The 72,089-nt window shown below is 33.2% G+C and overlaps 2 protein-coding genes across 2 annotated transcripts; both read left to right on the top strand.

Annotated features, from left to right (window-relative positions):
- The first annotated feature begins 23,223 nt into the window (after window positions 1–23,223).
- Window positions 23,224–50,189, top strand: Sp7 (Serine protease 7). Its single transcript, XM_085958762.1, has 7 exons — window positions 23,224–23,390; window positions 30,340–30,548; window positions 36,733–36,931; window positions 43,829–43,937; window positions 46,318–46,517; window positions 47,317–47,412; window positions 48,620–50,189. Exons 1-7 carry the CDS (start codon window positions 23,327–23,329, stop codon window positions 48,919–48,921), a joined length of 1,179 nt encoding a protein of 392 aa, XP_085814888.1. The 5' UTR covers window positions 23,224–23,326; the 3' UTR covers window positions 48,922–50,189.
- An 11,085-nt stretch (window positions 50,190–61,274) lies between these two features.
- LOC147078347 (uncharacterized) lies at window positions 61,275–65,615 on the top strand. Its single transcript, XM_085960457.1, has 3 exons — window positions 61,275–61,367; window positions 62,871–63,029; window positions 65,430–65,615. Exons 1-3 carry the CDS (start codon window positions 61,275–61,277, stop codon window positions 65,613–65,615), a joined length of 438 nt encoding a protein of 145 aa, XP_085816583.1.
- The last annotated feature ends 6,474 nt before the right edge of the window (window positions 65,616–72,089 follow it).

Raw genomic sequence — 72,089 nt, 5'->3', positions numbered from 1 at the left:
TATGAGTTGAATAGACATCCAGCTGGTTTTAGGGCAACCTTGTGGACGTTAAAGTGTCCCTTATACGACGGCATTTGTTCAACAGTTATCAACTCACCGAGCGACATGTCCAGCTCATTGTCATTTGTTAGCGACTTCTATCACATCACGTACTTTTGTTGCTGCCTTATCCATTGGTTTCTTCTAGTACCTTTCCATATCACGTTGCGCTACTCATATATTTTAGATTTCTATCACCAGGGAACTCAGAAATAATGGGAACTGAAATACCTGAACTTAAACACGTGTCAAGAATAGGTACGTCATACGTCGAATACTGACAACTGATCTCGGTTTATGCATTGACGCTCTTTTAATATTGGTGTGTTACACACACTATTGCATTTGCGTAATACGTGTTTCATTTTCGTATGACACTCACACATTCAAACATGCATCTGCACCTGCATCAAAATGTAGCGTATTGAATATAGCCTATAGGAATTCTATTTATTATCTGTTCTGTGTCTATCACATTAAGTTACACATATTGGTTGAACACTTGTTTAAAATAACAAATTTCAAAAAATATTACTTCATTTTATAATTAAAATCTATACTTAATTTGTTCAAGTTATCAGCAGCTACAAAGCGGTTTAGAAACATAAAACACAAACCAATTTACAATGCCATTAAAGTGCGCTACAAAAGTGTGCGATGCGCGATTATTTTTCCAGGCTCCCGCAAGGGTGCGCCATTTAAGAAAACCATCCCGGTCCATATGTCACTTTAGCGCAAGTCACTATTGAGGCATTAAATTTAGCCATTTCATTTACTACTCCGGCGTAAAAGTTAGCGCTGGTGATAAGACACGTAGAATATTCCCCCGTGACTGAGTCACTAACACACGAACCTGGCGTTAAGTAATACCGCTGGCTGTCAATCTAAGATCGTGTTAAATGCGATAGTTATCAGGTTGTTGTATTGACGATTTTTTGTCGCGGATTTGTTGGAGTAGCTATATTATAGTGAACACTGATAAATGAAATGTTCCATGAACATATTAATGAATACATAAGAGTAATTGGTTGTACACTTTTGGCTGAGGATCGTGACCACATTTGAATTTCGTCATCCTTTGAGCGACCAAGACTTTCCATCCTTATCGATCTTCCGCTTCTCTCAGAGCAGAATGGATGGTGCCCCCAGTCAGCTCTCTCACTCTGTCGCTACAGCACGCAGACGCCCTTTCTCTGTTTCGCCTTCCCTGGAGGCCACCTAAAACCACCAGTCTCCAGGTTGTCCGGTCCGTGCCTGATAATATGTCCAAAAAAACTGCAGAATTCGTCTTATCTGCAGTCTCTGGATGATTGACTGGTTCGTCCTGTGCTCCATCCAAGAAATACAAAGCATTGTAGCCAACACCACATCTCAAAGGCATCATTTGCTTTCCGTTCCCTTGCCTTCATGTTCCACGACTAGACTCCGTATAAAAATATCGAGAACACTAATGTTTGCATTATTTTTGTGGCAAACGAAATTTCCCGATCCTTCCATATAGTGGTAAGACGTGTATCGCATTTTTGCAATCTGTGTGCGCCTTCTTATTTCCGCTTCACATCCGCCCTTTCTACTGATTTTCGATCCCAGATATACTAACTGTTTCTAGGTTTTGGAGTCTAGGTACTTGCTGTTGATAGAAGGTTAGCCTGATCGACAACCATAAACTTGGTCTTATTCCTATTAATAAGTTGATTAACAATGCTGATATGGTGTTGTTTTACAGTAGCTTGACCGTATACTGAGTTTCAAAAACATATTATTATGTTTGTAGTGAAATACTGGGTGTGCGGAGCAGATAAGAGAGTGAACTATGCAGCCTCTCATCATTCTAAAAGTGAAGACGCGACGTTGGACTTAGCTCGGCCACCTGATTGGATGCCACAATAAAATTTCAAGCAGGCATGCTGTTTTTGAATTCAGCGTTTTAGAAGGTTGGTAAATACCGTCAACTGAGTGTATACGGCAGACCTAGCAGACTGATGGGTGACAGAGATTCTTGGATGAGCCGTGTGGAGCGGATATGGTCAAAGCAGATAAGTATTATGAAATAATGATTATTATACATATACGTTTATCAGAATTATAGAGCAAATTGAAGTTGTATATTATACGGTAAGTAGGTATTTTTTTAAAAAAATATTTTGCTTTGAACGTTGAATATTTTCGGAAAGTGTTTCCATTGTGAATTTAAATTGTGTACAATTAAAATATATAATATATACTTAACGAAAATATATTTTTACAAAAATTATATCGTTGTATAGACCGGAGGGGCCGTTGGGCTTAAATACATACAGCCTCAGGTTGCGTGATAGTACGACACTGGTTTAAAAATTGTGTTTTTTTTACAATGCGTGTGCAATCGTACGTATGTGTTGTTTACGTGAAATGTACCGAATTAGATGAAGCTTTTGTTGAATTGTGTTGGTATAATATTTGTATACGTATTAGTGCCAATATCTATATGTCCGTCTAGTTAAGAAAGCTGGCAGTCAATTTATAATACATATTAATAATATGTCGTTGGCAAATAATATCATTTTTGCAGAATATTAAATAATGAAGCTATTGTTTAAATACGCTTTGATTAAATAAACACCTTATATAGTATCTTCATCACCGACGACTGACATATTATACATGTATTTGCTTAGTTTATTTTTAATTCAATGACCCCGTTGGGACTCTGGCCGTAAATCAAACATAGACATGTAATTTTCAATTACTTCATAACTTTCCGACATGAAGTAGTCACGACTCGTAGGTTATACCGTTCATTATGAAGAAACCGTGAAAATTGTATCTTTTTGACGTATCCTACACAGTCTGGGAACATCTGGGAGAATCAGTAAACGGTTAAGTATGTATGTGTAAAACGAGGCATTTATATTACCAAAAAGGCATTTGATTTCCCATATATAGCCCCAGAAGTGTGTTTGCAAAAACATAATAGTTCAACCTCACCCCATTTGGGAAGCATAAACTCTCACTAAGAGGGTGTATTGCTTTCATGTTGTAAACGCATTGTATTATACATATAAAGAAAATTATACGAGAAAATCATTTATATGCCGTTATATTTCCTAACAAGGAAAATTGAGAAAGTACTTATTTGTCAAGAAGTTAAGATAATTGAGTCGAGATGTATGATGGGAGAGTAAAATGTATACAATATTTCCCTACAATTTATTGTATTAAATACAATACGAATGATTGGAGGAAATGAGGTTTCAGAACAAACTTCAGTAAATTTAGTTATTATGCAATTTATTTCAATAACATAGAAACAGTGCTGTACTAAGGATTGTAATTCTGGGATCCCTATCGATTTGTTGATCCCTAAATTGCGCGATTGAAAGTAATGTTCGAAGCCCGTGACTTTGGGATTTGTTGATGAATTTTATATGACATAACGTAATTTTTATGAACTAGAAACATTTATAATAGAAAATGGTTGGTTTTTCAATAAATCAGTAGGTACACCAATTGTAACCAAATTCAAATATATTTTAACTATATTATCAATACTTTGATCACAATTGAAAATTATTCGCCAGACAATGTTGAAAAAAATATATAAGTACGTGAAAAAAATATTGTTTTCATAAAATAATAGCATTTATACAAAATTGTTTGTTGTGCACACCTGTGTCGTGTATATTTTTTACAACGTTTGTTTTTAGCTCGTATTCTTATTTGTGCGGTACAAATCTTGCAATCGATTTTTAACTAACTTTCCGACTAGCTAGACATTTGAAACTTTTAGAATATATCAGAACACAATGCCAATGCATTTTTTAAATACTTTTAGCCATCTTAAAGTAGAATTGATTTAATTTTTAGTTAATTCCGTCTTGTATGAAAAGTTATTTCGATACCATTATTGGTTGCTAGGGGGTCCTAGCAACTAGATTATTAAAATAAATAATATATACGTGCGTTACTATGGAAATCAATATGGAATGACATTTCATTATTCAGTATTTCTATCAAGTACAAATTTTTTTGATCGTTTAAGATAGTCAAGTCAAGTTAAGTTTATATGATTCAACAGAAAAATTAAAAACGTTGTAGGTATATAAAATGTTCTTTATATCTTCTAATTATATTGTGTGAGAATGACGTTATAATGTATTAGGCAAAATTTATGCAAACTTTGTTTTCTTCATAATACTTATATTAAATTTTACCTCAATTATTAGTTTACTGTACAATACTTATACAAAGTGGCGATTACCTTTGACGCAGGTGACGCGTTTGATATTTCAGAAGATTTAAAGGGGATTCTGAAACAGTTCAAACCTATCATACAAATAGGTACTTAATAATTTTTATCGAAGTCTTGAAAGATGTGCATTTCTCACAAATTGATTATAAAATATCATCCAAAGTATTACATAATAGCATCAAACGCTCAAGCAGTGGATCACTAAAAATCTCATACGTGTCTAGAAAATGCATCAATTAGTTTCACAGTCAGTAGTCGGCAGTTGGTAGGTACCTGATAAGTCTGACACGAGGAAATAGTTTTGATTTTCCATTTACAGATAAGTATAGGTACTATGAGTGATACTGATTGTTTGCATTTATTCTCACGTACGTCATAATAGTATTGGAAATTGTTTGACCCAATTAATTTCCTCTCCATCTTCCTCGTCTCAGCCCTAAATTAAGCAGTGTAACATGTCTAACACACGTTTTAGCTAAACAACACCTACTCAAATGTCAAACGAAACTAATACTTATAAGGTACGACCTTCTATTATACATGCTGCCAACTACTATTTTGCGTAACGAGTTCAAGTTCAAGTAGACATCGTGGGTATACAATCTCCATATACGGGATCCAACAACTGGATTATCTTCAGCCTGTCACCTATCCGTTATTCAAAACTACCCGCACCCCTTTCTCACAAGGTTACGGTACCCCACCCACAAATACAGTCCACTGCTTTTCTCAATAAATTTTGCAATATTTATCGGATTTTCGAAGTACTAAATCCGTGTATATACGCCTGAAGGTGTTTTAAATATTATTAATAATATCATATTAAAATCGCATCAACTTTTCCTTGAATGCTCGCGAATTTTCACACAGGCGACATGCTGTTTTCCAGCGAGAAAATCTAATCTCTCGAAGGCACGTTTCGCTTTGGTGGGTTATTGCTTCTTCAAATTTATAGTTGCAAAGACAGTATCAACATAAAAGCTCCAGTTTATTGTGTGTTTGAGAAGAGAACGTGCAACGTGAAACGGAAACTACTTTGCCAAGAAAAGTAGCTTTTATGTATTATACCTTGGTAAATACGTAAATTTTGTATTTAAGCTTGATATTGCCTATAAAGCTGAGAAACTCAAAATAAAATCAATCAATATGAATGCGAATAAAATACAGTAAAAATGAATAACAGATAAAAAGCTTCTAACAAAAAAATCGTACATTGAATTAACGGGTTTAAATTGAGAATGTACTATCAAAGAAGACCAATCCGTTATCGAGCGTTATTAAATCACTAGTGTATTTCAATCCACTGCTAGATGAAGGCTTTCTCAATATATATTCTTAATACTTGTCGAAACCCAGTCCTTTATTGTCACCTAATTCCGCCGAATCCTTTTGGTCGTCTTATTTCCTATGGGTACAATCGCATTTATCCAGCCACCCAGTTTATATGAACCTAAATAATATGGAAAAAATAAATTGCATTTTATCTTAATTAATACAATAATATTGTCAGTTAACATCATTGAAGTGACAGTAAATACTGTCTCAATACATCCATATCGCAATCACAACATTATCATAGATGGTATACACTACATAAAGGTTAAGATACGATTATGTATTTATGAGGGTTGTCTCTTTGCTCAGTGTCGACCCAAGTTTTATGTATCAAATTTGGATTTATGAAAAAGCCATAACCTTCCTGGTAATAACCTAATAATATATTATGTTATATCTTCGTCATAATCACAGACTTCAATCTAGCGGCCTCTTCGTATAAATTTAGGACGTTTTCAATTAAATTGATACCAAAGGTAATTAGATTTTTTTTTGAAATTATATTTTCTTCAGTTTCTAATATCTACCCTTTATTATATATTATACCCTTGTTTGTTCCTTCATCCAATTATTGTTTTGAATCTGTTTTTGACCGTTGTTAGATTATTCCGACCGTTGTCTCTTTTTCGACCTATGTGTCCTGGTATATTGCCTTGATTAAAATTACATTGACAGTTATTAGGAATGTTATCTGCAAGGATTAGTGTCCTTTTGTATGTCGGTAACTTAATTGGTTAAAGTACTCTGCCAGCAAACGGGAGATGAGTATTCAAATTCCACTCCTAAGATTTTTCTAGATTTTTTCTAATACATGTATTTGTTAGGCTTTTCAAAGTCATGTATTTTCAATGTAGAATGCAACATACCTACCTACTTAATTTTAGAATAAAATCAGAAATATATTATATTGACTGAAAATAATAAAATAATTGGAAGGACGATGGCCGAGCGGGTTACGCGTCGGCTTATAATGTCGTAGGTCCCAGATTCGAATCCTGGGTGTGGCGAAAATACACATATTATTTTTCAATTTGTGTTTGGAGTCAGAGAATGGACCTAACAGGTTGAGCAAGTGGCTAATAAGCATTTCTGGTAAAAACAAAAATCCGTTATACAAACCTCCGCTCCGTGGAGTACAGACCCATATGATCTTATTAGGATCGGACATTGTTAAAAGAAGAGAATATTATTAATATGTAATAAATATATTTCATATAGGCAATAAGTCTTTTTACCAATGTTGCATCGCAACGTATTTAAATAACATACAATTTTCCGATAAAAAAAGATAATATCTTTTAATTAAATGGTAGAAAAGTGATTTGATGTCTTTCAATATTTAATAAAACTTAGGTACTTATGAAAAGTAATCCATTTGGCTTTACCAAACAAAATGAAAAACTGAACGAAATTTCATATACGGATCGGTAAACGAAAACCATGAGATGCGACATCAAAGATAGATTCCAAAGAAAAAATATTGGTTTGACGGAGGTTTGAAAATGTGAGGGAAGCGCTAAGTAATGAATTTTTATTTATATTGATAAAAATGTACAATAAATAATTTAGTTATGCATTACTTGTGCGATGATCATCAGTTGGTGTCGATCCACTGATCCCATAGTTCCTTCCGCACTTCTCGGACATCAGTTCTTCGCTGTCATGTCTTTCCGCTACATTCGTCAAACCAGCAGGTTTTAGATTATGTGGTACTCATGGTTAACGTTCCCTCTAATTTTTCTATTGTATATGTGCGGATCATAAACTCATTTGAGCATTAAAATTTAGCATTCACATTTTTTTGGGTATATAAATGATGGTGACCCAGATGATTTGGCTATTTGACAGCCTTCTCTATGGGTTGGCTCCATCACACTCTACGATGTATACAAATCGGGAAGACAAGAGATCATTATATACGTATTTTAATCGTTTTGGTAGTATTTCGAATTGCTTGTAGATTCGACATAGCATATTCTCGCATCCGCCTTTGTCAGATATGCTTGACCCGAGATAGCGTGTCCGGAAACTTGTACGTATGCAGTTCGCCGTATCACACTTACCGTGAAATTGCTGTATCGGAAATATTATTTGGCCGTATATTAAAGACCCTCCAACCTTTCTGGGTCGTATAGTACTGATATAAAATTCATGTTTAAATAAATTGTTGGTTTACACTTTACAGGAAGCCAGCAGCAAATAAATTTTGAAAATTGCCAATATACCTAATGGAATATTTGTTAGGTTAGGTTAGGTTTTCATTCTTGAAATCATGAACTTTGCCAAAATCAGCTATGAAAATTGAATTAATGTTCATATTGAATCTAATAAAATTGGAGACCGTATAGTATACGTCCATCTCTTTCTGATAAGTAAGCTCACGGCGAACTGTGCCACGGTGAAATGTTTTACGTACAATTTGCATGTAACCCAGAGATACTTCACACGTCAACTACACGTAAATATCATACAAGTAAATTGTAATGAATTTTTGAAAAACAATTTTAAACAAATTCTAACAAAATCAATTAATGGCACGTATCCAATAACATCGCGCATTTCAAACATGTTTTATTTGCACATACGTACGTACTTTGTACCTACTACACGATGACATTTTGAATAGGTACGCCGCAATATTTGTACGCGTCGAAAGTTTTTATTTATATTGAACAGAAACGCATGCAAATAAAGTGGTTTTCAAGGGACCGAGACTTAATTAATTCTGTTTGTACGACGTCCTTTTAATGCTCCCAAGATACGCAAACATACTTTTGTATGCTGCGGGGGACGCAAAATTTTGCTTCATAAAACAACTTTGCATACATTTCATTATATATCTACCTATAATTCGATATGCGCTCCTGGTAGTAATTTTATTTAAATCAAATTTCCTTTCGAAATTTTTATTCTTGTTGACTCTACTTAGTACTACAGTCGCACAGTAATGCATACAGATAAAAATGCAGTCATATATTAATTGGAATGTTATATAATAATAAATCAATAATTTAATTTTTTTTTTCGATTCGATTCCCCGCCGGGGTGGCTTACTTTTTTCAAAAAAAGATTTTTTCTTTTGGTTATAATATATTCTCCCAGAAAGTGTTTTTCAAAATTATGTATGTTCGTTGATTTTAGTTTAAAGTTTTGGAATAGTATGTAGTGTGTCTTTCTCCTTCTCTAGTTTACCTGTCACTATGATATTGTGATATCCACCAGATTATAGGCGGGTGCATCTATTAACATCAAAAAGTACATACGGTTTTAATAATAACATATTATGAAACGTAATTAGACACTTAGATACGCGGGAATAAGTAGGCCATGTCCATGCCCCGGAAATATGTTGGAATTAACTTACATGGTTAGATTTCATTTAACAAAATACGACATTGCATACCTGCCTAGACCAGTGGTCGGCAAACTCATTAGTCAATAGAGCCAAATATCAACAGTACATCGATTGAGATTTCTTTTGAGAGCCAATTTTTTTAAACTTAAAATATATAGGTAGGTACACACTGTTTATTAACTTTATAAACTTTAATTAAAGTTTTGGGTCTTAATTAAACTATAGGTACACTGAATAAAACTTGATATCATACTTAATATTGATCTTAATTATTGATAAAAATGAAATTGTAAGTAAGATATCTATAAAATTAAATCATGACAATGACTGACAAATACTCGTACTTAATGTGAACAATGGCCTTGAACTTCCTTGAAAAATTTAGGTAAGTCAGGTTTATGTTGTCTTTAATTTTAGGCAAGATTCCAGGTTTTTACTCTTGAAAAGGCTCATGCTTTAAAAAGATTATTCGCATGAAAATGTAGAACCGAAAAGGGAAAGAACAGCAAACGCTAAGCAGGTGTTAAAAATCATCATATTATCTTCCTTATATTAGGTTTTTTTTTTTACAGCATTTGCAATATCCTCTCATCGTGTTTGACATTTGAGTGGAAATAATCCTAAAAGTTCTTCTTTAGGACCTCTAGATGAAATAAATCGTACAAAAGGTGAAACTTGTGCTGTATCATTTATGTCACAAGACTCGTCAACTGCCATTGATAAAATTGAAATCAATTTAAGATCTTTGACTTGCTGGTTGGTTATATTCGAAGACATTTTGACTGTTCTATCTTTCACTGTTTTATCCCGTACGTGGTCATTTGTGACAGAGCCACACTCAAGGGGCCAAAGAGCCGCACGTGGCTCGCGAGCCGCGGTTTGCCGATCACTGGCCTAGACGATGAAAACTTTAAAAACCTCCCAATGTTTGTTTACAGATTTATCATTTTTAATAATTAAATGTGGATTGTCACAAAACCTAAATTTCTCGCACATAAAAATGCATTGATTTTCATTCTTTGCTAATTGTAATGTGGGTAGTATCACTTCCGGTCGAATTTGAGAGGGTTACATGTGCAGGTACTCCCTACCAATTGTTTGGGCGTCAGTAGACATCGTCTGTGGCTTGGTAGTCTTCGGAGCGATAAAAAAACACGGATGATGGTTCGAAGAAAACGGCGAGGATTATTGCTGAATACAATTACGGTTGTTACGTCATTTTAAATAAAATTATATATACAAAAAATGTGCAAAGGACGGACCGTGCTAGCAGTTTGAACGTCCGGGGTGTCTGACGAGAGTCACAAGTATATGAATATTAGAAAAATATCTATTAGAGTATTGATCTACTAATAATATCTGCCGGTAAGGACATATGATATTTCCTTCCTAAGACCGGCGTAGAAACATTTATTCATCATTATTAGTCTTAAATATGAAGTAAGAATGCCTTATTTTAAAATGAAAAGTATCTATTAAGTTGTCAGATGGTGGCATTAAAATGTTCTTACGTGTTAGAAATTGATCCGTTCGTAATCGACCCTGGATCATACTACTATGAGTCCGCCCGAAAATGGTTCCGGCCTCTATAGGTATCCAGAGGAGACCTCCCCCAAATGGTCAAATTTGGGGGGTGACAGTAGCAAGGTATTATATGAGTCGTATAGTATCAAAACTAGAACTGTCGCAAATATATCGAAATTTAACTTAACTATTTACTTTAAGTATGCCAAATTATTATTCTGACCTAATTAGTAAGACTAGCTATATAATATTCGAATCAAAATCATATTTGTGTCGTATAAAATTGTGATGGAAAATAGGGCTTGGTATCAGAATTAGAACTGTTCCATACTTTGGAAATAAAAGTAGAACTGTTGAATTTGAATTGAATTTGTAATTTCTAAATGTAGAAACATATTTCATGCTATGATAACACTAAAAAACCCAACAAAACGTTTTTCGTCATTTTCTCGAAATGATGATCTACTTTTGATACTATACGTCTCATATAATATTATTATAAAGATGATGACGGAATATGATATTATATAAAATGAGTTTATATATTTTCGTTCTCAAAAGGTTACTTAGCTATGTATAATAAAATATCTCGCATCCTGAGTATACTAATATGTTAGGCTTGACATTTTGGAGAAAATCTCGTCAGTTATTCAAAGCATTTCGGGAATTGTATTTCGAAATGAATTCGCAGCAGAATCTTTTGTTCAGTAACATTCCTCCCCCGTAGAAACGCTTGAATAAAATAAGGAAATAATATTCTATGTAGGTAAGCGGCAAGTCAGGAATTTGGAATACGTCTTTAGTACTCTAATTCAAACAACGATTTAATTAAAATCGTGCCGGAATTGACTTGAGAAGTGTATTAGCGAAACACAATTTAGCGACAAAGCTCTTTAATTTCGACGCATGTTTAAAATACGAATAATTCAATTCAGAAACTCTTCATTAGGTTTATAATAAATACTTCATTCATCAAGATGTTTACCTGCACATTAATAAAATTATTTGATTTATAAATAATATGTTATTTATTTAAAAATAGGTAAGCAATACTTTGACAAGTTGACAGTGCTACAATATGGATAGGTACTAGGCCAGCGGTGGCGAACAAGGCCTGAACAGAAACGATGCATAAGCGCGAGTGAGAAAGTATTCGGCACCCTTATAATTTCTGCGACACGCGCTAGCGGCTAGAGTAAGATAAAAGGTTTACAGATGTGGGAGATGGTTTGCTACGGTGTAACTGCCAAAACTTACCTTATTGCTTAACTAAGCGTCGATAACTGTGTTGCTAAAATTGCTATTTTTTGTGTTAAACATAAAGTCAGTGGTAAATATTTTTAGTTAATTAAGTAGAAAAGATGGTTCTGTGTTTCTTTTATTTTGTTAACTGTCAATTCATGGTGGAACTGCATTGTATTGTTGTTTTTATTTAATAAAACGCAATTTTTTTATAGTACTTATTCCACTTTAATTAATATATTAGGACCGGTTTCGTCCGCCTCAGTGGGACATTTTCAACTGAATACATTTTTTTAAAACAATATTTATCAAATAAAATTCAAAGCGATAGAAATAATATAACAATAGGTACATAATAATTATCCGTCCAATAATACCTTCCCAATAACAGACTAATTTAAAACTAATGAGGTTGGACATTAATATTTCATACTACGTCAGGGGCATTAAACAAATTATTTAAAATATTAACAAACCACAAAATATGGAACAATCTACACTTACAATAACATTAATATCAACAAATGATTATAATTAGTCAAAATTTACAATAAAATTCTTATAAAAAATAAAATAAAACAATATTATAAATTGAAGTAAGATCGAATAAAAAAACAAATACAACCAAAATATGAGTCAAAATTAAAATAATAAATAATGTACAATATATAAAGTTATGTTATGACAATCCCAAATATTAAATAGGGTATAATAATGGAGAAGACACAAAATATAATTGATCATTTAACAAATTAGAATTGGGCAACAATTTATACCTATTAATTTCTAGGATTTCCTGTTTATCCAATTTTATAGATTTCTCATTCAAATGCAGGATTTTAAAATTTTTACTGATATTAAAAGAGTGATTATTTAAACTTAAATGATTTCCAAAAGCTGAAGATTCATTACCATTTTTGGCACAGGCTAAATGTTCTTTGATCCTAGTATTAAAAGAACGTCCCGTATTAAAGGGTTATTTTTAGCACACTTTTCCCACCAAAATCAATGTAGAGAGCGTTTTTATAACTTTCTTTATTTTTTTTTATATTCTTGTCAAACTATAAAATTGAATTCATTAATAACCATCGGACTGTGACTTAGGGCCCTTGTCTGGCTGGGCCTCATCGCTTTGTATGTTCTTGCAATAACGTAGAAACGATACTGGCAGAGACGATACATGGTACGAGTACCTACGTGGAAAAGTGGAAAATGTACTGTGATTAAAAATGGATATTTTTTACTGTGAAAAACTGATGAAACGGAAAACATATTTTCGGAAAGAAAGTTTAAAAAACCCGAACTAGAAAGATAAAAAATATTTGAAAAGCGGGCTGGGTGCCAAAAAAAAGTTATAGTTAAAACATACTTGGAAGATGCACATTTTTGTAAAGATTTTTTTTTCAAACCCGAACGAAGAATAATTAAATAATTGCGTCTCATTACTGTGTTTGTTTGTTTAATCACAATTAATATATGTTATTCTTCTCTTTAACTCATAGTTTACATACGTCTAGCAGTCTTATCACTCTTATCAACTTGTGCAGTGTCATTAATATGATTTTATATTTAATAATATTATATTATTATGAACACACCAATTTTTAGAAATCACCTATCAAGGTAATGCCTTAATTGCAGTCATACCGAATATAACCATATCTCACTGAAGGCATACAAATTCTGACAAAAGAATGCAAAAGAAGCACGTACATATTATAAGGTGCACGCATATAGGATACTAAGATAAATAAGTAATTACTTAATGGTACTAATATGGTGAAATATAAATAAAGCATACTGTTGGTGAGATGTGTATATTATAATATATTATAAGTACACAAAAGCTTAAAAAAGCCTTTGGCTTCATGACAAAGCAGATTATATATTATAATATGGTTTCCGGAAACATTTATTACAGTGGACAAATAAACACAGGCAAGAATTTATAATAATATTATAAATTCTCGCGAATCCAGCAGATACAGGTTTAAGTCCCGTCGGGTGTCATATTTTTTATACAAATGATTTATTCTTGGATGTACACTGTATATGCATGAGATGTTCTAAAATGAGGTATATTCAACATGTAGAATGTTACATTCTCAAATCTTGTCTTATTCGTTTAATAAAAGAAATCTTCTTCTTTTGCCATATCCGCCCCATAACTGGAGCATATGGACACCACGCGGCACCTCCAAGAATCCCTGTCGCTCGCCAGTCTTCTTGCTTCGTTCCAGGTCAAACCACCATCCCGTAGCTCCGCCGTATACACTCTGTAGATTGTATTTAGCGGCCTTCTAGGACGCCGGAATCCGGTCGGCTTGAAGAACAGGCAAGCCAGGTTGAAGTTCTCTTCTGGCATCCGCAGCACGTGGCCGAGCCATGTCCAACGTCGCCTCTTCACTTTCAGCGTGATGAGAGGCTGCTTGGTGCGTTCTCTTATCTCCTCGTTGCTCCTGAAGTCATACCACCGTACATCCAGTATTCGTCGCAAACATCTGTTTTCAAAGCTCAGTATACGGTTACTCTGAGCCTTCGTAAGGTGCCATGATTCGCTACCGTAAAGCAACACCATCAGAATGCAAGCGTCGAATAGGCGGCATTTGGTTTTGACGGTTTTTGAGATGGCATTTTGCAGAAAGAGCTCGCTATCCGAATGGGAATGGCTGGAGCAACATTCAACTCGATGCGGAATGTCTCGGACTCACGATTGTAAAAGAAATAGTTTATGAATAAAATACTACAAAATATGATATACTTTCTTGATTGATATTGAATTTAAATATTTTGCAAATGGTCGGTTTGGATGTCGTAATTGATTCAATTGGATCATAATAAATTTATAGAAATGTACAATGATCACACTGATCGCAGTGAGAACGTCTCTTTTTATGCATCGAATATTGTGTGGATAATATTCGTGCGAACCCTATGCCTTGTTTTCCTACGCAACAAGTAGACAACACAAGGTATAATATGTAGAGATAGAAAAATAATATTAATCAACTACTTCAGCTAAACAAAACACATTGTAAGTAAAACTCTAGCTACCTGAATAATAGTAACGATGGTGAGATATCTACCTACCAAGTTAAATTTATAAAATGCTTCATTGTTGAAAATAGGTTAGGTTTCAAATTGTATATACATACTTAAATTGGAGGCTTATGCGAAGTTTCGCAGAACCCTGGTACGGAATCACTGTTGCGTGAGACATGATGCTTTGGTGTAAACTACCAACGTAGTAGAAAGAATTAAATGAGTCATTCATTCAGTAGTATTTTGGACTTCGGGTGATGATTGGTATGATAAAACCGATTCAAATGAAATAAATGAAATTTTGTGGGATTATCGAGTAATTAATATGTTGATAATAAATTATATATGACCATGTGAAAGGAAAAGAAAGGAATGCGTCATACCTGGGTAAGTATATGGACAATGTACTTGTAAGTTATAAGTATTATGATTGCAAATATTAGTTGGGTAAATATGGTTGTTTTTGACTAATAGATCGACAATGATGATGATAATATAATTATATAGCCAATGACAGTGGCGGCCTGTTAAAGGAGGTAAATGTTTCGTAACAGAAAAATAACAGTTCGAATATAGTCAGTAAAGCACTTTTAAAGTACACGGTGCAGGCTAACGTCCTGAAATGTATACCGTATAGGAAGAGTTACTCAAGTCGAACAAACCAGCTGTTGAGCTCATCAAGCAGTCCTACCTGGTCGCCACAAATGCCAATTTTGTTGCATTTAGAAAATTTGCGGTATCATACTGTGAGATAAAGGTCTATTTAGAATAAAAAAGTCACTAATAAATGTAGAAACTTATTATTGATTTTTGCCGCAATAATTACTAGTGGGATGTTCACTTACGAGTCGCTGCAAGCTGTCGCACCCATAAGTGGTTATTGTGTGCTTATTTTCTATAATTATTAGAGTCGTTGGTGTCCGTACGTAGTCCACGCCATGTTTTGTCCCATCTTTTCAGCATATTCTTTTATTTCAAAAGCGCTTCAGTTCAATTCAAGTCATGGCGTTTTTCACGGCCTTCCTTCAGCTGACGTGATCCTCAGCGGCATCTTTCCAGTCTCTTTTTAACTCTCTTCTCACATCACATCTGTGGTCTTCCAATCTTCGCATATGGCGGAGTTTTAGTGGGGATATTAGGTTACGTATCCATAATAAAATCTACAGTTAGAAGCGAGTTATTTAGCGGAAACAGACTATCGCTGATCCGGTTGGTAAAACCCTACAGGACGACATCGTCAAAAGCGCTTCCTGTCCTGTCATGGACGCTGCTCCTCGACCGGCAGATTAAAATGAAATAATCGATCACCATTCTCTTGAGGGGGATTAACACTACCACAAAGGGCGTATAATAATCCATATAATTAATTCCCCCCTTAAGATCAGAGGAAGTACCTTATAGGTAAACTGTGAACACTAGTAGCACTAGAAGCCGCGCAAAAATTGCGGTTTCATAACTTGTTAACATAATGGGTAGAGTTGGATCATTTGCCTCCTTCCTCATGGATTCCCAGTGACGATAATTTTTATTTACTATGTACCAGTATCTCTGAGATGAGCTGGACATGGTTTATCCAATTTTCACGAATGTGAGTTTAAAATTTTAGTCCATACGATACAATCCATAGTTATACATGATTATCCAGACCCCACTCTCACTCACAGGTTCGTAAATTTACCGCAACATATTCCAAAAGTGTCGATCAGTCATAGCGCTTTCGCCTTTAAGTATCCATGATTTGCTTTGAATGGAGATGGTCAAATACCTCTTAGAAATTATGTAGAAATCTACACATAATGTTGAGGTCATCCACATAGCTATTAAGTTGACTTGTGCTGTTAAGTATTATGCCACACGAGGTCTACTGAGATTTCCCCAGACCCAGATTCCTTCAGACCCCGGAATACCTCAAAACCCGCCAACAGTCAACTATTTATTTTAACCAGGGAATGTGTTTTTTGCATTGTGACTACCCTACAAATTTCAGATAATTTAGACATAATATTACGTACATACCGCATGGCAATATTAAAAGTAGAAAGCTCATTTAATATCACCACTGCAAGTAATATTCCGCTCGCCAAGAAAATTTGTAATTTTGTTTCGTTCCTGGGATATATTTGTATTTTACAACTAAATAACTCTAGAGTTTCTCATATATTTAAAGTTACAATCAAACTCATTCATATAAATGACTAACTTGTTGTTTTATTGCATTATGTTTTGCGGACGGAGAATGGACAATCAGTTAGGTACTGATCAATTTGCATTATTTATGACACTAACTCGTGATTAATTTATATATTTATAAGTCAAGGTAATTGTTGATTAATAATCGTATATATATATATTTTTTTTTAATTATTAATAACCATGTCCTTGCTTTTTCGTACAAGGTGGTTGTTGTTAGTAATTTTGAACAATCACAAACACCCAGGCTTTGAGAAAAACACATAAATGTTTTTTGTCACGACCGGGAATCGAACCCAGGAACTCTCGGGTGGAAGGCGAGCGCCTTACCAACTTCACCACGAGAGCCGCCAATAATCGTATATTAACGAGTATTCGCTACTGGTATATTGGCAATGCTGCATGCCTACATTCTTACAGTAAATACATGAATTTGAAATCTCTTTGGAAATTAAAAAAAATATATTGTTGGAAATACCCCGTCTTGATGTTGTATGTATTGGTTTACTGAGTAAGCTTTGTGTATTTGTATTAAAAAAAAACATTATTATTAACTCCAGTGTCGGATTAAACCATTCGGGGGGGGGGGGGGGGATCTACTCGCATCACCAATTGGGGCCATCCATAGAAAAAATAAGTACTTACATTTTAAACATAATTTAACTTGGTATCTAAAATAGCGCGAAAACTCCCATTTCATAATATCATTAGTGTCTTAAATGTACATTTCTTAAAATCGACACAATTAATATATTATATGAATTAATTTTTCATTAATTTTCGCTAGTCTCTTATTTTAAAAATCTCATTAATATGTAATAGGTACGTAAAATGACATTCAATAGCCCCAAAATCTATTTATATGAATCCTTTCTTTTCTCCAATTCCTTAATTAATGGTCACATATGAAGGTCCATTATAATAGAAGACCTTGTCATAGTCAAAGTCATTTCCACTAAATATTTTGGTTTCCTTTAAAAAAAAAAAAAGGTTTGTTCAGTAAATTAAATAATTAAATAAAACATTAAATAATCGATATAATTTGTATATTTTTGTTATGTAACTTGAGACGTGATTAAATTCGAATTCTCTATACTTACCAAGGCTTGGGTACTTTTTGGGTATTACCTCAAAATATATTTATTTATTTATTCCAAATTTGGAAAAATCTTAATTCAAAAGAGTTTATTGAAACCATCTGCGTAGATATCAGATAATACAGTCATACATATGAAAACTATATATTAAACACGATAAGTAAACTTTAAAATAAAATACAAATAATTCAAATTACAAATAAGCTACATATTATAAAAAATATTATATTCTAGAAAAATTAACAAATGTCTATAGATTAATGATATATGGCCCAATATATCCACTGCGCTTATCTTTACTTTTAAAACCTTTACTGTATGTAGTAAACACATTATTGCGTTTTATAAATATTATCGCATATCAAAGTATATTTAAAAGTTAAATCAATATGTTTTTCTAGGAACGACAATAATAATTAATACAGGAAAAATTCCTGAGAGGTTAATTATTAATCCCTTTACATTTTTTTCCTGTTGTAAATATTTTGATTTTTGTATGTAGGCCATTTTTTATTTACTAAAATGACGTACCTACTAGAGGTGGGAAAACTGGTCGATTTTGAAGACTAAGTATACTTACTAGCAGTATAAAAAAATACTTAATATCGAAACTTGTTCCAAAATATTTACTAGTATTTGGAATACTGTATAGAGCGTTTGGCGTGCGTATGCGATAAAACTCTCATACTCAACTGGAACTAAAACCAACCCACATTAGTATTTTTGAAATACGTATTGGCTCAGGGAACTCAGACTGTGTATCGGTTTCTATAGAATCGCTAAAAATACGCTGAGCTCCGCTTTTCGAAATGTCCCATTTATTATACAATTTTAAACATATTTTAAAGATATGAGTTGTTTTTCTGTTAGGTTATAATATTTTTGTTAACAAAAATGAATAACAGTCATTTTTTTAATTTTAAACATGTTTTGAGCGGTCATAATTATAACAAGCCTAAGCCAATGCATCATCTCACCACTGTGCTGCGACACAAAATGACCTATTGTTTATACATTCGAATGCAATAGACTAAACAAATTAAAATATACCTACCTATATTCAAGTGCTATCTCGTTCGCGCGCATTTAATGTCAATAGTATTGAAAGTCTACCAACTGGCGAGCGCACAGAGGCCTTATGTTATAACTAGTGATATGAAGTCGCCCGACGATATGACGTAATTGTGACATAAGCCAATACACGCTCGACGCAAGCCGCCCAACGCACACGGCTCACCATAGATATTATTATGCTGAAACACCTATTTGTGTATGGGGACAATGGATAACGCCAGTATTAGAGTAGTGTTAATTTCTCGAATGCTTTGACTCACTCCGGTAGTACATCACAATGATGTCATATGACGTCATGTCGACCGGGCGACTTCAACTCGCAAGTTACAACATAAGGCCCCAGAACAGCGACTCGCGATGATATCATCACAAGTTTTTTGGAATAAGTTTATTGGGCCACACGTACTGAGTATGGGTAGTTTCATCCGAGACTTGAGTACACAAACTGGTGACAGTATTTCCAACTCACCTCTAGTACCTACATATTATTAAGTATTGTTATGTCGCATTTTGGGTTCAGTGATTTAACCACTCAATATAATACGAAAATATTAATTACTTTTTATCGTGTGTCGGGTATATGTCAGCGTAATGACATTGGTTGTTTTTTTTTTACCCAGAAATCAATTAGAAATATGAATGTTTTGTGAAGATCTCTCAAATTAATTTCAAAGAATAAGTTGTCTCGGAAATTGTTAAGTAAACTAAAATAACCATATGTAGGTACTTAATACAAAGATCTGAGAAAATATATTCAAATTGTCAAATCAATATTACTGTGTAAACACAATTACATGCGCTATAGTCCACGTACTGAGTGGAGTGTAGTATACATAGTATGATAGACGCAATTTCGTCTATCTGACATGATAGTATACAATGTGAAAAGTCATGTTGCCAAGGCCGGAAGTTGGTGGGCACCGTGCGCGCGCAGTCAATATACAAAATTGAGCAGTAAAATCATTTCCGTGACTGGAACTACGATTTTTCCTCTTGAATGGATGAATAACGGAATATATTGCGTCGATTATATTATGCAGACGAATCTAAGGTGAGGAACAAGTTACGGAGGTAAGGAGTGGAAGTGTTAATAATATTAAAATAAAAATACAGGGTAATTTGAGTAAATGATAAACTAAAAGTACATGGAAGCACACCGAGTGAACGGTAGATAGAACCTATCTTAAAAACGTATAAACTCATCTCACATAAGTGAAATATATCAATATCAGAAACGAGTTGATTAAACATAGTTTTTGTCCTTCCAATTGGCATCACTAACAGCAGGTTAGTTCTGCACCTTGGGAGGATAAACAACGGATGCTTCCGATTTATAGGATAATTATCAAAGACCTACAAGTCAGTACTACGAAGAATGGTAGATGTTACATCTTTGCCGTGTATAAGTAGGAAAAAAATATGTAGCTAAATAAAAATCTTCTTTAAACTTTAAGCTAAATTATGTAAGCATACCTAAAAGAAAGTCAGTCGAATAGAGCCACAGATAATATCTATTCAGCCGAATGAACGATGCGGGGCCCAGACAACCGACATACTCTCAAGTCTGCTTCTAACTAACTTCTTTGACTATAAAAAATTACCCAAGTATTTACTTCATTAACACATTTACAACTATCTAAAAAGTGAATCGAATTGATTTTAGCGATAGCTATTTTTTTTTGAATATGTAGGATATTTAGCTTCTTAAAGTCTTTAGACCTTTTTTAGATTAAATTAAAAGACTTCATGTAATAAGAACCCATATGAATAAATTAATAAAGTAATTTAGTAGTTAACATTTGTCACAAATTAATATATTTTTTCTATTTCAATTTAATTGGAGCATTAGTTCATCTTTGTCTTAGAATCAATTTCGTGTCTCAAATAAATGGCACATGTTTTTAAAATTCCTATAAATTACCACTCTACCACACAAAAATGTGCCATTCAGTCTCAATGTATTTCTGCCGTCTGCAACGGGTACAAACGTTTTCGGCCATAATGGATTCGTATAAATTATCAGACACGGTTATATTTTATTACATTTCCATTTATGTATCCATATTATATTATTATATTTTCAACATTATAATATGTATTATTGAAGTAGGACAACAGCTTAACTTTAATAAACAAGGAAGATAATTATAAAAAAAACATATTTTTAATACTTCATAATATTATTCCAAATGCAGTAAACGGCTATTTATGGTAGGTATGCGATAGCCTTTAACCTATTATACGATATGAATGTCAGTTTTAATTAGCTAAAGTATACAAATACCATATGCATAGATAGTAACTATCTTAATTGGGAAAGGATTACAAAAAAAAATAACATTTGTAGGTAGCTAAGGACAATATTATAATAAGATCTTATTGTATATAATAAATATTATAGGATTCAGTGGCGGGGTTAGGTACTTTAGGGAAGATAACAGTGATGAAATAATATTATAATAATATCAGAGGTATACCTACCTATGTTTTTACTTAGAAGTATATATCTGTTTAAATATTTATGTTCAAGTTTGATGTTAATTACAGGGATTTGTTATGCTTTGGGTGGACGGTGGCCGCGCGGCATAAGCGTTGGACTATCATGCCGTGGGTTCCAGGTTCGAATCCTGGGTCTGGCAAGTACACATATTGTTTTTCAATATGTGTGTGAGTCAGGGTATGGACCTAATAGGTTGAGCAAGTGGCTGACATCCATTTCTCGTAAAAAAAAAAATCTGTTAATACAAACCTCTACTCTGTGGAGGCCCATATGATCCTATTAGGATCGGACATGGTCGGAAAAAAAAATTATTAGTTTATACCCAATTTATAAGAAACATATTTTGGTACAATTTAATGATTCTATGACTAGTTTTAATTGTTTTAAGGACCCTTTTTAATTTTTCTTACAAATCAACTGTGCCACCTGTATCAAAAAAAAAAATCGCCTCACATAGAATTTGTGATTCATATATATTAAAAAAACATTATAATTGTTTATCGTTTATCTACTTGTATTGTAATAATAATATTATAATGTGTTACACATACCTGCCTTAATTATTTTCTGGAGTATTTACCTATATAATTAGTTAAAAATAATATTATATGGTTTTGTTAACGTTTTCTTATTATACAATATATATACATAATTGAGAATTAAAACATATTTTAGTGGCTACCGTATATTTTTGAAGGTTAATATGGTCTGTTAAGATTCGCCATCGCAGGTTAGTTCAATAATATAGTTAATCTTATTAGTACATCCGTACCCGCGATTATAACATCACTCTGTCATCTTTATAATTGTATTTATTTATTCTTGTATCGATAAATAAACTCTCTCCTCACAACGTCCAAGCAACAATGACCTTATCTCTCCACACCTCATCATCCCCAAAGTGGTGACCCCGACGTGATATCATAAATCCCCAAATATTATTCTACAATGAACAAAGTGTGCTGGAAACTTATGAATGGGGGAAGGAGTGTCATGTGGTATATTTGAACCCATAAATAACAGTTAGTCGGTAGAGGAAGAAATACTACGAAGAACTCTACTAGCCATACGAGAGTTCGAATATAGACAATACCCTCAATATGAGATGAGACATTAGATGGGTAGGTTATGTACACAGAATTATAAAAAATGCATACATGTCGGAAACTATTTTAAAAAAAAAGTATTGCCTTACCACGTAGGAGCTGGTCTCATGATACCGGATGGAAGCTGTCTAGGACAGGGTTTCTTGGAAGCGAATTTTAAGGAAGCCAATTTCCACACATGGGGTACTATTATCAGGCAAAGAAGTACGAGTATATTACACACGTTTGTCTTTAACTATATATGTAATAAAATAATATATGAAAATATAAATATATACATCGATCAGTTATTGTGATTGAATCATAAATAAATTAAACTCTACGATTAGTATTATATCTAGCTGGCATAAGTGTATAATGATCTTGTGGCTTTTCCCGTATAAGTGGGTTTTTTGCGAGAGATAATACATTTAATATGTATACGTATTATTATATAGATACGTCATTAAGTTTATTTTATAATATACTGTTTCGTAATTCAAATATTCAGTCGATTTCTTGCCGCGGTGAGAAGTGCACATACATACAATAAAAGGAGTTTACAATAAAATTAAAATAAGTGTTTCATCAGTTATAGCAAACAAATTGAAAATGTATAGGATATCGGTGTGTGTGATATTTTTCATAATACAGGCGTTTACTGGGATAAATGGACGTAAGTAAGATTTTAATAAAAAAAGGATTTTTATCATTTATGAAATTGTACTTTTGAAAAAAATACTAATCTTCTTCTTCCGCGGTTTGTCCACTCGTTGTTTTAACGTTATTGGCTTTCAACATGTCGTATGGTACAACTGGATGCAGCAAGTGGTTAAACCATCACGTATTCTTCGATGAAGCTTATTGGATCATCGGACTATCCCCATTTTCTATTATTATCCTTGGTTCTGGTTTCCACAATCCGTATGCAATTTATTGCCATGTACATACTACGAAGCCCTACATACATAAATCTAGGTGGAAGCTTTTCACAACTTTATCACCTGCGATTTGAAGATAATATCGTTCCATAATATTATTGGAAGAACCTTCCGGATGGCTGGAAAAGCTTGCGATTGACAGATAAAAATTGGGTTTGAAGATATATGTCTCAAAAAAAAAAATTAATGATTAGCTATTTGATTGACCCACTAACGATTCTCATCAATGGTTCTGAAATTGAACGCCTCAATAACTGTACCTTTCTTATATATTTCGTTATATTATGAATTATGTCAATATGTATAACATATTTTATAATGTGTACCTGTCATCTCATAGTTTCGTTACGTTGTTTATTTTTCTTTATATATCGGTACCTAATTGATTTTTTTTATTTTTATCGATATATATTACCTACTTAGGTATTGATAACACAGAGAATTGGTATAAGAACAAAAAGAGTGAAATTAATGTAACCCATGTATATATTTTTTTTTATAAAAATCTTAATTCACGATAAGTAATAGTAAGATGTGAATTTTTTCTTTCAGTCTATATTTCTAAAGTACCTATATCCAAAATAGTGACCGAATTACTATACTTATTCAATATTTCGGGTACTCAACTAAGCAGCACTCACCAACCAATTAACAACCGAGCTCTGCATCTATTTCAAAGTGAAGGATCCCCAGGGTACAGGTGTGTCGATACTTAGGGGACATACGATATTTGGTAATAGATGGTTCGCATATGATCTTAGATTTTGCCAAAAGAGCTGTTGAACTCGTTATAAGTTTCATTTTATATTGTTATTTGTAATTTATATAGCCTGCATATATAAATAAATACATTTGAATCTATTTTGGATAACTGTAGATATGTGTAACTATAACTAGTGAGATATGTATGACGAGATTACCTGTGGGGCGTGGAATCAAACTCATGTGGAGCCCCAGTGGAGGTACCAGACGTACCTGACAAATCTTTTTAAAAGTGACCCACTATTGTGCGTACGGTTTTGAACCAATGTATGCAACTAGTGCACATATATGAATGCAAAATATGGAACATTAAACATAAATAGATCAAAAATTAATGGTGCATTTAGCAGGGAGGAACATCCATAGAAAATAGAAAAGCAATGGATAAGGAAGATGTAGATCATGGGTGGCCAACCCGTGGCCCGCGGGCCGCATGCGGCCCACTGGGTGTCAACTTGTGGCCCGCGGAGCAGTGAGAAAAGAGAACATTTGCATGTATTTACGTATACATTTGTATACGTGAATTTATAACCGGGAAATTTACAAATGGAACATTGTGAAATATGGTGCGATGAACAGTTAAAGGAGAAATTCCATCAGGTTGGTTTGGAAAAGTTTTACAAAACATATTTGCACAAGGAGAAATATCCTGCATTTTACAAATATGCTCTAATGATGACTTCACCATCTGGAAACACTTACACGTGTGAAAATCTTTTTAGTCGGATGAAGCATATTATATCAAATCTCGAATGAGAACAGGAATCACAGATGTGCATTTGGAAAACTGTAGGAACAACACTCGATATCGATATTGATGCACTTAGTTCTGCCACACAAAATCAAACCTCACTAAAATTTATAATTTTTATATTAGGTATTTTGTTTATTTTTTATTCTTTAAAAAAAGTCTAATCTAATAGATCTGTTTGATTCTCATTTATGTTTTATTTTATTAATATATATAATATATATTTCTTTTTAGTTTGGATAATAAAAAAAATCGGTTGTGCGGCCCGGTAGGAAATCTCATTTTTAGAATCTAGCCCGGCTGCTGAAAAGGTTGGTCACCCATGATGTAGATAGTACGTGATGTGATGGATATCTTTAATCTGATATAATACTTACAAAGCTAGGGAAGGCTATATGCTCAGTTTGACAAAATTTATATCTGGAAATCGTCCATGACGAATCTAATAGTGTCGGTTTTAGATCTATAGCGTCATTGAAAACGTTAGTTTTTTTTTTAAATAAATATTTTGTGAACTGGACCGACCTCAAAATTTTAAAGTGTGAATTCTCAATACATTATCATTACTGGTATACCGAATTTCAACCCTTAAGTACGCGGGAAACAGGCGAAAGTTGAGCGTGACAAAAACTTATCAGAAAAAACATTCCTGACTTTAGCATATCTTTTTATATTATGTTGTGTAAGTATGTATTGATTTTAATGCATAATTATGTGCATATACGTTTAATCTGACCGCTGTAACAGCGATATGACGCAAAACTTGGAGTTACGGAAGTCACATAAAACCAATAACCCGCAAACCGGAAATCGATTAAAACTTAATAAGTATATAATAATAATAATTATGGATAAACATTTAATCCAAATAACATATTTACATAATGCAACAACAATGGTTTGATATTTTTCTTAAATTATATATTAATATAATCAATAAAATATTTCCTATGCCCATTCGCAATCAATACATACCTATACCTATACCTATTTACTAACAATAGGCAATCAGTAAAAATCAGCGATTTTACTTGAATAATTTGGTAAATAAAATGAGTCTTTTGAACGATAAGTGAATTTTAAGATTACGTGTTATATAGGTACTATAAATACAGCGGTTCCCAAGGGGCACTAAACGCCCATAGGGACACCATAAAACCCGCTGGATAGACGAACTCATAAAGTTCGGTGGATGTACGTGGCAGCTAAGAACTAGAGACTGAGAAGAGTGGATAGGGCTATAGGGATGCCTTCATCCAGCAGTGGATCGACCCCGCTTGATGATGATTAGTGATTACTATAAATTCACAAAAGGCATTTAGAATATTTTATTAAAATGAACATCACTCTTTTATAACGAATGGGGAGTGTATGGTATGTAATTATGCAGGAATCGTTTTTATTTCCGGACGACAAAATTAGTTATTTAATTATTTTTTACAAATTATTTTTTTTAACTATGCCGATCGTAAAAAGATCATATGGGCATCCACAGAGTGGAGGTTTGTATTGACAGATTTTTGTTTTTACAAAAAATGGATGTTAGCCACTTGCTCAACCTGTTACGTCCATACTCTGACTCCAAACACATATAAAAAACAATATATGTATTTTTTAGCCTCGGGATTCGAACCTGGAATCCACGATATTATTAAAATCTTACTGTATATTTATTTAAATAGGTAATGCTATATTATGAAGAAAATAACCGTTTACTTACATGTTCCATCCATTGATATACTACTAGATGAGGAGTTCCCATACAAGTGTCATTTTAAAAATGTACCACAAAGAAGATATTACGAATATCGTCTATAATATTTCCTTGTAGGTATAATGCGTTAAGACCGTTAATATGGCTTCCCGAATTTCACCCGTATTGCCCTGGCTGTGAAACTAAATTTGCGTTCTTGGAATAGTGACCCTAAGGGTGTCTGCAACCCAAAGCTTGCAAGCTACCAAAAATTCATGTCTGAGCGGACAGAGCAAGTTGTCATGCACTGACTATTACTTATAGTAAGATGCAAGCTAGATCGGGCTTACTCATAGTTATTGCCAGGTCGTTTTCCAGACAAATATTAAGTGAGCTTATATCGAGTTAAGTCCGCTGATATTAAAACAGTAAGTTTTAACACTGGCCGAGTCGCTGAAAATCGGGCGTCATTTTAAGAAGCATATGATTCATCCAGTAGTATATCAATGGTTCCATCAGATGTTGAATTAATGGTTTTAAAACATTCGACTATAACGTTACGAAGATGGGTTTACAGTCTGTAATAACATATAAACGTAAACGACTCAATTTACGTAGTATTAAGAAAAACAACTTTGTTTCAAAAACATTATGATGGAGTTCTACCATGTTATCGCCAGTCCAATTAATGGATGTTGAATTCATTCCGTCAAGGGAATTCAAAAAAATAAAGTAAACGGGTTGCCTCCTGGCTGAGGCTGTAAGAAGGTATAATTCTCGACTGTTTACATTACACACAAATGAAGAATATGTTATTTTCAATACTTATGCTTGTATTATAATATGCACTACAGTTTGTCACGTAAACTAAACGCTTATTCAATATTGATAATAATATAATATGAGGACACCTGTTGGGTTTTGAATTTTTTGTGTTTTACGGTCTAACCATCATTAAATAATAAACATAATTTGGCTTCAAAGTCTTTGTCCATGACAACTGACTTTCGGATTTCTATCTTATTAAACTGATTTCGTCCACCGTGGGTCAGTGGAATAATAATGCTGGGGTTGAATCCCATTGTTCAAACAATTTCTAGTGCTTATTTTCAATGACTGTATCCATAAACCAAATTAGTTGAGGAAAACACTAAAAAGTTTTTAGCTTAACTATAAATAAAACAATAATAGTCAAGATCCACACTAGATTGAACCAGCAGGTACCAGTTGTCGATGTCCTATTGAAGCAAATGAAAGCGGTCACGTTTATTAGTATTAAACTAGGTGGAATAAGTTCTACTTACATACATAATAGTGTCTTATTAAATTGATAAAAAATGTATATACATACAGCATACAGTTCATATAAAAAGTCATTTCATTAATATTCAAAACACAATTATTTAATGTCTACACACATAGATGATGAGTTTGACAACAAATTGAATAAATACTTATTTACATACATTGTTATTCTTATGATTAGCGGTTATGATAATATAATATTTTGAGCGATTCTCAGAATTGTTTCGAAGAAGACGACCTTCGTTAAAATTAGTTTCAAGAAATCTGTTAAGAGACGAGATTAATTTTGTGAATTTAAATAATTAAGTATATTATCTCTTACTCCTGGTTTTTCCACATTGTTAATTAAAATATTTTGGGCTGTTAAAATTTGTACTTACAAAAAAAAAGTAAATAATGTAATTCATGAACACTTAACAGGCGAAACAGATTTTTTAGAATAGTAAAACAATAAAAATTGTATTCATAGTGGCATTGAAAATTAACATATTTTTATAATAAATAGAAGTATCTACTTATATGAATTACTATAAACTCTTATATACTTACATCTAAATAACCCAGGTGTTTCATATTATATAAAATATATCGTCAAGCGTCACTGGGGGTAGATCCCAGGGAACTCGGAAATAATGGGAACTGAAATGCACAACGGGTAAGGCGATAGCAGGTAACCGACTCGAGTAAGGATGAATCCGGGTTAAACTTACACACGTGTCTAGAATACGTTTAACGCCGAATACTGAAAACTGCTCTCGGTTTATGCATTTACGCTCATTTAATGTTGGTGTATTACACACACTATTGCAAGTGTATAATGCGTGCTTCGTTTTCGTAGGACACTCACACATTCAAAAGTCTGCTTCACCATGCGGCGTATTGAATATAGCCTATTGGTATTCTATTTATTATCTGTTCTGTGGTAGATCCATTAGCATTAACTAATATCTATTGTGTTTTCCAATCGAGAAATTACACCTTCATCATGCAGGTAGAATGGTGTCAGATTATTCTAGCGATTAGAGAAAACGAAAATGACTCCTGACTTCTACACCAGTCAGTTTTTTCGCCCGACCTACGTCTCCATGTGACGGAGAATTACAGGATGCAAGCTACATCCTCTGAGAATGTCATCCGAAAGGGAGAAGATGCTCAAGTCGATCCAAACAGCTGTTGGGCCCACCGGGCCGTCCGATTTGGTCACCACAAAGGCCGATTAATAAAGCTTTTAACCCTTTACTGCATAGTGTCGCAAATTTGCGACATTTCAAACTATTTCGATATAGCCAATGCCATCTGTGTAAATTATCAAATAATATCCTTTTTAGATGCCTAGAAAACTGTTTTACCATAAACATCCTACTTTACCGATTTTGTTTGGACATTTCAAGAAATAAAGCATTTCTGCATTATAGTCTCTGCATTTCTGCTTTGACAGTTGACAAATTCGTATGTATGCGAAAATCCGCATTTGTAAATAAATAAAAAAAAATATACAGAAGATTGAAATTGGTTGAATAAAAATATCTACACATAAAATAAGGTGTGTACATTAGTTTTTTATAATTGTTTTCATTTGGTTTTGTATTTTGTGATACTAAAATGTAAGATTTCCAAATGTCGTAAATCTGCGACACCACGCAGTAACATACAAAATTTAATGAAATTTTCGAAAAATATTTTTTTTATTAGTTTTCCTTCATTCACAAGGCATTTTGACACCAAGAAAAAATAAAAATTTTCAAAAAAAAAATCATGCAGTAAAGGGTTAAGAAAATTGCGGCGTCTTATTGCAGACGTGAAGATCTCTTCAGATAGCTTTGTTTTTGTATTATATGTATAATTAAATTCGTTTACTTTTTTATGTGAATTTTCCGTGATTTTCTCTCAGTACTAGTAAACTCAGTCAAAACTCACTTGAGAGCGTGGTAACCTGAGACATTACCGGGCATAAAAAAATGCTTCACATTCAAACTTAGGGATTCGTGATACGCTCGATTACGACCGAGTATGTTGCGGGACGGTTAGTTCGGAGGGGTCTTTGTCCTTCCTCTACATCATATATGTTCAATGACGAATACTATATTCTTAAAAATTGAGTAATATTAGTTCAATAATAAGATATTTTATGAAAGATCTATTATTAACAGAAATATCTCTTCATTATTTTCAGAAACTAAATGCTCCATAGGCGGTGGCCTCGAGGGCAATTGCATATCAATATACGATTGCCCAATCATCCTGGCTGCGTTTGAAGAGAGACCCTTACGTCCCAGAGTGATGCAGCGTCTGAGACAGCTCCAATGCGGTTTTACAGGATTTACGCCTTTTGTTTGCTGCTCCGATAAGCTGAATCTGGAACCCGATACATCAATAGAGACAGTGAGTATAGTAAAACCATAGATGTTATAAATATAGAGATAGGCAATGAAGCGGGTTACTCATGCAACCAAATGAAGCATGTCGACAACAGCCGATAACTTACGAGAAAAGGCGACGCGATAAAAAAGCGCAGGGCATCACTGAGGATTTACGTTGGCCCTTTGACCGTAGTACCTTACGTAGTTACTACGTACATACTCATATAATATAATAATGTTCATCGAAGGAAGGTTTAAAATAACAACACTGTTAGGATTTTAGTATAATTATATTTGAAAGTTGGGAATTTATGAAAAGATAGGTAGGATATTTAGGTACTTACTCTTTCAAAAGTAATACAAGTAATAAAGTAATTATAATAATAGCAATAAAGTAATTAAAGTAAATAAAATTATAAAAGGATAATATATGTCATATTATATCTATTAATCAAAAATAAAGTTTACATAAAGATATAGAAAACACATTAATTCTTGCAAATATCCCATCACTGTAATTAATTCAGCCTTAATTAAGTTATACTACAATATTATATATACTTACAATATAATATATGATATATAAAAAACTTTCCAAAATTTCTGTTATGATAAATATTAAGAGAATTAATAAGAAATTTTTGAATCATCATTTAAATTCTAATCATTTAAAAATAAGAAACAAAGATCACATTATCACATATCACAAAACGTTTACCTAGGGATTGCAATACCGAATGAAAATATCAATACCGGTTTTTCGGTGTTTCTTATTGAATACCGGTATTTATTGAAACATAAAAAAGTACTTATCAGTAAAAATATAACTATCAAAATCTCTTTAAAACATTATTTTATAGTAAAAACCTACTTACCTACATTTATTATGTTGACATTTAAAATTGATCATAAATATTGTAGAATTGGTGATTTATACAAATAATTTGAATAAATTGATAATTTTAACTAAAACTATCAAAAAGGCTAGTTCATTAAGATGTGCAAATAAGTGGGTTTGCAGGAAATGCCTCTTCAATTCAACGCGTGTACATTCTTGAGAGTGTTTCAATTGTTTTCTTAAATATTGTTTTTGAGGTGTTTCACAGATGTCCTGGGGAAGATTTTCATTTCTGGGTGATATGCCAATGTCATCATGTGTTTCTATGACATTCATGGATTGCTATAAACAATAAAAACCAACATTTAAAAAAAATATTGGCGGTTATGTTTTTCTGTATATATTATCTGAGGTGTTTTCAAGTTATGTATGTTAAATAAACAACTTATATTTACCTCACATTCTGAGGACGATGATTCTGGAGAAATTGATGGGAATGCATTTTGTTGTAATACGTGTCCGTGTTTGAAATTTTAATAAATTTCTTGTCAAAATGCGCCGAACAAACGACGTGATGGTCCTTTGCCACCCAATCTATGCCACGTATTATTTTTGACCAATTTAGCCGACGTTCCAAGTCGCGGGGAAACCTACGGCAAACATAATATAAGTAGTACGTACATATCTATAGGTAGGTACATGGATTATAAATATCTGAACACAAACACGTCTCATAATCAATTAATATTGTAAACAAAATAAATAAATATATATCACGTTATTCACAATCTTAAAAAATCTTGTGTACTGGTATTCAACGAAGAATTAACAGTGAATATTATCAAAGTATCAACGCATACAATGATATAAAAATGCTCAAATATACGATACAATCAAAATGTGTTTCTTATATTCAATTATAATATTAATAATCAATGCGTTCACTTAAATGCGGTCCTGAGCAATACAAACACGACTGCTGTGTCATGCGATGTAAACAGAGTAATTCGGAACGAATTTAACCACGCGTTAGGCAGCCGAGTTTATTTTAGATTATTATTTTAACATGTATAAATGTAATTAAATATACTCACTTGTGATACGTCACGGCTCCTAAGCGTTTATTCTTTTCATTACTATCGTTTTTACAATTTAACACACTACGCACAACCATTTTTACTGAATATTACCTAGCTCAGGTGAACCTTCCACGTTGATTTACCAATGCAAACTGAGCGTCAATGTGACGCACGTTGAAGTGCTACCATAACTTGATTCCCAGCCGGCCTCACCATACTTTCATATACGTTGCCGTCCCTAGAGTAAAACTATTATAAACTACTCGATAAGTCATATTAGCGCCGACTAACGTTCCCTATATTTTATATAATCGAGCTTCAATATTGGGACCATACCTACATAAGATTTTATACAAATAAAAAGGATTTCAAGTTATACACATTCATATTTTTATAAAAATCGATGTTTTTTAAAATAAATATAAAAAATATTAAAATTAGTCAAAAATCTACTAGGTACAACATAGAAAACTTAATAAACTAATTTTTTTTAATAAATGTGACTATAAAATATAATATGTAATAATAAAATGGAGTCCTTTGACAAATTCACATTTTATAACATTTTTTTACAATTATTGTTTACAAGTTTATCTTTGACATACAATGAAAAATATTTTTCTTTTAAATGTTTTCAAATACATATTTATTAATTAAAACAATGATTTGAGTTTCTCCATTTCCACCCGCCATGTATATGCAGCCGCGGTTTGTGCACGGCCGCCTTCCATGACGCTATAAACGTGTCAGAATGAAAAGATTTTAGTGCCACACTTCTTTGTCCCGAAGCGATGCTGCATGGGACTGATGTAGCAACCATGCACCTTAGTGCTTAAAGAAAGAGTTTTAGAAAATAAAAAGAATCTTGACTTGCTCTGCCATCATTTATCTTTAATGACATGAAGTGTCCTCTGTACCCGTGTACAGAAACTCTGCCGAAACAGAGGAGTCAGGAGTTAAAAGTGATGAATCTTAGGAGGCATCGTGATTATTCCGTCCTCCATATGACGCAGCAAATTTTTCGAATGCCAAAAAGTTGGCCTTGGTTGATATCAAGTCGGCGTGGCCAATCGGGACCGTGAGTGGACAGACCCTGGCAAACAGTTCCGCTCGGTCGGATCCGATCAACAGGCAGTCCCAGAGGACGTATTCAGTGTTTTGATGGTCGTGCCCGCTTGTGCATTCCGGCCCATGTCCTATCAAGCGAAAACCACGCAGCTTGGCTGCGAAGTCACCATGGCCGGTCAGGAACTGGCTTATCCAGTGTGTTGGTCTTAGTTGTCTCATCTGAAGCCTGCAGGACACATTTGGAAAAAACAGATACGTTTGTGGATGCCGACCACCTCGACTGCCATGTAATTAATACAGTTGAAATTGTAAAATATTAAAAAAATGTCTCAAATTGTAAGCTTCGTATTTTTCCGCTAGGTGCCTCTGAACCTCTGAACTGTAACCACGAACGAATTCCCAAAATGAAGCCTGAAAAACAGTATGCTCGGTTTACTTTAAATATAATTTTAGTATAGGCATTTCTTAATATATCTCATTTCACGTAGTACGAGGCTAGTGGATTTTATATATGTTTAAAGTGATAATTAGAATTAAATTATATAATTCACACACAGATTAGAAAAAAATGTGATGATACGCCTGACCAATATATGGAAGGGTTGAGGAATTTCAATTTCCATTAAAGCGCAAATATTAGTGTTTTCCGTAGTCTGTTAAAAGAGCGGAAAGCAATTGATGTCTTCGAAATCTGATGTTGGAACCGAATGCTTCGTATTTCTTGAACAGAGCACAGGATGAACCCGTTAATTATTCAGAGACTCCAGATAAAAAAACGGCTCTCTACAACATGGCATTCTAAAATAAAATTTCATTTTTTCTTTAAAAAATATCAAACTAAATTTTAAATTATTGAGTATATTTTATCAGTGTATGGCAACATTAACATATATAAGAAGATCGTAGCTGTCATCATTGACGCTCTAAGAATGTCTTGCTTATTCTCTTTTCTTCATCGCAAAATTTTGCAACGTTATAAATAATAATCTTCCTGGTAGGTTCGGGAATTGGTTTTCCAGACTTTGAAGTCATTTTGTAAGAGATATTGTTAAAATACTGGAGATGTTCGCGGTAAGTGTTTACTAAAAGAAATGTGTCACTGGACACGAGTGGACCCTCCACTACCCCCCTACTTTTCGCAGGTCTTTCCTCTCATCCCGCTTCATCTCATATGTCTTTTTATGCCGGTCGATCTCTATAGTTATTTGGACATGTTATACGCCTGGACCAGATAACCTGGAGAGATTAGTAGTTTTAGATAGCCTCCAGGGAAAGCGAAAGTGAGGAAGAGTGTCGGAGTGACCAAGTGAAAGAGCTTACTGGGGGTAGCCTTCACTCTGCCCTGAGAGTCTTGGTCGCGCAAAAGATGACTGCATTTCAGGGTGGTCACGTTTCTCAGCGATGAATGGACGAGGAGAGAAAAGAAACTGAATAATACAATATTGATGGTGCTAACTTTAACGGCAGATGAGGTAGGGTTATATAGTGGTAGTCACCTATAGCGTCTTAAAGGGTGTAAGTAAAAAATATTCCGCGACAAATTTACAACTATTTTTTGGCAGGGTAAATTTTGAAAAATATTTGACGAAATAAATAATTTAATTCGTTTTTAATTTTGCTGACTTTAATTTGGGTTAGCCATTGTCGATATAAACCCAACCACAGTTGTTATATTAAATAAAATTTAAGTCATAAGATTTTTTCAAATTGTATAATAATTTATGTTTATTTAGTAGATACCGAATCTTTGCTGCTCATATTTTATATATATTTTTCCTGTTACATGTCCTCTTAGACACAGGAAATCGCTTTTCACAGTTTAACTTCCGTTTTATCACTCAGCGTATTATTATATAGCCCTCTCTATGAAATATTGCGGAAACTATATCATTTCCTGCCCTCAGAGTAAATAGTCTTCACAATCCTAAATAGTCAATACCTACCTTGCGTGGACTTATATATCTTTTGAATTAAATGTTCTAGTCATGGATAATCGCTGGTCATATTCAGTGATATAATAGAAGCTAAGGAGTAAATTAAATATTTAAAATCTTCTTATGAATATTAGTTTTAAAATTACGGATATACTGATAGCTATTTTAACACAAATTTCAAAATAATTTTTATGTTGAAGGTAAAAGTTTGCTAAATTAGAAAATGGGAAAAATTTTCTGTCATCATATCAATAGGATTACAGCATGGTTTCAACCATGGAATAACAGTATCTATTCTGTTTTATGGTTTCGATGATAACACATCATCGATGAAGACATTCCGGGTAGCACACACGACAAACACTTGACGTTACCAAAAGACGCTGGAAGTTTCAGGTCAGGTATTCATTTTATGGACACCTGAACCCAACTTGCAGTGCAGGGTTGGCGAACTGTTGCAAAAATTCCCAAATATTACTTTTTAACTGTCCGACGTGCCGAACATTTTTTCATTAATGAAAACATAGTTTTTAATAATTCTATTAAAAGAGATTAAAAATTACAATTAAGTTCTTGAGATTCTGTTTTTCACCATGTTTCTAGCTGAAGGCATATCTTTTATTCGTTAAATAAATTATTCCTTATTTTCAAAATTTTCAAAGAGATCGTGGGTTCATAATATATTCTCTACCACTGAACGGTTTTCCATTTTTAACGATTATGTTTGAGGCAAAATAACAAGTAGCTATTCTATTTGAATGACTGCCGATACATTTCATTAGGTGTGTTGATTGAATATTTTTATAATTTAATTGTCTGATCAATAAATTCCTCCAGCCTAAGGATCGTCCTATGCAATTATGTATGTACATTAAATGTAATGGGTTTTCTTCATGCAACCTGTTTTTTATTCAATACAATCTGTCATTTATGCACGAATTTCGTCGTTTCCGTTTATGCATCGATTGGTTAATATTATTGGTAAAAATAATATTAAAAACCAAAGAAAAATACTTATATTTATTTGTAAAACTTTGTAAAAAAATATTTTTTAAATTATAAGTAACATTTTTCTCACTTCAAAATAAAACGCGTGCCATGCAAAAACATCTCGCGTACCACTAGTGACACGCGTGCCATGTGTTCGCCATCACTGATCTAGTGGTTATCGTGCGAACGGCCTATTTTTCACAAATTACATCATTGTCAGTGTAAAATAATACGTTCAATTAAATGTACTTAACTACGTTCTATATAATAATTTTAATAAAATATTGTGTTTACTAGCATATCCCGAATACCACCCGCCGACCGACGACTGTTCGACCCCCAACCAATAACGGCACAGAAACTGTCCACAATATGGATGGTATTCTTCCTGCAGCAGGAACATGTGGCCAGGAATCTCTGTCCAACCGCATCTACAATGGACAACTGACAGAACTTGACGAGTTTCCTTGGATGGCTTTGCTAGGGTACAGAAGCAGTAAGTAAAATAGATTGACACATTGTTGTATTTACGTCATTATACGTCTTTATAGCACTAAAGAAATGTTTTACAAAATATGGTAACTGAAATGGTGAAATATTTGAAGAGGTTTCAGAACATTTTTTCTTAAAAATATTTCGTTGTATTACGTTTACCTACTACATAAATAGACCAGAGACGCTCGCTTTGTGACAACCCTGCTCGATGACAGCCGTATTGTACCGATTAGGTTTTTACATTTATATGGTAATAACAATAACATAGTCTTTAAATGAGACCTGCCACCATACGAAAAATCAATAGGAATAATAATAGATCGTCCATACCAAGATATATGACCGCATACAAATTATCCAATCGTTTGTAAAGCTTTGTTATCACGTGCACGACCATTTAGTCAAAACTCTATACACGTTAATACCTGAAAACATTACTAAAAAATTAAATGTAGAGTCTGTACGGTGAGATTCGACTGTTGCAAGTTTTTAATGGGATGAACCAGTGGGAATGCAGTGCTGAATGCTGAAGCGCAGGGGGGGGAGGGGAAACCGTACGCCAGCATATAGAAGACAGACTCTAGCTTGGCAGACCACACAGCATAACTTTGCATGATTAAAACAAAACACCCATTCCACAAGACGCGTAGCTATTTCCGATAAAACAGTAAAGATTAACCCCCAAATATGGTTCTTTATTTGTCAATACATTTGCACACATTTCCCATCTGCAGTGGAATACAAAAATACATGGAAATTTATATAAAAATATACCTACACAGTTTTTGTATAACTTTTAAACAGTTTAAATGGTAATATGCATTTCGACATCATTCTTAATTGCTTTTCTAAGTAATAATTGAGTTCATGCATACTTATATATTATAAAACAACATATTATATATGACGGATTAACTTTATTGCCGTATATTACCGAAACCTGGCTATTGTATAATAATAATTATTATATGCAATTTCCCTGATGATGTATATATAGTAAGTGTGTATAGTTTGCCAGATAAATAGGAGATGTTAATAATTGTTTCTTTATTAGTTATATTCATATTGTTGGTCGTATTAATTTACATAATCCGTCATGAAAATGAATCGCGTGTTAAGAAAATTGCACTACAATTTTAATTGAATGGACATTGTAGATAATATACATGAGATATTAAGATTAAATAGTTTGATATGTTTACTTATATATTAAAAATAGGTAGCTACCTATTTTTTTATTTATCTACAGGTATAATAAGTACGATTGAATATTCGACAGAGTTCAAATGGGGTGAACTTCAATTGCATTCAGATCTTGTTTGGGAGGTCGATGACGACTCCAGTAAAGGGCTCGTTCTTATATTAAAATTCAAAAACAAGGGTTGAACACACGTCAATAATTGTTTTTTTTTTCAATAAAGGAAAGTACAATTTAAAAATTTATTAAACTCATTTCATATGTGTTTAATACCGAGTAATTTAATTATATTTAGGTGCATATTCCTTTTAATTATCCGTAAATTTACTCATTGCAATTAAAGATGTGTGGTGTTGCTCAACATACATTATATTTTATATATCTAAAAGTCATTGTATTCGAAAATCAGTTTAAAATATGATTTTAAAGCATTTTTTCGCTCTATCTTTGAGTAAAAAGTACCTAGCTAAATGAGTATTTTTACCGTTTTAAACCGGTATGATACACTGCGTGAGTAAATTAGAACGGTTTTCCCGTTTAGCATAGATTGATGTTTGCTATTTAATGCATTTTAATTTAACAAATAAAAATATATATGTTTTGAGATAGATTTCATAGATGGATGTATTTAATCTATTCTTCGTCATCATCATCAGGGGCGCGACAACCCGGTGTGGGTCCTGGCCTCCTCCAACAGCTCCCTCCACCTGTCCCTATCCAGTATGGCCGCTTTCCAATTTGGTACCCCCAGAATACGGCAGTCACTGGCAGCTCCATCTAACCAGCGAATCTTTGGCCTCCCTCTTCTTCTACGTCCTATTGGATTGCTGGACATCACTCTCTTTTCCGGTTCATTGTCATTCATACGGTGCACATAACCTAGCCATCGCAGTCTCCCAAACTTGATTGATTGAACTGCGCTGCAATCTTCGTACAGTCCGTAGAGCTCAGCATTATATCTTCTCCTCCAATTGGTGCCATCCCTGATCGGTCCATATATACGGCGGAGAATTTTTCTTTCAAAGATGTTCAGGGCTCGTTCATTTCGCAGAGTTAATGTCCAGGTTTCCGATGCGTAGGTGAGCACTGGCTTTACAAGTGTTTTGTAAAGAGTGCTTTTAGTTCGAATCTATTCTTACTTACATCAATAATAAATTATTGCATCCAACAGTAACAATTAAAAAAAAACGTTTAAGAAGTACTCTGGCTTGGAGTGGATAATTTAGACTTACCCAGCGATCACAGAAATTAAAAGTGACCCTTAAGTCTAGTACAGATCTACATGCATAATATACCCGCAAATAAATGTAAATTTTAAAAGAAATTTTATAATTTGTTTTTGAGCAAGTAACTGTTTGGATTAGACCTTAGATAATTTTATACAGCCCTGTGCTGGGTACGTGTCATTTGCCTTACCTGCCATGATTGACACTTCATTACGAATGCCTCACAACCAAAACGTCGAACTGCTGAACTGCCGATCTCAATAATGCGACCTTTTTATTCGCAATGAATTTTTAAACGGCTGTCGTGAGCAAATTTGTCTACAAATAGCGAATGTGTCAAAACGTCATTCTTGCAAAATAAAAATATTATTATTGAAATGTGAAAAATACTTGAATATATGTTTAAATTGAATACAGTTGATCGTTGAGAAAATTTCATGAATAAAACATGGAAATAAAAACATTGATAGATTTATTTTATTTTTAACAATAAAAAGTAATGTAAACATTAAAGTGCATGTTAATAAAAATATGACCAAAAAATATAAGTAGATGAATTATATTTTATTTCCTTTTTATAAGACAAGAAAAAAACTATTGAATATGTATGTCCAATACGTTAATGACTTGATGGATTTTGGTCGATCGCATCATAAGAATTAAGTCGTCTACATTTAGTTATAATCTACATAATTTTCATTGACTTTTGAAAAAAATTTGTATCAAACATTCTTATCTTTTTTTCCGTTACCTCTTAAATCTTTTTTTAAATTAACCACAAGGAAGCAAGCGCGACCTCGTCGCAGTAGTAAGTGAAAGAGTAGGTGTTAATTCCCATGCTTTAAATTGATGCGTAGTTTCCTCTTACCGTCACGCAGTAGTCTCTTTGCACAGTGAGAGAACAGTTTGACGAAAAGTGCATTGATTGCCAACAATTGGGGGACTGTTTATTTTTTTTCGTGATGAGATTGAAAGCCAAGTGTAGTTAATCAGTGACGTCCCGTGGGGGTAGGCAGATTGAGCGTCGCTTGGGGGCGGCAGTTACCCAAAGGGCGGCAAATCGAAGAGAATCACAAGGTATATATAGAAATAGCTAAATTATTAGTTATTACTTAGTAATAACGGAAATATCTTTCCATTAAAAAAATCAGCTCACTGGTTGGAAACAAAATGTATTAATTAGGCGCTAACAGGTATTTTTTATCGGGTTCGCGATGTCTAGTTTACTTCCATTGTACTTGGATGTCACGTTCTTGGTGGATAGCAATGACACGTGCATAGCTAATTTAAAATTTACCCAAATATATTTGCCAGTCACTCGCGAGTTTTGGAAGTTGTCAAGTATATTTTTAAATATACATATCTGAAACCGTAGACTCGCAATATTGTCTATTGAAGCAGAGAAGGCATTTAAATTAGATTTAGTGGTAAGTATAATATATATATATTGCTAGTAATGTATCCATACAACACATTTCTTAGGTATTGGAGTCATGAAAGGATGATATTATAGAGTACTGTATAAAAAAAATGTGGCGGCATTTTGGCCCTGCCTAGGGGCGGCATTTTGTCTAGGGATGTCACTGGTTAATATAATACGTTTACGCGAGTGATGACAATTACGAGTAGGTATGGCAGATTATTGCCAATTTTGATACTGGATTGTAGACCACAACTTACAGCCTATAGCTATAGGAAGTTGGACATGCCTGCTATAGAATATATCTATGTAGTTTTAGACAAACACTTATTTTGTGCCAAATCTATTTCTGGATATCGGAATTGATTTTGATAATCATTTCCCTATTTTTTATTGCTCTGAATAATGGATGTCGAGCTTAACCGGATTTTGGGATATATGAGACACGATATTTTTTTCTGCCAGGACCCCAATTTTTGAACCAAGAAGCGTCATAATATGAAAACTTACTTGAAAAGTAAACATGGTGCTTCGAACGGTGTCAGAAATTTTGGTTGCGGTTGTACAAATCGAAGCATAAAAAAAAATTCTCAAACAAAATCGAAGCATGCAGCTTGAATAGCTTAGCTATTGCTTGATAAAAAACTTACCCTCTTGGCGTTGCTTACCGGAAATATTATCTGCAGCATTAAATGCAGTTGGTTGTGACTATAGTCTATGGTTGTGACCCATGATATGTACCTTAAAGCTTTACCATTCTGTATGTCTTCAGATGGGAATTCATTCAAATGCATCATTACTTTGAATCAGTTTCTCTCAAATCCGCCTAAAATACTTTCAATCGGCCAATATTTCAATCAATTCACATGGTCAGAGAAGTTCTGTTACAGTAAAACGGCTTTAGTCAGTGACGCCTCTAGACAAAATGCCGCTACATTTTTTATTTAGTATTTTTTTTTATCATCCTTTCGTGACTCCAATATCTAATAAATGTGTTGTATGGAAACATTACTAATATAATATATACTTACAATTAAATCTAATTTCAATGCCACCTCTACTTCAATAGACAGTATTGCGAGTCCACGGTTTCAGATACATTAAAAAATACACCTGACATCTTTCAAAACTCGTGAGTGACCGGTAAAAATATTTGGATACTTAAATTAATTAGGTGAGTATGTAAGTATAATTCAAATAAAATTCTCAAATCTGCACGTGTCATTGCTGGTCATCAAGGAGTGACGTCCAAGGACAACGGAAGTAAACTAAACATCGCGAACCCGACAAAAAATTACAGTCCTGTTAAACCTTATATGTTAATTAATACCTTTTTTCCAAGAAGTGAACTGAATTTTTTAATGGAAAGATATTTCCGTTATTCCTAAGTTAGGGTCATCATCATCATCATCATCAGCCTGAATCTATCCACTGCTGGATGAAGGCCTCTTCAAGTTGCTTCCACTTCTCTCGGTCCTGTGCATTGCGTTGCCACGTACTTCCGCAGAACTTTATCATTTCATCGATCCAGCGGCCTCTAGGTCTACCTTGTGGACGTTTTGTACTTCTTGGATACCACTGGATGACTAGATTTGTCCAACAATTGTCTCTTCTTCGAGCTATGTGTCCAGCCCATCTCCATTTAAGGCTTTTAATAAACTCTATTACATCGCAAACCCTTGTCTGCTTCCTTATCCACTCATTCCTCTTTTTGTCCTTTCGCGTTATGCCCAGCATGCACCTCTCCATACCACGTTGTGCTACTCTAAGTTTCTGGATCTCTCTTTTACTTAGGGTCCATGTTTCGGCTATGTTACAAAATGCCGCCTGCATATGCAAAGAGGATGTCCCAGAGGTATGGAAAAATGCCAGCATTGTCATTCTTCACAAAAAAGGTGACAGAGAAGACCTAGCAAATTATCGTCCAATAAGTCTACTCCCTATTCTCTACAAGACGTTCACAAAAATTCTCTCAAACCGTCTGCAAAATGTACTAGACGAGAACCAACCGAGAGAACAAGCCGGATTTAGAGGAGGATACAGCACTATGGACCATATCCAAGTCGTCAGAGAAATCATAGAGCGGTACCAGGAATACAAACTGCCACTATGCATGGGTTTTATAGACTATGAGAAGGCGTTTGATTCGATAAAGAAATGTTCAATACTCGACGCACTCAGAAAACAAGGAATCCCTGGACGCTATATAAATATTTTCAATAATATATACAGTAGCGCAACAGCATCTGTAAATCTCCATAAACCATCGCGCAGATTTCCTATCAGCAAAGGAGTCCGACAAGGTGATACAATCTCACCTAAACTATTTACAGCTAACCTTGAAGACTTATTCAGGCAACTTGACTGGAATGACAAAGGGATCCCCATAAATGGAGAATACCTGAGTCATCTGCGCTTTGCCGATGACATAGTAATTTTCTCGCAAGACTCAGAAGACCTCCAAAGCAGAATGCAGGAACTCGCTGAAGTAAGCAACAAAGTAGGTTTGAAAATAAATGTAACAAAGACGAAAGTCATGTTCAACTGCTTTGCAGGCCAAAAAGAGATCCTCATCAATGGCACTCAGCTCGAATAGGTGAAAAGCTACATCTATCTGGGACAACAAGTATCTATAGATGGATGTATATTTGATGAAATTGTTCGCAGAGTAAAGCTAGGCTGGAGTGCTTTTGGCCGCCTGAATAATGTCTTAAAAAGTGACCTTCCACTGTGCCTAAAGCGCAAAGTGTTCAACCAGTGTGTGCTTCCCGTGATGACAAGTTAGGGTACCTATTTCTAAATATACTAATGATTCTCCTCGATTTGCCGCCCCTCAAGTAACTGCCGCCCCCAAGCGACGCTCAATCTGCCTACCCCTACGGGACGTCACTTGGTTTAGTTTAGAGTTTTCAAAGTTTTTTATAATCTATTTTAATTTATACTTGGAATCGCTGTATAAGTTCCGTTATGATACAGTTAGTCTTGGAAGACAAATTGGGACAAAATGTAGGTACCTATATAATTTAAAAAATGTACTGTTTTTATTATTTTCAGAAAATGGTACCACAGTTTTCGAGTGCGGTGGTGTTTTAATCAGTAAGCGCTACGTATTGACAGCAGCCCATTGCGTCGTTGGTGAAGTAAATAAAAAAATTGGAAGACTGTAAGAAACATTTACATTTAATACATTAATAAAGTTGTAGTGTCCATCTGTTATGTTAAATTGCCCTTCAATTAGCACATTTTTAAATCATCTGTATGTTTGTTCTGTTGCAACTGAAAAATTACTAATATTGATGAATCTTGCACAGCTTATAGACTACATTTTTAATACCAATTTAGTACATACGAGTTATAACAATATATAAATAAAAGTACACGGGAGCAATACTTCAGTGAAACGGTAAATAATTTTCAACTATAGGTGCGACGAAATTTTGGACTCGCCTGCCAATCGGAGAACGAAAGTCGAGCTGTGAACACGTCAATTTATTTTGTGATGGCGTCGGAGGAATTAATTATTAAATCGTGTAAAGATGACTAAAAAGCGTTACCCATTTACCTGAAAAAGAAAACATGTCAATGAATATATTATTATTATTACTAATAGAACAATAAACATAACATTAAATGGACGCGTGTTGAATTTTTATGACAAATTATGTTTTGTCTGCACGCGTCGTTTGCACAATATTCGCCTCGCGTAGTCACGATTGTTTTAGAGTTTAGACCGTGCCCCAGCTGAAGTATAGCCTTAAGTAGAACCTATGTTAAAAAATATAAAAAAACAACGTCCATCTAAAGTCAACCTCACGTGATTGAAATATATCAATTTGATTGAACATACTACTTATTGCACTCCCAATTAGCATTACCAATGGCAGGTTAGTTCTAAAGCTTGGGAGAACAGGCAACGGATAATATAATTATCAGGGACCACTACTAATAATGATTTACATTTTCACCACGTATAAGTTTATGAAAAATATGTAGTTAAATATAGATCTCTTCTGAACTTTAAATTATAGTATGTAAGCATACCTAAATGAAAGGCAGTTGAATAGAGTCACGGATAATATTTGTATAGCCTGAAATAAAAGAGTCTCAAAAATATCAACCCTATCCACCACAATGGCGTACTTTAACTGATTTGGGGCCCAGACGATAAGCCTACTCTCAAGCCTACGTCCAACTATAGAATTATTAGAAAAAAACTTTTAATAAAGTAAACATCCGAAAAGCCTCGTCAGGTACGCAAGATGAGGTCCAACATTTGTAGCGACAATATCAATTTGAATAATAAGACAATAGATTGATTGAATTTTTCAAATCAATTAGATGTGCGCTCCTTTACCTGAATGATGAATTGTTGCAAGTGCGTTATTTTAGAGAAGTTTTATATTATATATAGAAAAATAGATCTTGATAACCGAAATAGTTATCGGTTGAAAATATATTTTTATTACACTATTAATTGTTAATATCATACTAATATAATACACAAATTAGGGGTGGTATAGCAAATATTGGAACGTTTAATAGATATTAAAAGATTCATTGAGAGATGAACTAAAAATGTATTTTACTCATCAACTCAATCATGAAACTCACAAAAAATCAATTTAACAATCGAAAAATTGTTTTAACATATTCAAATAAATAAATACTCGAGGACGTATTTTTTGATTGACTGTGAAATACAAACAAAGCTGTCTACGAAACTGAATATTGATATTTGTTTATTTGAAAAAAAAATGGTATGTAATGGCGGATGAAAAATGTTGTTAATAGTATGTGTAAGGATTGCAATACCGAATGAATATAATATATATCATTACCGGTATTTCTTATTAAATACAGGTATCAATACCGGTATTTGTCAAAACATATTATAGAAAAAAAAGAAGTATCTATTAATAAATTTTAATATAACTATTAAAATCTATTTAATAATAACCTACTTATCTAAATTTATTATGTTGAACTTTGTAAATATGTATATATTGAGAATTGCTAAGCCCGGGTACAGGAAAATCTCTGTGAAATTCAACGTTTGTTTGATGTAATTACTATCAACGTTGAATAATAATAATTTATATATTATTTTATATAATTTGAAATATATTAATTCATCGCAACAATTCTATACTTAGTACTTAAGTATATTCGAGGGATTTTGTTTTGATTTTATTTAACTTTTGTTGGTTTTAGTCAATATATTTGTGTTTTTGGCAGCATAAAACTTATATGTACACTAAATCCAATATACAATACAGTAGGAAATATTGAAAAAATAACATTAATTTTTTTTTTAAAACATAATATACGTGTATGCTTTCTTAATACCGAAAATACCGGTATTTGAGATTTTTGAAACCGGTATTTCGGTATCGATTAATTATTAAATACCGATATTGCAATCCCTAAGTATGTACATACTGCTATCAACATATTATTGTCATTTACTTTACTTATTAAACAATCCTAGTAGGTGATAATGCGATGAATTATTTCTCAATGTTTGTCTATACAACTATTTACAGAACTACAGTACGGCTGGGGGAATATGACTTAGGAACAGAAGTCGACTGCATTGTGACAGGAAAGTTTCAAGACTGCGCTCCCGCCCACCAGGACATCGTGGTTGAAGAACAGATTCCTCATGCAGGTTTCAGCGACACAAACAGAAATAGACAGGACGATATCGCACTTGTGAGACTTTCTCGGGACGTTGAATTCAGCGGTAAATGATATCATTATAATTTAAACTTTAAACGATAATTTTAGTGAGTAATAATTTTTTCATATTTATGTTAACGGCTTACATGCGCCACGTAGGTCAAAATGGAGATTTATGGTATTTTCAGAGCATACGCCTGGACATTCCTTAAACCAGCGATACTCAACCTGCGGCCCATTAAGCTTTTATGTGCGGCCCGAAACACACTTATTATCAGGAATTTCGTATTTCTTGAGATTCGTTTCGACTTTGACGCACAGATAGTGACACCCGAAGAGGATTGTCAGTATGGTCCACATAAGATCTGGTATAAGAGTGTTGCTATTGCACACGATTAATTTAAAAAACACGCATAATTTTTAAAATCTCCAAAATGTTTTGTAAAAAAGGGGGGGTTTCATGATTTTTTCGTCACTCCAGTAGTGATGCGGCCCGCGTTACTTTACAAATATGTATTTGGCCCGAAGAAAAAAAAAGGTTGAGTATCATTGCCTTAAACGTTGTAGATAATCTATTTATATAATTTTGAAGCTTTGTTATTCTTCATATTTATTTTAAACATTTGATGACTGCATAAAGTATTTTTATTCCATAAAATAGTAATCTTTTAAACCTCTCGGTCTAATGTTTTAGAATATTTTAGTTCATCCATGTGCAGTGGTGTTAAGATTTTTTAGACTCGTAGATAATATAATCAGTGGAGCAGTGGTCATTTTTTGTTTAAGTTTCATACATTTAGGTTCCATTTCTATAGAAGATGGTTTTTTTTTTTTAACATCTTTGTTTTAAATTATGATTTCAGATTACATTCAACCTATATGCATCAACAATCCATCTTCATTTAAGCTCGACGATGAAAGTTCAATGTTCGTCGCGGGGTGGGGAAAGACTCTCACTGGTAATTTGTTATGAACTATGTTGGTTTATGGTATTATGAACCACGATGGCCGAGCGGTTTAAGCGTCGGCCTATATCGCCATGCGTCCTAAGTTCGAATCATGGGTCTCGCAACTACACATATTGTTTTCCAATTTGTGTTTGAGTCAGAGCACGGACGTAATAGGTTGAGCAAGGCGGGTCTCGTGGTGCAGTGCGTAAGGCGCTTGCCTTCCACCCGGGAGTTCTTGGGTTCGATTCCCGGTCAGGACACACAATATTTATGTGTTGGTCTCAAAGCCTGGGTGTTTGTGATTGTTCAAAATTACTAACAACCACCTTGTACGAAAAAGCAAGGACATGGTTATTAATAATTCTAAAAAAAAGAAAAAAATAGGTTGAGCAAATGGCTAACATTCATTTCTCGTAAAACCAAAAATCCGTTAATACAAACCTCCACTATGTGGAAGCCAATATGATCTTATTAAGATCGGACATCGTATGAAAAAATATTATGCTTGTATATAAGTTTTAAAGCATTTTTAGATTACCTATTATGTAGTATTTGAAAATAAAAACTATTAGCTTTGGAAGATTGTGTAGATATATTTATAAATATAGTACAGTCGAACTTGGTTATTACGATCACGGAAATAGCGAGATCTCGGATGTAATGAGGAAACGTTCGTTGACATTTAGTTTATGATTTTCTACTTATATTTATTCACTTTTATAACGAGCTACTTCTCGGATATACCAAGCAAAACTGTCGATCGTTTAAAAACAACATTTTCCACTCGAAGCAATAAAATCCGACCGGGCAGTTAACTAGACCGATGCCGACCGGTGCCACCTAATTATTGGTGTTTTGACAACATTGAAAAAATTATCCACGCGTATGGTTGAAATTGCATCTAAACATCCAAGCTTTGTGAAGTCAGTAGGTACCAGCGCTGGCTGCTCAGCACTTCATTACAATAAACAACTTTTTTGTAGTTTATAAATGCCATGCTTGTTTCGGGGATTTTTACGATGGTTTTCAGATTTTTTTATGCTCTATGCTTAAATAGAACGTGACGCGAAAAATATTATATGACGATATAACGAATAATGCTTATAACGAGCAAATTCAGTCGGTCCTATCTTCCTCGCAATAACCAAGTTCGACTGTATTCATAGCAATTCTGGATGTTTTTTATTTAAGATATTTTATTTGCTTAATTTTGCAGCTAGAAAAAGTGACATTAAACTCAAGCTAGCGGTTCCCATTTTTAATAAAGAAAACTGCGACGCATTATACTCGTCAGCAGGAGCTGTACTCACGCCTAACCAGATTTGCGCTGGTGGAGTTTTCGCCAAGGATACTTGCAATGGGGATAGCGGTGGACCTCTGATGAGACAGATTGGAACGTCGTGGACCTCCTTTGGCATAGTGTCGTTCGGAAACAGCTGCGGAAGAGATGGTTGGCCAGGTGTTTACACCAAAGTTGCCAACTATGACGATTGGATTAAATCGAATTTAAAGAAATGATATACATTATAAATATGAACAAAATATGGACTAAAAAACTGAGTTATTAAGGTTGTTATTATTTAAATTCATCAATATAATATCATTTGACCATTTTAATTATTGTCTCATTTATTCTGTTAAGTATATAAAGATATAATAATTTAATGACTTAATTAATTTATCATGTTGATAAAAAAAATGAACTTTAATAGGTTAGGTTAGGTTATAATATTTTTTGTAATGATGAATGTTAGTAAAACACCGTGGCAAAGGGTGGAGGTAGGCTGTTAAGATCTGACATAAATAGTCCACAATAAACTTTGTCAGTTATACGTATTTGTTTTCATTGAATTAAGTCTACGATTTACGGTAGGTGTTGGTTAGTTTTTTTTAAATTCAATTGAATACTGGGAAAACCAAGCTATAATATATAATAATCAAAACATAATCGTCCGTAAAATATCTAAAATTATGCACTTAAACCATACATAATTTTGGATATTTTATAAATAGAATAATATTTTTACCTACCATGGTTTGGTTTAGGCAGGGCTTAATCAATTAAAAAAAACTGACATTCACATGTGCAAAATGTAGTCTTAATTCATCGAAATCAAATAAGTATGAATGAAAAAGTTTGCACTATTTTGTCGAATCGCCCATGACATACCCAAACTAGTATGGTTTGGTTGAGGCAAAGTTTAATTAATTTTTAAAAACTAACCAACGCCATCTGTAAATTGTAGTCTTAGTTCGATAGAAACAAATACGAATGACTGACAATGTTTAATGTGCACTATTTATTTCGGATCTTAACAGCCTACCTCCACTCTTCGCCACTGGAATAATTTCATAAATCCTATATAAGACTCTACGCACACGACGATCACTAGAGGTTATCACAAATAGTAGGAAGACGCAGGCATACAGGTTGGACGTGAAGGACGCCTGCGACCATCATGGCTATACTCCCAATTCACAGTGATGTGTCCATGCCGCACTGATGTCGTGCGACACTGGTGCATACAAACTAATGATCGTAACCGTCCCCGAATTGAATACAAACCCTGCGAATTCCTGCTATTAGAGGTAGTGCCTGTTTTGTTGCAGTGTTAGCACGAAGAGTAGGTACTTGACAATTGTATTATAGTTTCATAATAATTCTATTTGTCATTAAAATGAAATATTAATATTATTATGATTATTCGATATTGATTGATATGAAATATTAAAAATATTGTATTCCTAAGTGAAAAAAACTTATAAAATATTACTTGTAGAAAAGAGAGATGATTTAATTATTTTTTCCTGATCTGTTGTACAGTGCAAGCTGGTCTGTCCGACCAAGGTCCGTGATCAAATTATATAAATGTCTGTTAACATCTGTCCCAATACAAATGCCCGAACACACTCATTCGTATACACCTGCAAATATTACAGTTCGTGAGGCGTTGGACTTTCACCCGGGGCTCCGGGTTCGGTCACGAAATATTTACATGATCTAATATGTAAATTCCTCAAGCGAAGAGTTTTTTTTACTTTAGTTGTGCTTTAGGAGATGTTGTGGTGCTTTATAAAGAAACGAATATACAATAAATAATAAACCTAAAAATAAATTCGGTTTCTACAGCTTACACCAAAACAATATTCCATAACATCATGGGTCACAACTTCCGATTAAACCAGGGGCGGGCAAACTTTTTGGATGGAGGGCCGAATTCAAGAATTCAAAATGAGCGGCGGGCCGCAAGTAAAATACCATTTTTAGATATACACTATTTATTATCACGAAAAATAAACATTACAAAAAAATTAATGAGAAGAATGAAAGTGTTGTACATTTTTTCAAATTCAGGTGTTAATTTTGTGGTTGATATTTTCAAAACTGCTTGTAAATGGGCATCGGAGATACTTGATCGTAAAGAATTTTTATTGAGGTTCATGATCAAAAATGTTTGTTCACATATATAGATAGGTTGATCCAAAAACAACGAACATTTTTCTTGCATAATCTTTAAGTTGTTCGAATTTGTCTGAATTAAGGGCATTGTACAATTTGGATATATCTTCACGACGATGCAATTCTCTTAAATCAGTGTCACACTGCAGACCAATAATCTCAAGTTGTAGCTCTGTCAGTACACTATCAATATCTATTGAAAATGGATCGCGTACTGTTGCTAAACTTGTCTCAATTTTTCGGAAGTTACCAAATCTTTGTAAAAAATCGTCATTCAGAGCTTTAATAATTTTAGCATATTCTTCAAATTTATATTCTGGTATATTCAGCAACTTCAAAGTTGGAAAGTGGTCCACGTTCTTATTAGATATTTGTCGAAGGAACAACTTGAGTTTTAATTGAAATCCAGTCAAACTCTTCACCATATCGTGGGCATATATTTTTTTCCCTTGCAACGCAGAGTTAAAAGTATTTAAATGTGTCACGATGTTCAACATAGAAAATAGTGGTTACATAGTGTGAGACGAGACGCAAGGAAGACGTACTGAGATAATACATTAACGAAACAACAAATTCTTAAAATTTTAATCTATTGTCAATATTTTTTAAAAAAAATATAAAAAAAGTTATTCGTAATCAGAAGTACAATTAATGATGGCGGGCCGCAAAAAAATACCCGGCGGGCCACATGCGGCCCGCGGGCCGCAGTTTGCCCTCCCCTGGATTAAACACAGGAAAAAAATCACCATCACCATCCGCGGTAAAATATACAAAGATTTACATGAAAACATTTTAAATTTTCTTATGAAATTATCTTCTATAGGTACAGGGAACTCAGAATAATGAAAACTGAAATACCTAACGGGTGTGGAGACGCAGGCAACCGTTCTCGAGTATGGAAAAATACGGAGTAAACTTAAACATGTGTCAAGAATACATCATATGTCGAATACTGACAACTGCTCTCGGTTTATTGACGCTCATTTAATATTGGTGTATTGAAGGTTGCAACACACACTATTGCACGTCTATAATGCGTGGTTCATTTTTGTAGCACCCTCACACATTCAAAACCCTGCGTCAAAATGTAATGTATTGGAATATAGCCTATCGGAATTATATTTATTAATCTGTTCTGTGCTTATATATCTTGGTCTGGTTGACGCATTATACTAAACAAGGCGGTAATAGTTATTTTATAACTTTTGTAAAATGCAAAATAAAAAGATTTATAGGTATATTAATTATTTACCTGTATTCGAAATATAAAAATCGAATAATCACATGTCTAAAGCCAAAAGTACCTAGTAGTTAGGTATACATTTTAATATGTAATTTTATATCGACTAGGTCGACTAGGGCATATAAGAATAAATACAATATAAATCTTTAATAAAGGAAAACATTTAATAATTACACCCTGCCATAAATCACAGGGGAGTTTCGTCCCCTATGTATAAAAATACAAATAAAACACTACTGCAATCATTGCCAATAAAAAGGTCCTTCCGTACGACAAGATTATTTTATAGGCGTGCTTTTTATACCCCGGAGGTGAAAAAATCGCTGTAAAAAGGGAATATTTTTTGTTTGGCTATCAACCCTGTCGTAATAATATACGGCGGCCGTAAGATTTACGAGTGAATTGTACAGGGATGAAAATATGTAACCCCTAAATTTTTCACATGCTTTTGTGGTTGTTCAGTCTCTCCTATCCTGTTTAACTTACGTATGTACTCTATAGAATAGATTTGCAATAATTTAAGTACATAGCTGTAAAAAATGCAATACATATTTGATATAACATTTATGTAGTTAAGATAGATTCATTATTACGGTATTAAAAATTCTGTATAATTCCTTAATAATTAGAAGTCAGCTTGAGAGTTGGTGGATTGTTTGGGTCCCGCATTAGTTGAAATACGATTTTATGGTGGAGAAAGTTCAAAAGAAATTTATATATATAGTAGATACTATCCGTGAGTTTATTCAACTGGCTTCCTCTTAGGTATGCTTAGGTAAATACTGTAGTTTAAACACTAGGCGTTATTTATATAGGGCCGCGTATTTTTTCCGACTTATAGGCGGTGAAAATGAGAAATCTGCCATTCTTGGTAGTATCGACCTCTGTATCCCTGATAACTATCTTAGAAATAGGGAGCATCAATGTTATTTGTTCTTCCAAGGTGCAGAACTAACCTGCCAACTGCCGATGGCGAGGGCAATGACTCTCTTCAACCAAATCACTTCGGATATTGACATATTCCACCTGCGTGAGGATGTGTATAGGTGGCCATTGTTTTATAAATTCTTAAAATGTATCTCATTTATATTTTTTTGTATTTACTCTTTACTACCTTTAATAATCTAATACTGATATATTTCTTTTTTATATAATACGGTTTTTATAATATTTCTTTGCTTATAAATGTCATGTTGCGAATGTCTTAAATTGATAATTTGTAATGTTCACCATATGTAAAGAAATAAATAAAATTAGAATTTGAATTATAAATTATGATTTGAGAAATCCAAAAACTTTACATACGAATTGTAAAAAAGGACCCTGATGGTGTGAACTGGCAATCTTGGTAGAAAGATATTAATAATAATTGTATGACGTTATTGTAATATAATTTTAATACACCTTATTTAACAATATCAATTTTTTCGATGAAATGGGCTGTTTCATATTTTAATTAATAAAATGTACGTGGTATTAAATAATATAAAACTCTAATATGAAGACCAAATCCTTATTATTGTGCTGTGCTGCAAGCATTGACACCGAATCTGCGGTTTTCCGGTCTGCTCGTCGCACTGGTAACCTGGTTCAAAAACTTAGGTGCCACAGTCGCCGACGATGGTGGTAACATGAATCCGCATATGGCGTGGGTGCATTCCGCCAACTTGGAGTCGCAAGACATTGATTAATTGGGCTTCAATTATTCGAAGAACTCAGCATGCGCCACCTTTGGTTCGCTAGTAGGTATACCCGGAATTTTGTCTTATAATTACCTATAAAAACCATACATATATTATTTTATTATGACGTAATAATTGAAATGATGGTAATATATTTTAAAGAATCGATAATATTAATATTTATAAAATAACATATGTAGGTAGGTACTTATGTATTTCATTTTCGCGTTTTATCAAAATATTTTGATAATAATACTTATATTATATTGGTGATTTTAAATTTTCCCAGAAACAAATTAATAATACAATAAAAATAATTAGTCACACAAATCGAACACGTTTTTAATTATCTCGTGTTTCGTCATATTAAATTATTACGTATGGTATTGGAAACAATAAATATTATAATTGGCTCATTTCAGAGGCCATGTAAAAGGGTTTCCGATCCGCATTGTGTATTTAGGAAAAAGTAAATATTGTTTTAAAAAAGGTTCCTAGGGGTAATAAAAATATCGTATGAAATGATACTTTTCAAGAATGAAATTTTTCCTGCCACATGTTTTCTTTTTCCTTTCTTCTATTTTGAAGTTATACTTATTTTGGCGCGTTTGGGAAAACAGATCAGAGTGTATTTTTGGCGTGTGGCTGAAGTTGCGCGCGGCGATGCAACAGAATTTATTATTATAATAATTATTCATTAGATTTGAGGCTATATTTATGTAAGTATTATTTATGAGTAAAATTATGTATCAATATATAAATAATTTTTGTGAATGTTGAGTTGGTAAATAATTCAAAAAATGGTAGGTATGTTGTAAATTTACAATATTTACACACTTCATACACAAAAATACATATTTTTACAGTTTAAGGTAATATTTGTCGCATATCCCATGTCAATTTATTTATTAACGGTTTATAATAATTGAAGACAATAATAATAATTATTATGTTTCATCACAAAAGCCAATATCACGTTTCATTTAAACCATTAAATATGCTATGTTTTACTTTTGATTTATAATAAATTATTATTGTTAACGAAAATAGTTGCACAGTCATCTGTTTAAGAAAAGATGGTCGAAATAGCGGTTTGCTAAATTTTTCAAACACAGGTTTTGAGATTTTTTTCTTCCAAAGAAGGTACATTCTGCAATAATATTATTTATTCGCATACATAATATTATTGCTGACGGTACCTATATCGATAAAACACCCTTGAGACTGAAATGAATATAATCATAATAACACGCCAATAAAATTATTTTTTTTATTAATTCATCATGGGCACTTTTGAATCGATTATAACCGCTGTATGGCAAAGATTAGTTTTTTGTTTTGTCACGCCAAAGAGGTATAACTTCTAACGCGTGTACACATACCGATTTTTTTCTTCTTTTCGTTGACTATGCAGGTAAATAAAATACATATTGCAACTGCATATTATGTGAACAAATGTTCACATTCTATTTTCAAATTAAATTTAAAATCAATTTGTATTTATAACTAGGTAGGTACATAGTTCTTACTTACTCACCCTGTCATATTTCAAATTTGGAATTATAAGGCAAGTACCTATAGAAGATTGTTGTATCACTGCTTGATAGGGAGAGTAGAATACAATGAAATATGCGTTACATAAAAGTACCACACAATTATGACATGTGCTTATAATTAGACAATAAGGTTGTAGTACATTAATACATGGAGCCAGCACACCATGCCGGCCTGCTAAACATACAGGGTCTGACTGCCTGATACCTACAACTCTCGGGTGAGTGACGAGTGACGACACTATTCAATCATCGCCTTCTCCCGCTTATCGATAGGCTTCTCTTTTACATGAAACTGTCGCTGACTGAGGTTCCGTGTGACCATATTAGAATTTCTATACTATAACATTCGACTGATTGGACAAAAATTTGGACTCAGCGCTCGAAATGGAATATTTTACGAACCGGAGCGCTCAATATTTTGTGAAAATGTTAAAATAGTTATCTAATTGGTTGCGTATTTTATAAAAATAAGTGTGTTATGCCGTGTCCACATTGGCAACAAGTTGCTGGCAACCTCATTAAATTTCGATTTTTTGTCAAACAAATTTTGATAATTATCGTGAAATTTAATGAGGTTACCAGTGTGGACAAACTTTTAGATTTTTACGTTAAATGGCAAATCTATCTCACTGTCAAATTAATAATATGTCCACGAGACGGAGCGATAATTTTGGAGATTTTACGAACCGGAACGACGCTGCGGTACGTTCCGGTCCATTTCGAGTCCTACATTTGGTTATATTATATAATACAAATTTTCAAGGTAATCATATTTATAGATAAACATAAAACACAACTCAATCTTAACATTACTATTAATAAATTTAAGTTAGTTCATAGTGTAAGAAATGACCAGAAGTCGTTTCCGGTCTATTCCAGAAGTGGAGTCATTTTACAGGATACTAAAAGTGATATGGAATATTATTAAATTGATCATGAATGTCCACCAAACATACGACAAATCTAGTCTAGTCTTGCTGCTCTCAGATCATCTTAATGTTATTGGATGAGTGGCAGAATGTTCCTTTCTAAAGCCATGGATTCGATTTCTACATCTGGAAAATTCAGATGTTGCCTTTATAAATTATATTCGCATTAAATGAGAAAAATGTTATGAATAATAATTTATCGTAAAAAAACCCCAAAAGAAACCTATTCGGAAAGTAGGTAACCAGATTCTATAACAGATTTTATAACGAACGCTAATGACACTGCGTTTAATAAATATCAAATATTACAGTATTACCTAATACTATCTACCGAGGGTACTTGATAGAATTTGAATTTAAATTCTAATGGATTTAAGTTTTGTACTGTTCCATTTGGGGCGTTTTTGTGACCCCGGTTTCGCCTTTCGGCATCTTCTAACTTATATAATAAATTAATACAATAAAGTAGTATTGTTGTTTTTATTTAATAAAACGCAATTTTTTATAGTACTTATTCCACTTTTAATTAATATATTAGGACTGGTTTCGTCCGCCTCAGTGAGACATTTTCAACTGAATACATTTTTTTTAAAACAATATAATAAAAAAAATATAAAATACAAAAAAAAAAAATGTATTCAGTTGAAAATGTCCCACTGAGGCGGACGAAACCGGTCCTAATATATTAATTAAAAGTGGAATAAGTACTATAAAAAATTGCGTTTTATTAAATAAAAACAACAATACAATGCAGTTCCACCATGAATTGACAGTTAACAAAATAAAAGAAAATAAAACAATAAAGTAGGTAAAAACTTTATCACCTACCTATTAAGTCAAGGATCACAATAAAAATATAACAAAAAAATTATGAATAGTTGAAGAGTTTGTAAAAACCCGTCTCACTAACAATATATTCAATAAGCGTTTACATCGTGAAACCCTAATAATAGATCATTAGATAATAATCAATTACACAACATTCTATTACCTACTACATTCAAGACTGGTGTAAAATCGTCAATACTTGGGAAAACAATGGAAATGTATTGGGAATATAATGGAGTTAATTATTGAGATATATCTATAATATCAGTGAACATACATAATTCTGAAAACACTCATGAGAAAATAATTATAGCCAATAGAAAAAATATTTTTCGAAAAAATGCACAGGGCGCGAAACCCAAGATTTTTTCTATTGGCTATATTTTCTTATGAGTGTTTTCAGAATTATGTATGTTCAATAATTAGAATGGTACACTCTTAAATCTTTTGAATTATTCGTTGAATAAAAGAAATAGTTAATTAAAAAAATAATAAAATCAGCCTTTAAACAGTTATATTTTTTTTCGACCATGTCCGATCCTAATAGGATCATATTATGGGCCTCCACAGAGTAAAGGTTCGTATTAACAGATTTTGTTTTTTTCGAGAAATGGCTGTCAGCCACTTGCTCAACCTATTAGGTTGTCAGACCCAGGATTCGAACCTGGGACCCACGGCGTGATAGTGCAACGCTCAAGCCGCGCGGCCACCGTCGGCCGTCTTTAAACAGTTATATCAGTTAAACAAAATATTCTTACGTTAAGTTAGAATTAACTATATTCGTTGTCAGTGTGTATTTACCTTTTGAAGAGTGGACATCGTGCCTGAAGATGCTGAAAGGCGAAACCCGGGTCGCAAGAAACGATTCAAATGGAATAGTACAAATCTAAAAATCAATTGGAATTTAAATAATATTACATTGAAATTGGTTCGTTATCCCTGGTGCATTTCATAACTTTATTTACGTGGTTTAATTTGTATTGAATTTACATTTTCACAATGATTAATGATAATAATATATCTCTTTTATAAACATAATAATTACATTATATTGCATGATACACGATGTACAATGAATGTAAAATTTAATTATATATTTGTATTATTGTATATTATACCATAAACATTGCTGAAGCGTTCATTTATGATTCAAACACTTGGAATATCGCTCAATATCAATTGAGTGACTGTAACTCCAGAATATTGTAGTATTCTTTAAATTGAGTATAAAATGAAATTTTCAATATTTTGGTATATGTGTTTTTCATTAGCGAGTGTGAATTATGCTGGTAAACGCAAGGCACAAGGAAAAGTACGTACAATCATATAAAACTATGAAAAAAATATGTATCTATATAAAGTGAATTCACAAGATTTTTTAGAAATAGTCAATTTATTATCAAATTTATTCAACACATTTAAAAAATATATATATAACGTTTATTCTCTCATATTATTATCACTTAAGCTTACATCATTGTCAACCGAGGACGATACATTGCTGAATGAAGGAATTTCCAACCTGAATTCATTCTTGCCGGTCTAGTGCGTTGCGATACCATATACTCCCGTATAATATAACTTATTGATCGAGAGGCATCTAGGTTTACCTTTCTGACGTTTCCCACATCTTGGTACCATTGTATGACTACATTTGTTCAGCGATTGTCTTTTATTCGATCGGGATTTTCCATCCTGCTCCAATATTTCTCAATACACTCAATCGATTCCTTTTGCAGTCTATCTCTAGGTGGCTTCCGATAGGTTTCCACCTGGCTAGGATATTTAGTGCCTTATCGTTTTACATAATAATATTATATGGTAACAGGACTCTTTTCTTTTATTTTTATGGAAATGTAGATTTAAAAAAATATTAATTAATAAAATATCTGATAATAAATATAATATAAAATTATTTTATTAATCAAAAGTGAAAATTGAGCTCCTATTCTTAAATCTTGTGAATTATTCGTTGAATAAAAAAAGTGTTAATTAAAAATTATTAGCAAGTTCAAGTAAGTCGCAACAAAAAATCTTGGAGTGATCCGTGACATCGGTTAGTAATTAAAGTAATACCTACTTTGATTTAAAATACAAAAGCCGATCGCCAATAGTAGCTCAATTTGGAAAGCGCTTCAGTGAGTATTAAAAGACATTAGTTAAAAATTGTCCCAATTAAGTATGACTCCTTTAGCATAGTGGTCTATGTGCGTGGGCGCACCCGAGAGATGCAGGCTCGATTCCTGCGGGGTGTCTTACTTTTTTCAATTTTTTTTTCTATTGGTTATAATATTATATTTTCTCAGAAGTGTTTTCAAAATTAAGTATGTATAAATATAGTGTATTTTCTGTTACTCGCTTACTTCACCCTATCACGGTTCAGTGTTACACGCCATTACAGAGTGACTCCATTTTCCTCGGCGCCGCGTCAGCCATACAGCGCGTAGATTATTCTTTTTATTATTGCTGCAAGGTGAGGAAGAATCCGCAATGACTAAATGATCTATGGCAGTGGTTCCCAAAGTTGACTGGGCTCCGACCCATCTAACAAAAAATTTCCAATCTTAGGACCCACCACTTAGCTGTCTTAGAGAAAAGAGGGCATACATATTGGTAATGCTCAGATTCCCTAGTGGCGAGTCGTGGAACTACTTATTGCTGTGTTATTTGTTCTAATTGAAATAAAAAAAATATTTTTTATAAGTGTTAACAATATGAATGAAAGACTGTTGAAATAAGAAAAACAACTTAAATAAAAAAAATATATTACTTAAATACCTACACCTGCAAGGTTTTTTTACAAAGTTATTTCAATGGGAAGGATGTATTTGTTTCTTATTTATCTTCATTACAGTTTTAGCATCAACTTCAACTTTAGTTACTTTTAATCGCAGTGAGTTTGATATATCCAATTTATTTCGGTATTTAGTTTTAATGTTAACCATAGCCGAAAATCCGACCTCACATATATATGAGGTAGTAAAGAGGAGGAGGACTTTCATAGCTTCATCGAACAGGCAAGGATAATTATCAGCAACCGAGAGCCAGAATTTCGTTAACTGTTTACAATTGAAACTATTTTTCAGTGACGTAGCTTCTGATAAATCAATGAGTTCTTCACTTGCTTTTGTTGACATACTAGTTGGTAAGTCGTCTTGAAATGGGTTACAAATCCAACGCAACGAATCAAACTTTTTCATCTCTTCTCCAAAATAGTCGTCAAAGTTATTTATTAACAGTGATAAATGACTGGAAATTTCAGACAGTACGTTCATCTTAGGCTGCACTTGGTTTTCAATAATAAAAGTTTCAAGTGTTTCAAAACAATCATACTTGCTATTCTCAATACAACTTTTCCACAACATAAGCTTTTTCATGAACGCTCGAATTTTATCGTGAACTGCAAAATTATTTTTTTAAATTCATGTATACAGTGGCGAGGGCCCACTCAATATTCGCTCGCGACCCACTGGTGGGTCGCGACCCATAGTTTGGGAAACCATGATCTATGGTATTATTGTAACCTATATCATAGTTTATAGTAATTCTTATAAAATAATGTCATTGTCCCGTGGAACTCGTGGAATTATTGATATAATCCGACCATCTGGAAGAAGGTCTTCATCGTTTTCTCCAATGTTCAGATTGACTATAAGTAATACATTATGTAAGCCCAATTTCAAGTAGGCTGTGATCATACTCTCCCATTGTTATATTTGGCTGCGATTTCTCAAAGAAAATGTATGTTTTAGTTTTTCCTCGTCAACATATTTTCCTACTATATAAATAGTCTACTATGCGACGGTAAAGGGAAACTACGCCTCGGTTTAAAGCGTAGGGATTCACATCTTCTCTTTCTCTCACTCCTGCCTCAGGTTATCAGTGATCCAATACGAACCAAGCGAGACGGGGTCTCGACGTCTAGCTCCTGTTTAACTTGAAAACAACTTTAAAGTAAGCTTGTTAAACAAATAAAAATACGCATGGTCTCACGGTCCATATGGTGCGATCGACCGGTCGATCTCGAGCGACGCGTTGAATATATTTGCAATATTGCAATACCTACATGAAATGAAAAATCTCAATATTTTAATTTGAATATAGGTGACATATGAAATAAATTGGAGCAGCGGTTTTCAACCTTGTGAAGATTTTGAAAACAAAATCGTTTCCATGGCAGGTGTAAAACTTATAAGGGATGCTCAGCACAGCACCCTACTGTCAGGTGAAATGGAATTCTTTGCACCTGTTGTCACCGGAACTTCAGTGAGTACTAAATTATTATGATTTAATTATTATTAGACTTTCCGATTTCAATTCCTGGTGAGGTCACAATACATATTTTATATTATGTGTATTTTTAGGCGGGGTGTTTCTGTCTTGTATTACTTCACTATTGTAATTGGTGCCTTCGTGGCCTGTTGTAGGGTCTAACTCTAACATAATCGATTCAGCCACTGTGACTCGTCCGCCGGCTGAATTTGGAACTAATCTCACAACAATGCAAAAGTCACTTAAGGAGTTGTCAAACGAGGTCTCTAACTCCTGCACGCAGTGAACAAATAATACTTGCAGATCTGTGATTGAATTGCGATGTGAATTGTTAGGTTAAATGACGTTTATAGACTAAATTTAAGAATGCACAATTCTTTATTAAATATGAATACGCATAAAAAACATCAGAAATATGTCATATTACAAAAAACGTAGAATGAAAATTTCATTGTGATTAAGAATTTTATTGACAGCTCCAATGTGCGGCCAAGTATATTAGAACGGCCTATATAGACATCTGGATGATACTGAGTAAGCCACTGATGATGTTGTTGATCAGCAGTTTGGTCGGTAACCCTCATCAACTGGAATGTATTGAAAGCGAGTTACCCTTCAGTACAGTCTGAGGTTATTCCAAATATGAATGTTGTACACTTCTCTTAAAAATAATTTACATTTTTGTCATTTGAAATTATCCTCATTTACTTTGATAGTATGTAGTTGCCATTGATAAATATTTGGCAAGTAAAAAGTTAAACACGCTCGCAGATATTAGGCTGTATTCACACAATGTCATGTCGCAGTGTGTCGGTCTGTATGATGCAAACCTGTGTTGCGTCTATAGCTACGTCTACATTAATTGATCGATTGATCTTCCACTTTAGGTACTTCAAATTTTAAATTATGATTTTATCACTGAGTAGTTTTCCGCATGCTTTAGGTTGAAAGCGTGTTATGCACCGCATCATTTTTCGCCAAACATTCGGTTGGCAATACTGACATGATGTTTAAAAGATGTCCATCAGTGATGGAACTATGGGCGCTAGCACTTTTATTACAAAAAACGGCCATTTAGGAACCGGTTTGAGGCATGTAATGCGATGAGTGTATCTAGCAAACGAACTAATGCCCGAATGTATATATCAACCAGATGAGCATTTTAGACTCGCTAGTTCCGTTAGAGGTTGCAGGGGCCTTATGTTAGAACTTGCGAGTTGTAGTCGCCCGGTCGACATGACGTCATATGATATCATTGTGACGTACTACCGGAGTGATAATAGCATTCGAGAAAATAACGCTACTAAAATAGTGGCGTTATCCATTGTCCCCATACACAAATAGGTGTTTCAGCATAATAATATCTATGGTGAGCCGTGTGCGTTGGACGGCTTGCCTCGAGCGTGTATTGGCTGACGTCACAATTACGTCATGTCGTCGGGTGACTTAATATCACTAGTTAGAACATAGGGCTGCAGTAACGTAATCATTTTTCAGATGATTGTCGTAGTTGAAAAGGAAACCGCGCAAGGAAAAGTAATTGGCTACACAATGGATGTTCCGGATATTTGCGATCACGTAGGTGAAGCTGGAATGCCGTGGTCAACATTCTTTGAAGTCATGAATCTCGACCCTCGATCTTGTCCACTACCAGCGGTACGTATATCAAAATTCATATGTTGTCGATTTTGAAAAAGTCACTTTGTTTGCTTCTTATATGGATAGATACCGCAGATTTACAGAAGTCACTTACATCAATGCTTTTCAAACTTCTCGAATCACGGCATCCTGAAAAAATACATGTTCCGAACAGACATTTTTTTCTGGTTTCTTCCCAAAATTATGTTTTGGGACTAATTTTGTTTTTTAGGGTCGCAAAGCCTAAACTATTACGTACCTTATTCCGGATCGCAGGGCTAAAAGGTTAATAACCACTATCTTATTCAAGAATGGATAAAAACCAATCATCCACGATAAAAGTTATTTAATTGGCTGGGGGTGATCTCGAATAATTCAAGATTTTAAAAGATACACTTTTATCCGTATAACCAAAAGTTATTCGTAGTAAAACGAAGTGATCAATGTATAATTATTATTTTATAGCATAGTGATTATTAATTTTATTCAATGTCGCAGTGAATAGGTTTGTATTTTTATCAATTAGGTGAATATGGTGAATTGTCCGAGTACGGCATTGGGCATGTTTTGCAAAACCAGACATATTTTTGATATTTATTTTTATTATATTATAATAAGTATATAATATTATTATGTAGAGCAAGTAGAAATTGACCAATCAAAACCAGATAAACGTAACAATTTTTGATACCTAATAAAAATAATGATCAAAATTAATGTTCCATCAAACACATACAAGCACATACTATTTTAAGTTTTCTACAATGTATTTTTTTAAATGTATTGAAGGTATTTTCTAGAAATGTAGGCAATGTAAAATTGATTAATTAAACACTGCCAAATAGCATTTGCGCTACAAAAACTGATTAAAAATATGTTCACATACCTACATGTTTTTAGTTTTTTCAATGTAATCATATTAACATGTCTGGTTTTGATTCAATACGTCTAAAAAAAGCCAACTTCTCTGTTTAGTCTTCATTGCCAAGGATTTTATTCAATTTTTTCTACTCCACTCCAAGCACTGCAATAAATGATTTTTTTCCTGGTATTTATGTACTCAACTTCTTTTCATAATTCAATAAGCTGCTGTTATGTTATTGTACGTTTTCATCATTTTCATTTAAAATTTAACGATGAATTTTTTGTTGTTGTTGTTGTAGTAAAATTACATTTATTGTGTTATGTTTTAGCCGAGTTTTGTCGCATATCTAAATTAGTCTTGACTGCAACACGTTAAATCATATCGTATCACAAAACACATGTAATTTAATGCACCTCTGCATCCATCTCGAAAGTAACATTTTAGTTTGAAAAAAAATAGCTGCAGTCGCAAGCAAAAAAATTCACTTGACATGTGGCGCAGGTATAATAGGTATTTTGGCTAGCCGCGTGACGTCACTGTCCCGGTATGGTATCGTCTATCCGCATAGAAGAAATATGCGCATTGCGTATATAAGAGACTTCATGACAAATAAAATTCATGTGTATAATTATAACAGTGAATACAGAAATTCTTGAGACTCCTTTACATGAGGTTGTATGGATACTATCCGTGGCTTTATCCAACTGCCTTGCTCTTAGATATGCTTACATACTGCAGTCTACAATTTAGAAAAGATCCTTATTTAGCTACGTATTTTTTTAGACTTATAGGTACGAGGCATAAATGAGAACTCTGCCATAATGGGCAGTGTCGACCTATATGTCCCTGATAACTATCTTAGAAATAGAGAGCATCGGTTGTTTATTCTCCCAAGGTGCAGAACCAACCTACCACTGGTAATGCCAATTGGGAGGGCGATAACTATGTTCAACCAAATTGCTTCGGGTGTTGATATATTCCAATTGCGTGATCGAGAGTTTAGGTGGGCGCTATTTAATAAATTCTTAAAATAGGGCCTCCTTAGCAAACTCGGTGTACTTCTTTGAACTTGTATAGATGTATAATTGTATTGTCACTGCTTTTGTATATTTATATTATGTTATCTATTTATATTTTCATTTTCATCGCTTTTATTACTTTTTCTTTTTTCTTTTATTTTGTTAACTGTCAATTCATGGTGGAACTGCATTGTATTGTTGTTTTTATTTAATAAAACGCAATTTTTTTTTCCACTTTTTCCACTTTTCTTATTGTTATATTATTTCTATCGCTTTGAATTTTGTTTGATAAATATTGTTTTAAAAAAATGTATTCAGTTGAAAATGTCCCACTGAGGCGGACGAAACCGGTCCTAATATATTAATTAAAGTGGAATAAGTATTATAAAAAAATGCGTTTTATTAAATAAAAACAACAATACTTTTTCTTTTCTTTATAATAATGTTTCATGTCATTTTGTGAACGTCTTAAACTTATAATTTGTAATGTCCATAATATGCTAAAAATAAATAAATTGAAATTGATTTTTTTAGAGGACATATCCTATCAAAGAGGTGAAATTGAACCTGACATTTGCGACGGCGACATTCACGCGAGATAATATCGGCGAATATGTCTGCAATATACAAATGCAGCACAGCGGGGACGGATTGGATGTCGTAGCTCATACAGTCGCTTGTTACAATTTCAGTTTCTCTATTGAAGAAGTCAGAAAGTAAGCCGAATAGTAAAAGTAAATGACAATAAGATAATAACATTTGGCTATAAAATTATTTAAAAATAATAATATCTGGACACATATTTTATATAAGTACATTTTAAGAAATATTCCAATTGTTACAAAATTAACTAAGAGTATTAGGCGCCGACCTATCTTAATTTGATACGTATTAATTTTATATGTTAATTTAATACCCGTTATAATAATTTGTGAATTAAATTCTGTATTCGAATAAATAAATAATATTAAAATATTTAGAGAAAAAATGCTTCAGTTTGAATAAATCAATTATTATTCCCTAATGGTAATAATACAGGAGTGTTACACCTTGTGTGCAATATGTGCGGCGCACACAGGCAGCCATGCCAAGGGCGACCGCAGACGTATTTTGAATGTATCTTATACCAACAGTGAAAAAAGGAACATTTTAAAATACATACTTTCTCAAAATGGCCAAAATCTGACATAGACACTTCACATATCTATATATTATATTATGATACAGACATAACTATTTAAAATAACATGTGATTAAGTTTATTCGGGAATGGGACGACTGACCTCAGGACAATTGGACGCCGCACTGTCGTAGACACGTTTAGACGAGGTATTTTAATCAGTTTCTATCTACTACTATTATTTTACTCTTAACATAATATATTCTTTATCGCGGATTGAGAATTACCATGCCTAAGGCTTTATATAAAATAAAAAACTCTTTTTTCGTTGGAACTTAAACATATTATGCACGATTTAATCATTGTTTACGTCTGCATATTTACATTCTCATCAACTATTAAATCATAATATAATCATTGAAATATAAATAATAATATTGAATATTTTTTTTGAAAGTACCTATAAGTACCTAACGACTATTTATTTTCGAATTCCGTGGCGTCCAGTTGTCCGGTGCCAAATCGTCCTAGACCCGTTTATTCAGTTAAGTGATTCAGTCTCACCTAGAAGGCAATCCACTTCCCATTTTTTTGCATTTCCTGGCTGCAACTATACTACAGTAATCAGGCTTCGTGCCCTGTTGTAGTGTTAAAATAGAAAAAAGAAAGATGAAATAGACTATGGAAAGTAGTTAAATTCAATTCTATTAAAATAGCGTTATAAAATATCTGTATTATATTTTAATAGGCCATAGAGTATACGTTTTATAACTTTATTGCACTTTTTACTACACTGATACGTCTCTTTGCCTAATTACCTCGCATAAAATTAGATCAAATGATATTATAATTATATACTTATTAATAATTAAATAAATATATAATATATGTCAAAAAAACATTTTTAGAACGTTATATTACATCATTTTCATCCTGTAGCCGGAGTGCAATGTTATGAATCATATACTTTACATGGAAGATTGAGGTGGTTTTAATCAACACACTATTTCAGCACAATGGATGTAACGTGTCGATTAACCACCAATCACTAAAAAGTTCATTAAATATTTAACGCAATTCGCTACATAAGTGTAATACAAAACGGCCAGTACGTAAGCCTACTTGAAATAGCCTCGTAAAATTCCCAATAGGGTTTTCCGCTGTCAAAAAGTATCACCACCCTTGAACCTTCCAAGCCCTTGAATAAAAGAACACGTTTTCCCCATTCGTTTTTCTTTCATCTGAAAACCCCTTATTTGTCTCGACATGTCGACCAGTGGATGTATGGGTCTATGCCATGTGAGGTAAGCATCATTTAATATTGAAATATTGTAGAAATCTCCAGTAACAGTACATTTAAAATATATTATATTATATGTCTGTTACATATATATTTATTCAAATTTTCGTTTAGCTACCAAATGTTTTAAACACCATATAAAATATCGAATAAACTAGTGCACTGGTAGTACAATTTTATTCCAATTTTATTCTAATAATATTGAAGTCTCTATTGAACTATTTCTTTTTTTTTATTCACTGATAACATTAGATCACTATGACATTATTAGTGGCTATCTGACCGGACTATTTTTCTTTCCACGTAGTAATATTTGAAGTTTTGGAGAAGTTGTCATTATTGTCAGTTGGGCTCTGTTAAGCGCAGAGGTGAGTTGATATCTCTGTATCGTTATTTTATTCGTTTGATTTTAAATAGAATAGTAAAATTGTAAAACATTACTAAAAACTCTATGATTCTACTTGAAGATGAATATTTTCCCAAGCACGAAAAAAAACGATAGAAAATTACGATTATGATGAATTATGAAGACAACGAAGAAACCATAATTATATAACTACCTAAACCGATAATATAATGTTTTTCTAACTTCAGTTCAGGTATGTATAGTGGAACAACTTATCATTGAAATTGCGCTGATTGCGATTTCTTCTACTGCGCATGAATTACATAGGGTAAAATTAAATAACGTTACCATTGTTTTTCTGATTGCTCTTACATGAAGCATATTGTATCATTTTCTCTCACCCGGTGTCGCTCTAACTACGTCATAAATTTTCTGTCAAAACTATCGAACTTCACGCTTATGTGGTATGTTTATGATTGTTTATGTTAGATTGGTAATTTGCCGTAAAATTATAAACAATATATTTTATTTATATAAATATGTTGCAATGGCACATTCATCGTGTTAATTTTTATATCTTTTTATTGTCCATGGTCGTTTGTTATGAAGAGCAAATAAACACTATTAACTACGCAGAATTTCCAAGAATACTTATCACTCTAGTCGGCCTTCTTATCTTCCATGCAGCATCTCACGTATTAGTTTACGGATATTCAATACATAAAAATTTAATAATATATTGAAAAACAGTAATTAAAATAAAAAATATTAATTTAGTCAAATAACAATGGCATAAATTAATATATTATTTTCAAATTCCGGAAGAGTTGTGTAAATGCAATAAATTTAATGTCAATTCATTGTGCTTGTTATCCGGTATTCACGTATTACCTATCTATACATATATAATACTGAACAAAGGAGTATTCAGTAATTGCAGTTTTCTACAACTGTTTATATCGCTTTAAAATGATACTAAAAAATAAGTTTACATACTCGTATTACATTCGGAATTATATAATTATTACAATGCTACAATTTTATTGTTATAATAATTAATAATATATTATTTTGTTCTTGATACAATCTTGAGGGAAGTTAAGATAATATTTTTAACTGTTCTGTGTCACTTTATAAGTACATAATATTATGTTGTATAACCATTAAAACAATTTCATTGTACCGTTTTTAAGTAATATGCATTTAGATGTCGCTCGGGGCTATAATTAATAGCTGGCCAAAGACAAACGAAACTAAATTCTCACAGGTTAAGTCTAAAATAGAACAATGGTGTCTACAAAACGCGGTGCTTACCTTTTTGTTCAAGGCCTGTGTAATTATTTTTGCAACTGGATTAAAATGCAACGCCATTGAAACAAGTTCAGTCTTTTGTTGAATTGAAAATGCATTCAATAAAATGTATCAAAAGGGATATTGTTGCATTTAAACAAATGTCATAAAATGTGTAATTAACTAGCGTGCATTTATGAACGTTTAAAATTAATTTTTATAAAAGAGAATTTCATGAACACAAAATACAATAATTCTCTGCTTCATACAACAGTTTTAATTATGATGATTGTTGTTTTATGCTATTGCTTTTTAAAACTAGGCAACTATTGAATACCTACTTGATGAGTTGACTCTAACTTTCGACATCAATCTATTACATCGGTAGTCATATATTATGGCAGAAGAGACCATCTGTCATTTTCGAGAATGATCAGGAGAGCAAAAATAAGATTTCAATTTACTCTACTAAACAAAATAATTGAGTGATATAGGTACTTACATCAAATTTTAGTATTGTTTAACCTGTTGGGGTGTTATTTGTTTGGTTTAAGGAAAAAATAATCATATTCGGTTTAACCGAAATATTTGACAATATAATGCAAATGGCACCTTTTGCCATCAAAATGTTAGTGCAATTTTGTCAGATGTCTGATTTTGTCTTGTTCAGATTGGTAGTAAAAAAATAAAATTTTTCCATTATTGTGAGATTGTGTATTTAAATCGATATTTTTTAGGTTGTAGAATATAACTTTACCAGTGGTTCTCATATGCGGCCACAGTAGCTGCACAAGATCACCAGAGGACACGCTATTTTCAATTCCAAGCTATATATTGTTTATAAGGTCAAGGTGCATATTTGATGGTCCGCATGTGATGTATAACGTGCCATCTGTAAAAACCTCAGAAGTTTCTATGGCAGAAGTGCCAACTAGCATATTATAGTAGGTTATTTTTTTACATTTTCAGATGGCTCTTTCGGCATTTTTAGTGTTTGTAGTGCACTTGCAGATGTGTCCTTTTGCCACATTGAAGATCAATGTATTTCAGAGCTTTTGTAGAACAAAACATAAAAACAGAAAAATTTGCCATATGCCTACCGACATAATCATGGTCTGGGGGGGAGGGTCAATTTTGAAAAAAATATTCATAATATATTTTTATTGAATTTTTAAGCGGCGGGAAGGGACGAGGGTTTACACAATCTAGCAGATGCCATTGACCGCCTGTTTTTATAGCTTCTCGTCGCTTCAACCAGGTACATTCCTGATACCCAGATACTCCACAAGTGGTTATTGAATGCCGCATGGCTATAATCATTAGATTCGTTAGTGTCCGTTTGTGTCGTCTGCGCTGTCTTGTTTTTTAGACGCGCTGCATCGGAATATTAGAGCAAAAATTGGATCGCCCAGTTGCATCAATTTATGAGTAGCACGGGTCGTGAAGAAGAAGAAGTAATATTCCTTTTACCCTGATGTACATAATAATATAATATACTCGTATTAAATGATAATAATATGAATGACTTTATTTTACGAATAATATACATATTGATATCATATTAATTATAAAGTATATCTGAAAAAAAAAGTGTATATAGAAGACGTATATTATGTACGAATACCATAGACCAGGGGTCGGCAAACTGCGGCTCGCGAGCCATATGCGGCTCTTTGGGTATTGGTGTGCGGCCCTTTGCCATATATTCAATTCCTAATTTTTACAAAATCTTTTGTAAAATTCACAATTTTTATTTTTTGTCATTGATTTGTACACTTATTATATTATATAATGACATTATCGCAAGCCTAATTTTTCCTCCGTGATGGTTGATGCAAAAATGTATGATTATTATTGTTTTAAATCCGCCCATAGCAAAAGTCGACCAAAATTGAGGATTTGGAGAGAGAAAAATGCAATTAATTTCACAACACAAGTGGAGCGCTCGAAAAGATCTACATAAGGTAGGTACTACGATTTTTAATACATGGAATAGCTTTCCGAACTCATATTCGAGTCTACATAATATGTATATGAACAATCATTTTCAAACATGAACAATATAAATAGCATTTAGAGAAGCCAAATAACCGATGAGAATCTGGAGTCGCGCCTGAAATTAAAACTACAAGTTACATACCTAACAAACAGAAACTCTCATAAAAAATGAAAGGAAGGTCATTGATCACATTAGTTTTATAGAATGGTAAAAATTGTATGTAATTAACATTTTATAAATAAACAATTATAAAATGTAATTAATTCATTTAAATAAATCATACTATTTATAAAAAATATACGTATGGCTCTCGATTTTTTTTTAACCGTTGTGCCACTCATATTTGGCTTCTTTGGTCCAAGAGTTTGCCGATCCCTGCCATAGACTATAGAGTATAGACTAAAAATCGCCAGACACCATCGAAAAAATATTGATAAGAGAAAATTCTCTCTCATTCGAAAAAGAATTCATAGATACCTAGACAATTTATTATGGATCGGATTTTGATTAAGTGGCCCGAGAGGTGTTAAAGTATTTTTATCAGCACTTTCTTTTATTGAACTGTGGGTAATGAATTATTTTAGTTATATTTTATTTGACTCGGGTACATTTTTGTAAAATGAAATTATATAAATTTGATAACTTTTAAAAAACTTGTAGGTAATAAAATACTTGTCTTTGTTCAATGAAAGTTTTGACAAAAAAAAAATCCACGATCAAAATTCTGTCATAGTAAATTCAAATTACAAAAACAATACCTCTCACCTGCCTCGTTTGAAGAAGGTAATACTTTTAATACGGAGAATTATCTTTCCCTCTTCAGTTCAAAGCAGAAGTATCGATCCAAGTATGGAGGTTATAAAACAATTTTTTTAATCATTTACATTTGGCCTGTCTTGGTCGTCTACGTTTGGATCAAATAATATGTATTGTGTCATAATAACGTTGAGAAAAGAAAGTCTTTTCAAATCTAGGAATCCTACATACTGGAGTGCTCTCTATTCACAACCTTGGAGTCTTTATTATATGAGGTGATGGTAAGATCATCAAGTAATACTTTCACTACACATTTGAAGGGCGATTCTCGATTGTTAGCCACTATTAGGTCCATACGCTGGGTCCAATTGTTGCCAGACACG

The sequence above is a fragment of the Rhyacophila brunnea genome, unplaced genomic scaffold, assembly GCF_057557595.1.
Source record: "Rhyacophila brunnea isolate RB1 unplaced genomic scaffold, BYU_Rbru_1.0 scaffold_11, whole genome shotgun sequence".
NCBI lineage: Eukaryota > Metazoa > Arthropoda > Insecta > Trichoptera > Rhyacophilidae > Rhyacophila > Rhyacophila brunnea.
This window is presented reverse-complemented; position numbering and strand designations above follow the sequence as displayed.

What these genes read in the sequence shown, in the direction of transcription:
- Sp7 (XM_085958762.1), top strand. Translation starts at nt 23,327, where the DNA reads ATGTATAGGATATCGGTGTGTGTGATATTTTTCATAATACAGGCGTTT. An exon ending in CCGATACATCAATAGAGACA is followed by an intron (nt 30,549 to 36,732) that starts GTGAGTATAGTA and finishes TGTGTTTACTAG; the next exon opens with CATATCCCGAATACCACCCG. An exon ending in TCGGGACGTTGAATTCAGCG is followed by an intron (nt 46,518 to 47,316) that starts GTAAATGATATC and finishes TTATGATTTCAG; the next exon opens with ATTACATTCAACCTATATGC.
- LOC147078347 (XM_085960457.1), top strand. Translation starts at nt 61,275, where the DNA reads ATGGCAGGTGTAAAACTTATAAGGGATGCTCAGCACAGCACCCTACTG. An exon ending in CTGTTGTCACCGGAACTTCA is followed by an intron (nt 61,368 to 62,870) that starts GTGAGTACTAAA and finishes ATCATTTTTCAG; the next exon opens with ATGATTGTCGTAGTTGAAAA. An exon ending in GATCTTGTCCACTACCAGCG is followed by an intron (nt 63,030 to 65,429) that starts GTACGTATATCA and finishes TGATTTTTTTAG; the next exon opens with AGGACATATCCTATCAAAGA.